The following is a 72,089-nucleotide window of genomic DNA, read 5'->3' as shown; positions in this document are numbered from 1 at the left end:
GTAAACAGCATTATGGGAAATTACAAAATTAAAAAAAACATTTTAAATGTTTCTGCTTGTCTGGTCAACAGGCATTTTCCAATATCCTTTGAATCTATTGCTGTTTCACATGCTTCTCACCTAAAACTGTTTATGGAATGGACTTTTTCCTAGAAACTTATGGCACCCAGCCTTCAAGATGGCCCCTAGTGATCTTCACTTCTGAGTATCCATGCCGTCTGTAGTCCCCTCTTACCTTGAAGCAGGACTGATTCATATGACCAGCAGAATACAGCAGAAATGGCAGTGGGTGATTTCTGAGGCTAGGTCAGAAAAGGCATTGCAGGCCAGGTGTGGTGGCTCATGCCTATAATCCCAGCACTTTGGATGGCAGAGGTGGATGGATCACTTGAGGTCAGGAGTTCGAGACTAGCCTGGCCAACATGGCAAAATCCCATCTCTACTAAAAATACAAAAATTAGCTGGGCATGGTGGCACATGCCTGTAATCCGAGCTACTCGGGAGGCTGAGGTAAGGGAATCCCTTGAATCCTGGAGGCAGAGGTTGCAGGGAGCCAAATCATGGCACTGCACTCCAGCCTGGGTGACAGATCGAGACTTCATCTCAGAAAAAAAAAAAAAAAAAAAAAAAGAAGGCATTGCAGCTTCTATCTTGGCCTCTTGGGTTGCTCAATCTTGGGGAAATGGGCCACCCTACTAGGAGGACACTCAAGCAGCTCCACAGAGAGGCTCCCTGGGACTTCTCACTTATGGCCAGGCATGTAAGGAAGCAGCTTTGAAAGTGGATCTTCATCCTTAATCAAGCCTTCCTGTTTCTGGAGCTCTGGCCAGCATCTAACCACAACCCAAAGGAAGACTTTCAGTTCCCAGCCAGAGAAGTCACTCCTGCATCCCTGAACTATTATTTTGAGAGATAATAAATGATTCTTGTGTTAAGCCACTATGTTGAGCATCATTTGTTATACAGCAAGAGATAATTAATACAAAATTTATTCTAAGGTGCCAAGATTGAATGGAAGAGACTACAGTCTCCTGAACCCGATGAGTTTGAATCTCTTCAGTCTGAGTAACGGATTCCAATGAATGCTGCACCATTTTGCCCAATACCACACCAATAATTCTTAGAAAATCTTTTCCTATAATTGACATTGAATTTTGGGGCATCGAGTCCTAATTTTTGTCTCTAAGAAACTTGCGATCATTCTAAGGAGCAAGCCTGCCAAGCACTGCCTCTGAGCATGATCTTACAGATGTACTGAGTTTCACATTGTTCTTAAATTCTATAGATGATACACCAGCTTTATGTTTAGCCATGTTTACTATCTGAGAAGAGTCGAAGGCTGCTGGAAGGATGTACATTAGCTCCCTGGCATTTCTGGCTTGCTATGTGCATGGCCACAAAGGGTTTCTCTCTCCACAAAAAGCCAGAAAACAAACGGACACAGATGCTGACAGTTGCAAGCTAAACCAACAAGCTCAGAAATGGTAAGGCTTGAGGGGATACCGGGGGGTACACCAACATCTGTTTCAGTTACCACATCCAGGCCTCAGGCACAGGAAGACGGCAAAGATCTAGTCATCAGCATTGTGGCTACAGCATGGTGACTGAGACTTACGAACAAAATCAAAGCCCAGTTTTCCAAACAGATGATGAATTCAAGCCAGACTAGTAGCAAAGTGTTCCTAGACTTGATGGTTTGTCTGAGCTTCCTAAATTACTTTTGCTGGGAAGAAAAAGAAGAAGGCTGAGTCTGGGAATCCTCCTGCTTCTGTCTGCCCTGACCACAGGCACAAGATCCCCCAGGCACACCCTGGTGGATTGTGCTGCCACTTCATTTCCTTGCTGCTGACTCTGACCTCAGCTCTTCCTGTGGAATGTCCTATAGAAGCTACTCGGGAGGCTGAGGCAGGGGAATCTCTTGACCGAGGAGGCGGAGGTTGCAGTGAGCCGAGATCGCGCCACTGCACTCCAGCCTGGGTGACAGAGCAAGGCTCCGTTCCAAAAACAAAAGAAGAAATGACAAGTCGGTTGTTTAGAAATAAACCCAACCAAAGGCTCAAAGAGGACCAGAGGATAGAATTCACCTTTTTAAGGAAATTAGTGAGTTAAAGTTGAACCCAGCACAAAGTAGGCGGTAAAAAAACGTTAGGCCATTTTCTCCCAGCCCCTGCCACCACTGACTTGGGGCTGCAGGGCAGAAACAGAGCCACAGAGCCACTCTGCATCTGCTCTCTAAGCTCTCCTGTAACTCGTATCTTAATAAAGAAAACACAGACAGTGAATCTGAGTCCTCTGGTGTGTATTTGTACTGCCTTTCCATTGGGAAATTCTCCCCACTGTTGAAGGGTTGTTGCTGAGGCCCCGTTGGACTGAGGCAGTTAAACAGGATGGAACATGCAGGAAGGCCGGCGGGGAACAAATCAGCATCGTGAGGATGAATTCGAGGAACCAACCGGTTTCTTCATCACTTGCCCAGTGGTTCCATGACATTTCACACTCAAGGTCACACAAGGAAAAATATTTCCTCCAAAGTCCCCTAGCCTTTGTCTTTAATGTACTTCGAGGCAAGCACTTACATGAGAAGGAACAGGAGCAGAAAACTCTTTGTCCTTTTATTCTCATCCTTTTGGCTTCTCTGGCTTCAACCTGCAGAGGGCACTGATCCTCAAAGAACCGGAAGACCTAGGCCTGGCATTGCAGAAGGCCAGCCGTTCACCCTGCAGGGAGGGGAAAGCCTGAGCAGTTCTCTGTGAATAATTTATACGGTGGAATTTAACCAGAGACTTTATGAGCATTTATAAATGGAGTCTTTTCCCCCAAATCTTTTAAGGAAGCTCCCAAACCATGGCTCATGCTGTTCATTCCTTCCCTTTAGAGATGTTTTCCCCGCCATCCTATCATTAGCACCATGCCTCTAATAGACTTTCTCTGGAAACTAACCCAATATTTCCTGGTCATGTTCAGTATCTGAGTAACATCAGAAAACTGAGAGAAATCTGGGACCCAGGAGCCAGTCCAGAGATTTTCAAGGTCATTGGGAGGTGATGCTACATGTTACCAAACACAGACATGAGTTTTACAGGCTAAAAACCTGATTTGACATCCTACCTCTGTTTCTTATGACCTTGGGCAAGTTATACAACCACACTGCAAGCTTACCTGTAAATGGAAATTATAATTAATCTTGCAATATTGTGGTATGTCATCATTTCATTTGGGCATGTAAAAAGGTAGCATTGTACCTAGCACAAAATAAGTGCTTTGTAAAGCTAGTTCTTTTTTTGCCATCCTTCTCTCTATCTTTAATGATACTATACAGGATGGCATGATTTCTAGACGTCTTTCTAAAGAAGCCTCACCACTTTCTTGAATTCAATATTTGCCCCCCTAAAAAAATAAATTTTTTTCCTTTGTCTGGCATTCCCTCAAACAACAAGGAAGAGTAAAGGCCACTTCAGAGTCAGAAAGTTAGCTAACCAAGAAGCCCTAGGGCTCTCTTCACTCTTGTAACTCTGGTTCCTACAGAATTGCGGGGAGTGGGCAGAGTCCCCAGGCCAGATCAGTCTATGGGGGATGAGTGTGGAAACTAAACTTAGCAGGAAACTCTCCTATAATGTGAGATCCCCCAACCCCAACCCCATGCCTACTTCAAGTGCCTAATGTATTTCAAGGATGATACAAAAAGCCAGGTTTCATAATGAATCAAGAAAGTTCAGAAACAAATCTCCAGTAAATGTGCCCTCTTCATATCCCAAGATGCTCCCCAATGAGTCACTGAGCTAATCTCATGGAGCAGGTCCAGTTCTAAATCTTGAGATTGCTAGATCCTTGCCCTCAATTATCTTTCTGTCTAACAAGGGAGACAAGGAATAAACAAGCAATTACAACATAGTGAAATAAGCACGGTGCATTTTGAGCCAAGAGTCACATGTCTAGGACTAAAATTGTAAGAGATGGGGATCTGGGCTATGTTGAAGACGGCTTACATCCTTCATCACTTGCTGTATTTGGATGCCAAGATGACTTGTGGTGTTGCAATTCCCTGCCTGTCTTATCATGCAATTTCTGTGCCGCAACTTATTTGTAGTAAGGAAGGGCTAGAAATTAAGCTTAGGATAACACAGGGATAGATGTAACCAGAACCTGAATCATAGAATAATGTGAAGAAAAAATAGTTTAATCTTTTTTTCAATGTGGCTTTAGAATTTCTGAGGCTGCATACAAAATTGGAGGTATTTTTAAAACCTGGCATTTATCAATCATCCCAGTTTGCCTGGAACTGTCCCAGTTCTAGCACTGAAATGTTCATGTCCTGGGAAATTGGTCAGTCCAGAACAAATAGAACAGCTGGTCATCCTAGCTCTGTTTTGGGCATAGAAGGACCAGCAGAGCACAGAGAAAATGTACCATCCTAGTGCTAAGGCCTGAATCAAGAATGTCTAAAATCATAAACAGTCAATCTACAAGGCCCAAGTTGCTTTCTGAGTATGAATGGGAAGATATGTAATATTTAACAAATACATTGGTAAGTCATGAATGAATATGAAACTACAAGAGTACAAGAAATTGTGTTTTTTTGTTCTGGACAAAATTGCCTAGAACATAGGCTCCGAAGTTGCCAAGAGTGAGTGGAATTTACGTTTTCCTTGGTAGGCTTAACAAAAGAGCAAAAAGGCTAATAGCCCAGGCATTGAGAGAAGACAGATCTAGCTTCAAATCATGGCTTTGTTGCTTACATGCTGTGTGACCCAAGGTAAATTTCTTAACCTTTGTTTACATTAATTTGCTTTTCTTTAAAATAATAATACCTACTTTGAAATGTTGTTCTATAAATTAAAATAAAATTATCACAATGTATGGAATATAATGAGTACTCAGGAAATATTAACTACTATCAAAAAACAAAAGCAAAAACAAAACCTGGCATTTTGTTGTCCCTGGGGGTACCAAGTAGAGACAATAAGGGGCCTTAGCTCAGAGCAGCTGGGTGCGGTGGCTCACGCCTGTAATCCCAGCACTTTGGGAGGCTGAGGCGGGCAGATCACCTGAAGTCGGGAGTTCGAGACCAGCCTGACCAACATGGAGAAACCCCGTCTCTACTAAAAATACAAAATTAGCTGAGCGTGGTGGCGCATGCCTGTAACCTCAGCTACTCGGGAGGCTGAGGCAGGAGAATCACTTGAGCCCAGGAGGCAGAGGTTGCGGTGAGCCAAGATCATGCCATTGCACTCCAGCCTGGACAACAAGAGGGAAATTCTGTCTCAAAAAAAAAAAGAAAAAAAAAAAGAGTTACACAGTTCAAGAAAACAATTTTGTTATGAAACATTAGGAATACATATTTAGACCTATTTCCAGTCCCATTTTATTTTCATATGTTCGCACGGCAGAAAAGGACCTTGGGCTGAATGTCTTCATTTGCTCCTCCAGATTCACTTTCCATCTCCCTTTGTTCTCTGTGCCTGGTAGGCTGGCCTATGTGGTCTCTGAGAATAGGCATCCTTGCCTTCTGGATTCTGGTTGGATTTGGCTTAAATCAGCTGGCTGTGTCTCTCAACTGAAGAGCAGAGGTCCTGTCGAGAGGCCCTCTACCCCCAGTCTTCTGTCTCCTGGTTCTGGGAACCCCATTTGCCTCCCATCTTCACATTTAGGGATGCTAATTGTTGCAGTGGGTTACCAGCCTCAGGGTTCTGCACCCTTCTGTGGGGTTTCCCAACAGTCCAACCACCCATTTGTAAATCATCCCTTTGTGAACTCTTCTCAAATTATCCAACAGGAAGTACCTTTTGTGACCTGCTGGAACCCTGACTGACACAGGCATCAAGAGAATATTTAGCTCAGTGATTTCTAAACACAGATCTGGGAACCAGTTCTAAACTGGCCACATCACAATCACTTAGGGAGCTTTTGAAACACGCAGATTTCTGGATCTCACAGCTAGAGTACTAATTTCATTGGTCTTGGGTGAGGCCCCAAAATCTGTACTTCTTATGCCTCCCCTGCTATTTCTCATGCACAGCCAGATCTGGGAAGCATTCCCTGCTGAGGCCCCTAATGGGTCCTCCTTCCCCATCAGTGCCTTTTGTTCTTGGTTCACATTTCACATTTCGTGATCCCATTATGGTTACAGACAAAAAAATACAGCATATACAAATGCTATGTATGTCCTTGTGAAGGCCACCTCCAGAAGAGTAGGATTTTGAGTTGTTTTTTCAGGCCTACAACGCTGCCTGGCATATAGTTGCTACTCAGAGAATATTTGTTAAGTGAAAGCTGAATGAATAATTTATTAAGAACATTTACAGGACTTTAAGGTTTGGATTAGTTCAAATTTATTACTTCAAGGAGGGTATAACCTAAGCTCAATATCTGATTGAGGTCCAAACAATAGAGAAAGTTGAATTCATCACTGAAGCTGATAATGGGTATAATTTCAAACTAGTGGCTTTCCTGGGATTTTCTCCCATCTGTCCTTCAAAGCCTGGTGTACATGGCAGTAGAAAGGGTGGCTGATGCTAAAAGCCAGGGAGCTATTGTAGCTGTCAGTCAAACTTTCTAGCCAAAACCCCAATTGTAACTTTCCCCTAGTCTGTACTATTAGAAACATTTTGAGTACTCACGGTGCCACTAGTAACCCAGAGGTTGCTGCACGTTTTCAAATTGAGTGTTCTCCTGGAAAATAAAACCCATAGTCAGGCAGATCCTTCCGATCCCCTCCTATCCCCAACTATCTCTAATTGCCTGCAGGGACTTGTCCCTTCTCTTTGTTCTCCACTTTCCTCATCTTTTAAATGAGTTGTTAACAAAATCATTTCTTGGCTTACATTTTTCTGACAACCAACAGCAGTAAAATATCTAGTTAATTGACCTCTTTTCCTGCTAAGACTCAATTTACTTGAATAAATTTTGTTAGAAAGCATTCTAGGGGAGAAACAAACTTCTCTGACTCTTAAATAGGTCATACTGATCCTACTCTTCGTCAACATCTTTTCTAGAAGACGTTTAAAAGTCAATGATTTGGCTGAGCACAGCGGCTCATGTCTGTAATCCCAGCACTTTGGGAGGCTGAGGCGGGTGGATCACCTGAGGTCAGGAGTTGGAGACCAGCCTGGCCAACAGGGCAAAACCCCGTCTCTACTAAAAATACAAAAACGAGCTGGGCATGGTGGCATGCACCTGTAATCCCAGCTACTCAGGAGGCTGAGGCAGGAAAATCGCTTGAACCTGGTAGGCAGAAGTTGCAGTGAGCCGAGATCACGCCACTGCCTCCAGCCTGGGTGACAGAGTGAGACTTTGTCTCAAAAAAAAAAAAAAAAAAAATCAGTGATTCATTTTATGGTATTTTAAACCCACTGACTGCCTAAGGGCCAATAAGGCATATAGGACTGCTTTCTCTTTTCATAATTGGCCCCAATCTGATTCTTCTCTCTGCTCTTTCTAGCTTTTCTGTTACCTCCATTGGTAGTTACGGTTTGCAGTTGTCAAGGTTACTCCTAAAGGTAAAGCTGCCAAATAAGAGTTTTCTGTGTAGGTAAGGGCTCACTTAGGGCTTTGATACAAACACATATATCTTCCCTGAGTTATGCAGGAGCTGATGTGAGAGGAATCGTCACAATTTGAGAAACGTGAAAGAATGTGTGAGTCCTAGGAATTCACAATAAACTGATAATCCATCAATTGTCTAAAAACATTTTTAAAGACTTGAATAAAGGATTAATAAATGTATGCTATTTAACTTAGAAAATAAGTCTGAGGAATGATTAGATCTTGCTTTTCAAATATTTAATGCTTTTAGAATAAGAGAGAAGCAATACTCATGGATGAGAGATGGCCCCTGAGTGCAGGAGGAACGGAAGCAAATGGGAGGGGAGCAGAAATGCCATCTATGCAGCAGGGCATGGCCAAAAGGGCTCCATGGGCTGCTCAGATCCTCAACAAGGAGGAATCTGGCACCTCAGAGAATAGGGCTTAGACAGGGCTGAGCACGTGTAGATTGGCTGAAGGTCTCCACAGAGAGAAGTGGGGTTTTCAGGCCCTCCCCATCTCTTCCACTTGCCTTTCCCCTTCCCTATCGATTCATTGCTTATCTCCATCCTCCTCCAGCTCCAGGTAGACTGACCTCTAAGTGCAGATCTCCTGGGCTTCTTTGCTCTCTGACTCTAGTTGGATTAGCCAGTGTGAGGGACCATCAAGAGGTTGGAGGGTGGGAGTAGAGAGAAGTCCAGCCCTTCATTCTCCTATCTTCCTGTGGCTTCTTCACAGTGTAGCTGCATCCCTCTGTCACTATTACTCCTGTCCAGAGCATGGATCTTGCTCTCAAGAGGTTCCGATAACATGCTGTCTCCCCTTGCCCCTTCAACCCTGGAGACAGTGATGGCTTCCTACAGCTGCTGGTCCCTCGGGGCTTCACCCTTGCTTGCTGATGCCCTCAATCCTGCCCTCTTCATTAAACTCTCCTCAGGAAAAAAAAAAAAAAAAAAAAAAAAAAAAAAAAAAAAAAAAAAGTGCTTTTGGGAGAATATGCAGCTCAGATGAGAGAAAAGGAGAGTTAGAATGGATGAAGAAAGAAAGAATGACTATGAAGTTTGCTTGAAGTGCCCTTGTGAGGGAGTTATAGAATCACCAGGCCTTGCAACCTCTAAAATTAGGACGACTTACTAAATTTACATGCACTCCTGCCTGAGGACAGGGGAATGGACGCTATAGATTCTCAAATTTCCTTCTAATTTTATGATTCTATTTTCCCATACTCCTCTTCCTACTTTAAACATGCTGGAGCTATGTTATCCATTGGTTCCCAATTAGATCTAATGTCTTTCAAAGCTTCATTCTTCAATGAGAACATGTGGACACAGGAAGGGGAACATCACACCCCGGGGACTGTTGTGGGGTGGGGGGAGGGGGGAGGGACAGCATTAGGAGATATACCTAATGCTAAATGACGAGTTAATGGGTGCAGCACACCAACATTGCACATGGATACATATGTAACAAACCTGCACATTGTGCACATGTACCCTAAAACTTAAAGTTTAATAATAATAATAATAATAATAAAAGAAACCTAAAGAAAAAAAAGCTTCATTCTTTTGGGAGTATTACAGAGAAGTGAAACTGTCTACTGTCTAGGAGAAACGGAAATTTGGGGTTTTTAATACATAGTGTGAGTTCTGGCCTTTGGAAGTCCTTGTGCCCTGAAACAACCAGACTCAGTTATCACAGCACCAGTCCCGGCAGCATCTGAGGCACTCCTTTGCATTACGCAATAAGGAAATATGAAACATCAGGCAGCAAACGAGCTGAAGGCCAGAGTTTAGGAAAGTACCTAATATCTTCCAACAGATCTTAAGTGGACGTACTTACACATGAAGAAGCATAGGCATCTTGGGTTAAGTTTGGGAAGCTGAGGATTAAATCTCATCTCCTTTACCAATAAATCCAAGTGCATTTTTTTTCACTCGTCAATGTCATACTTCCATTTATGAAACATGGGACTATTATTCCTTGATTTTGTGTTTCTATCTCAAAAGCCAGCATTCAAGCAGTTAAATATGAAATGACCATCCTTTGGCTGCCTAGAATTGGTCAGGCAAGGTAATTGCTATTAAAGAAAAAGTGTCCTCCCATAATTCCCAGGAGCCCCTATTTTCCCCTGCGTTAAGGCCCTCTCTTAACTTAGTCATCACTCCACCCAACTCTAGAGGAGGAGGCATCAAACAAATGATTCAAAACATTTTCTTTCAAAAATAATAATAAAACTGACAATGCCTTTCTTTCATGCCACAACAGGGAAATCTTTACTGCCAGGGAGAAAGACAGCTTGTTACCTGCACGAATTGGCAAATGGGGCCCATTGCCATGGGAGAGGTTTGTATTTGGTGCCACACTGGCTGAGAAAAGACAAATATATCCTTGGAGAAACTGTTTGGTTTAATTACCCAAGAGTCAATCTAGCCAAAACTCCTTGCATTTAGCAATTTTTGTTGATTATAGTTCTCTCAGTAAACATCAGGTGGCAGGAGACAGCACTGAAGAAAGCCAACTTTAGGTTAAGGGAGGCAAAAAAAAAGAATTTTTTATAAGCATTAAAAAAAACCCAACTCACTCCTCCGTTTTCACAAAAACACTGGTTTAAGACTGATCTGCCAATTTCAGGTGTAGCTGAGATTGAATATCTTTGGTCTGATATCCAATTAGGACACAACAATCATAGAATTTTGGAGCTTCAAGAAACTTCAGAGATCATAGAGTCTAACTCCTTTCTACAGATGTAGAAACAGACTTAGGGTCTGTTTATTCTCAGTGTTTCTAAAGTGGCTTGCTGAATATTCAAGAAACTGAGTAAAGATTAGAACGAAGGTCTTTCAGCTCACGATGCAGTGCCCTTTTTCACATGTCGTTTAAGGGCCATTTTTGGCTTAATGGCTTAAATGATGGGACCCAGGCTTTAAACTAGATCCACTTATTCAAAGGAGGGAGCCCTGGAATACCAATTTTTATAAGAACCTTCCATGGAAGCTTCAGAATCATTTTGTACCCATGGGGTCCCCACTACTATGTGAGGGCGTACTTGTCTTCTTTGCCAGGCCCAGCAAGATGTTGAAATGTTATCTTGGGGGGGAACTAAATGCCCATGCTTTTGATGGCAGTTCAGATTCCCCATCCTCCCACAACAACACCCCTGCCAGCCCTGGTGTACTGGCTCCAAACACTTTCACACAGTCCCCTTTGAGACAGGCCATTCCTCCAGTGGTCACAGCCATCCCCAACGGCTCAAGAGAAGAAGGCAAGACACCAGGTATCTTTGGTCTCCGTAATTACCCGCTGTGCACTGACAGGACAGGAAAGGATTCGCCATGAAAAGCAGTGTTTTAAAACAGAAATGAAGCTCATATTTCAGGGGAAAGAAGGAGTTCACTTTCAGGGTTGGTGAGAATGAGATGCTAAAGGACATTGAAATGGAAATGTCAACAGACCACTAGAGATGCAGAACTGCAGCTTGAGAGAGGAGTAAGGGCTAGAGACCCAGAGAGGAAGTCGTCCACAGCAGGGGAACAGTTGAGACTCTGAGGTGTTCATGGCCCAGAGGCAGCAGCAACAATGAGGCTTTGGAGCTAGATTCCTCCTGGATTCAAATTCTGACAGCACTATTTACTTGGCATATGATTTTAGATCAAGTACTTAACCCCTCTCTGCCCCAGTTTTCTCATCTGTAAAATGGAGATAGTAACAGGACTTTACTTTTGAGGATTAAAGGAGTGAAAGCACATAAAGTTAAGCTAGAAGAGTGCCTGGCACATATAAATGTTAGCTAGTACTTTTCTTTTGTTAGTCTCAATATTAAAAGTTTTCAGTGGTTCTCAGGCCCCTCAGGACAAAATTCAAATTCTTTTGCAGGGTCTCTCTGTCCAACATTATGCCTTATTCTCAAGCCTCCTTCTCTACTATTCTGCCTGTTAGGGGTCAAATTGTGTCTTCCAAAATTCATACGTTGAAATCCTAACTTCCAGTACTTCAGAATGTGACCTTATTTGGAAATAAGGCCATTGCAGATGTAATTAGCTAAGGTGAGGTCATACTGGAGTTGGATAGGCCCTTAATCCAATATGACTGGTGTCCTCGTGAAAAGGGAGATTTGGAACAGACGCACACAGGGATAATGCCATGTGAATATGAAGGCAGAGGTTGGGTGATGGGTCTGCAAGTTAAGGAACAATGAACATTGCCAGAAATCACCAGAAGCTCGGAGGGAGGCATGGAACAGATTCCCCCTTACAGTCCTCGAAAGGAACCAACTCTACTGATACCTTGATCTAAGACTTCTAACCACCAAAACTGTGAAACAATACATTTTGTTGTCTAAGCTACCCAGCTTGTGGTATTTTGTTATGGCAACCTGAGCAGATAAAAATAGTGCCTGTCCCTCCCCCATGCAGCTACAGGGTATGCCACCCGCCCTCCCCATACCTCCATGCCTTGGCACTGGCTGATTTCTTTGCATGGAATGCAGCCCACCCCACCCATCTTTGTCTGGCTTGATAAACGGCTGCTTGTCCTTTGAGATTTAGCTTAAGCATCTTTTCTTCTGTGACTCTTTCACAGAACTTCCCTTCCCAAAGCAAAATTGATCTCTTCCTCCTCCACCACGACCTACCAGGACTTACACATTCCTCTCATAGCACAAGCATGTGGAATTGCTGTGACTGGCCGGTGCTGCCTTTGCCTTTAGATAAGATCAGGTGCGTTCAGGATGGTATGGCCCTAGACTGCCTTTGGCTTTAGACCATTGTTCTCAACCTTCCCTGCATACTCATTAGAGTCAACTAGCCTGATTTTTTTTGGTCAGACCCTACCCCTGAGATTCTGATCAGGTGGTCTGGGGTGAGGCTCTGGCATCAATATTTTTCAAAGGCTATCAGGTATTTCTAATGTGCAACTGAGGATAAGGACAACTGTATTAGTGTTCCCAAAGGACAGGGTTTCAGCCTTATTCTTTGATCTCTTATCACCCTGAACAGTGGCTGGCCCTGAGTGAGCACTTAACAAATGTTGGTTGAGCTGGATAAAGGAGCCCAGGTCCTCTGTCCATTTTCTGCTTCTGCCCTGTCCTCTCCATATTTAACCCTTCACCTCTCCTCAACAAAACACCTGAAACAAGCCTCATGGACAAATGCTGTCTCGAGGTCTAGAGAATTACACTGTCTGAAATCAGCTTAGGCTGGGGGAAGCAGAAGAATGTCAGTAGTGCCTTTTTTAAAAAACAAAACAAAACAAAACAGAATCTTGCTCTGTAGCCCAGGCTGGAGTGCAGTGGTACGATCACAGCTCACTGAAATCTCTGCCTCCCGGGTTCAAGTGATTCTCCTGCCTCAGCCTCCTGAGTAGCTGGGATTACAGGCCTGCGTCACCAAGCCCGGCTCATTTTTGTATTTTTTGTAAAGGCAGGATTTCACCATGTTGGCCAGGCTGGTATCGAACTCCTGGCCTCAAGTGATCCTTCCACCTTGGCCTCCCAAAGTGCTGGGATTACAGGAGTGAGCCACCACACCTGGCCAGTAGCACTTTTAAATAAGGCAAAACAAGCAAACATGCAGAAAGCACTTATCTTAAATATCCATATCCCCACCTTCAAATATCAAAAGCAGTCTCTTTTCTGTCTCTGAATGTAGGACGAGGGCAAATGGCTCATGGGCAGCCCCGACTTCTACCCTCTCCATGCCTTTCCTTCCAGGATCTCAAAAAGGAAATGCAGTGCTGGCTTTATGTTTCCCCAGTGCTTTCAATCAACCACCCCTTTGTGAAAAATGGAGTATGAAAAGATTTTGGAGCCCCAGTTTTTCCTTCTAGCACTTCCAGATTGCTCGTCCACATTTTTTCTCCCTTTCTCCTTCCTCTATATAAATACTAAGATGAAAACAAATGATAAGAGGCTATTTGCTTTCTTTTTCCTGAGGATAAAATTAATATATGCTCCTGACACAAAGTTTAAAAAATAGTTTTTAAAGGTAATAAAAAGAGGCCTTGGTAATTCTGCCATGAAGAATTTGGGGGCTGAGTTGGGAAGCTCACTTATGGCCAGGAGTTTGAGACCAGACTGGGCATCATAGTGAGACCCTGTCTGTACAAAAAAATAAAAAATAATTAACCAGGCATGGTGGCATGCACCAGTAGTCCCAGCTACCCACAAGATAGCTGCAAAGAGCTATGATCATGCCACTGTACTCTGGCCTGGGAAACAGAATGCAATCTTGTCTCAAAAAAAAAAAAAAAAAAAGCACAGAGAGAATTAACTGTTAAGGTTTTTAGTATGTTTTTATCATAAATTACAGATCTATATAAGGAAAATATTTCTGTAAATATATGTAACGCATGTATAATGTTTCCATAAATAATATATGTAATGCAATTGTGTAAGAGAGAGAGGAGACAGAGAAAGGTAATGAAGAATATATTGGCTATCTCTTGGTGGAGACATCTGTCTGCACACTGTGTTCATTTGTTTTTTACATATCCAAAAAATAAAGACTCAACCCTACAATGCTTTAGACAAAATATGTTCCTGAAGATTCCAAAGAGGAGATGGATGATGGTTTCCCCTAGCTATTGGAAGATGGGCACACATAGTGCAAAAGTATTCAAGGAGGATATAAAACTAAAAAAGAGCAAAATTATGTTCTTCTTCCTCTGAACTGGTCATTAGGGAGGATTCCATTTTAAGCTCTAGAAGAGGGCTTGGCGATCCACAGCCCACAGACCAAATCCAGCCACACTCATTCACTTCAGTATGTATACGCTTCTCTCGCACCACAATAGCAAAGTCGAATAGTTGTGACAGAGACCATATGGTTCACAAAACCCAAAATACTTACTATATTAAATATTACAGGTCCTTTACAGAAAAGATTTGCTGATCTCTAACCTAGAGAAATTTGTTCTAGAGCCAGGGACTCCAAAATTTAGAATTCGTATTTGTATTTTTGTTGTTGTGTGGTTGGTTGGTTTCTGCTGCTAGGGAGGAAACTTCATTCTTGGTGGAGGGGAGGAATGAGGGGAACCTCCACTATTCCGGGCGGGGGCGGTAGGAGAGTTTCCCTTGGAGTCTAAGACTTTGAGCCTTAGTGAACAGTCTAAGGGTAGGAGGGTTTCCCTTGGAATATGAGACTTTGAACCTTAGTCTGTAAGAAGAGGAGGGAACACGTTCTTTAGGATTAGATCAGTCATAAACTTTCTCTAATATCACTCTACCCTCCACACCGCAAACCACAGAAATATCCCTTATCAACATCCTATGGGGGTAAGAGTGGATCAAATTGTCCTAGAGCTAAATTAGGAACATTTCCAAAAAGTCAGACAGCAAAGATTTTACAAATTGCAAAGACCCGTAAGAAATTTATTTCTTGAAAACTGATGTAGTATGGTGGTGAAATGCTTTGGCTCTCAAACCAGACAGACACAGATTGGAGTTCTACTAGCTGTGTGACCCCTGGAAACCTCAGCTTTATCTTCTGAAAAACTAGAATAATAGTAGCCTCCTCATAGGGTCGGTATGAGAGGTAGATTTGATAATGCTTGAAAAAGATTTAGCACCATGCCCAACATGTTAACAGAATTCAATAAATGCTTGCTGTTATTTTGAAGCAGTTTTCTGGCTGATTCATGTAGTAGGAGTGCTATAATTGTAATTTCCTAAAAAGATTTTTAAAGTATTATTATTAATGGGCCTGACAATTTTTAGGCATTTAATAAATGATACCAATAAAGATCTATTTTGGCTGGGCGTGGTGGTTCATGCCTGTAATCCCAGCACTTTGGGAGGCCAAGGCAGGCAGATCACCAGAGCTCAGGAGTTCGAGACCAGCCTGGGCAACATAGTGAAACCCTGTCTCTACTGAAATACAAAAATTACCCGGGCATGGTGGCACGTGCCTGTAGCCCCAGCCTCCCAGGTTCAAGCAATTCTCTTGCCTCAGCCTCCTGAGTAGCTGGGACTACAAGGCAGAGGTTGCAATGAGCCAAGATTGCACCACTGCACTCCAGCCTTCATGACCAAGTGAGACTCTGTCTAAAACAAACAAAAAAGATGTATTTTATAGATTACTTTGGCTAATGGAGCATCTTTCAAACTTCTTTGGTTGAATCCATGAGAAGAAACATATTTTATAATGAAACTCATCACATATGCTTATGTGTGTGTGCCTGCGGTTATAGCTGAAAAAAAAAAATGCCCGTGAAATAGTACATAACCTTCCTACATACAATGCACTTTGATATTTTCTATTATATATTTTAAATGGTGGTCATAATCTAGTCAATTAATTTTACAACCCACTAAAAGGTTAAGACCCACGGTTTCAAAAACATACAGCATGGGGCCATCCAATTGAGCATCCTGTCCACATGATTGTCTCTTACCTCTAACACAACCATTCTTCGCCATTTTGAGACCTATAACACCTTTCATTGTCATTTATTTTATGTTTCTATGTCCTGGATCCTTAATTATATCTTTTGAAATAAAAATAAAGTTTTAGGTCAGGCGAGGTGGCTTATGCCTGTAATCCTCAGCACTTTCGAATGCCAAGGAGAGTGGCTTGACTTGAGCCCAGGAGTTTGAGACCAACCTGGGCAACATGGCAAAATCCTGTCTCTACACAAAATTAAAACAAAAAAATTAACCAGGCATGGTAGTGCATGCCTGTAGTGCCATCTACTTAGGAGGCTGAGGTGAGAGGATCACCTGAACTCGCGAGGCCAAGGCTACAGTGAGCCATGATCGTGCCACTGCATTCCAGCTTGGGCAACAGAGTGAGACCCTGTCTCAACAAAATACATTTTTATTCTTACTTGGAAACTCACAATTTTCTATCACAATGGAGGAAGCAAAAGAACTCTCAAAAATTGTTTTCAGAGGGAAGTGGGTTTATATTTGCAGAAAATTTAAGGGAGTAGATTGTTCTGTCTTCCACAGGAAATTTCATAACACAAACTATAGAAGATAATCTGAAGCAAAAATTATCTGCCTGTTGAGGTCGGAATCAGGATGTGAAAGTTGCTCAGAGACAAGACATTGAGCAAAATATATGAGGAAAAAAAATTCAGTTCTACTGGTTCCTATCTCCACCTACCCACCTCACCAGGATTGCTAATGGTGATTGCTAGGGGGCTGGATTCCAAGGACTTAGTATCAAGTAATTTAAGATTTTCTGTCGTATCTCGACCCAAGAAGAATCAATCTTCTTGACTCTTCTCCCCCTGACTACACACATTCAAATTTTGTAAAGTATGATTCCCTCTTTCATTGACAGAAACACAACCAATATCCACAGTTTTTGCTTAGATGACCTAAAAACATGTAAAGCTGTGAAAATCCTAGGAAGTGACTCCAGTGCAAATAAATGCCAGCTCCAGAACTCTACCTGCATTCCTGAGCCAGGATGGAACTGTCCTGAGCCAGATGAGACCAACTTGCAGAATTCCAAATCCTGAGACTTCCTTTCCTTTCTGTTTCACACACATATTTTCTAATGTTAGTGTGTATAACCTGCTGACCTTTGCCCCCACTGGAATTTCTGAACAAGCTACCCATGCTCAGCAGGGTTAGGGAAGTAATTTGAGTTTCAACCACAGCGTTTTTAATTTTTTTACTTTAATCTTTATCCTTCAAACATGATGCCTTAGATAAATGCTACCCCTCAGAATCTCAAAATATTAGTGATAGAATGGTGACCCCTTCTCTCCCTTTTTCTTTTTTTTTTCTCTCTTCCAATTTGCTGATTTTCCTACATTTTTTTCAATGAATTATGAGGTGAGGGAGATTTTCTTTAATTGCTTGAGGAAAAATTATACTCTTCTTACTCTTAAAATATCAAGGAGCTTGTGCAAAACTCTTAACTGGTTTGTTCTTAGCTTAGTATCAAAGGCAAGGTCAGAAGAATACGACACTTTTATGTATAGTAGCAATTTTTTAAGATAGGCTTTCTTTCTAAGCAGCTTAGTTCCTTCAGGTTCATATCCTGTATCCCTTTGCCATTTGGTAGCGTTAAGCCTCAGTTTTTATATCAGGAAAATGAAACTAATAATAGTATATTATTCATGGTGCTGTTGAGAAGGATTACATCAGATCATGATGCACACTCATGTCCCCTGAGCAAGCACACTGCAAACATTTTCATTATTTTTATTATTACTTTTGCCTTAGGATTCCTCTTCCAAAGCCGGAGCCCCTAATCCTGGATAGAAAGAGGACTCCAGCAGCGTAACAGAGGCAAAGCTTTACTCCTAGCCTTCCCAGGAATTTCTCCCCAATGAACAGCCAGTCTTGTGACTGGAAACTGTGGGAAAGACCTCTAAGATGAAGACGTAACCTAGTGAGTATCCCATGACAGATCATCAAAGCCTCTGAATGAGACTGGCCTGCTGCTCCGAACACCCTCCCCAGGGACAAATGTTTACCCTACCCTTACTGACAGTCTCCAAAAAGCATGCTGTCAGTGACAGAGTGAAGGTGAGTGAAGCCCCCCTGAAGATGCCCCAGCGGGGAGGTGCACCCACAGCGTGCGTATGAGGAGCAGGTAACGTGAGGTAAAAGGAAGCCTGGGTCTGCAACTCATGTTGACAACATTACCCAGATTTCCCCAGACCCCACAGCTTTAACCCTATGTCCTAGAACCACGAGCTGGAAACACATGAACTCAGAACAGGATTCACACACATCCCCAGATCCCAGAGTTTCCTGCCAGGCCTCCTGGCTGGGAAATCTTTGCAGACCCTTATGGAGGTGCCAGGGCCATCTCCAAGTTTTTCAGATTTATTGAAAAGATAACTTCCTGCCTGGGAATGTTCAACGTAAACCACTAAACTGGAGAGGGAGAGACTTTCAGATTCCCTAAGGCCAGCTCACTGTTCTTTTGAATGCCCTGTACCATACCTAAAGCCTTTAGAGACACTGGTGAGGTAAATGGCGAACTCTGGCTACTCTCTCAACCCACAAGATTAGTCTAAGGTTTTCATGATGTAAATGTTAGAAACCGGTTATCTAGGCCAGGCGCGGTGGCTCACGCCTGTAATTCCAGAACTTTGGGAGGCTGAGGCGGGCGGATCATGAGGTCAGGAGATCGAGACCATCCTGGCTAAAACGGTGAAACTGTCTCTACTAAAAATACAAAAAATTAGCTGGGCATGATGGCGGGTGCCTGTAGTCCCAGCTTCTGGGGAGGCTGAGGCAGGAGAATGGCGTGAACCCAGGAGGCAGAGCTTGCAGTGAGCTGAGATCATGCCACTGCACTCCAGCCTGGGCAACAGAGCGAGACTCCGTCTCAGAAAAAAAAAAAAAAGATATTTAAACCTCAATCTCAAGAAACGGAGCTGCAGACACAGCACAACATTCCCCTGCATTTTCCAGTCTCCAAATTTTGGCCCAGAGCCCTGGAGACCCAGGACGCTGAGAACAGCAAAACAAGACATTTTGCCTCATGCTTCCTTCCCATCTCCTGCAATTTCCTGTCAAATCTGCAGCTGTTTTCTACACCAGGGCTTTACAAGGCTCATAGTAACCTCCCTCAGACAGAGGAAGACTCTAGGGTTCAACTGGGTCATCCTCCTGCCTCTCAGCAACTACACCCAACTCGTGAGATACACTCAAGTCTTTGTGAATCTGACTTCCCTTAAATATCTTTTAATCTCTTTCCAGGTTGAAGCTCTTATAGATGTCAGGGTTGCACATTCTGATGTAGAGTAAGAAGGAAGGAGTTGTTGCCCCAATTTTCCCTTTCTTCCCGTGTGCAGAGTTTCTGATTTGCACTTAACAGGAGGCTTTGTAACATGTACACCACAGCCATGTATTACAGAAACCACAGGGTTCCAGTGAACACTCCTGGGTTGGTTCAGTCCATTGTGCAATGTACAAGATCTGGTTACATTTCAGGTCCTGGAACTTCCCGAGATATAAGGGGTGATGGGGAGGAAGTGTTAAAGGTAAATGTGGTTTTGAGCCAGGATGATTGAGGTGTGGTCTCTGATAGAATAAGCAAGTCAAGAAGCAGAAAAACATTATAAAAGTTAAGATAGCCAGAGAACAGATTTGTGGGTACATTTTAGTTCATCAATGGGAGTGGAATCATTTATTTATTTATTTAGAGACAAGGTCTTGCCCTATCTCCCAGGCTGGAGTACAGTGATCATGTGTGATCACGGCTCACTGCAGCCTTAACCTCCTGGCTCAAGTGATCCTCCCACCTCAACCCCTTTTCCCACACTCCCAGGTAGCTGAGACTACAGGCATGCACCACCACGCCTGGCTAGTTTTTATTTTATTTTATTTTATTATACAGATGGGGTCTTACTATGTTGCCGGGGCTTGTCTCAAACTCTTGGGCTCAGGTGATCCTCCTGACTCAGTAAAATCATTTTAGAGGGTTTTACACCTTCATTCTGGATTCGTAAAATATGAATCTCATTAGGTAAATGAGATTGTTTCTAAAGACTTGAGGCAGGGAAGATTGCTGTGCTGCAGAAACTATTATTTGTCACAGGAGGTAACTGGAAGAATAGGAAGGAGATCCTGCAAGATAATACGACAAATTATTTGATATTTATGTATAGATTTAATAATTCCTCCATTTCTGGCATAGTCTTCAAGGAAAAGGGAAACTGTAGGGTTGATTGTAGGGGAACTAAAAAGGCTTCCTCTCCCTAAGTCAACTCTGAGTTCTGAACACATCTCAGTATTTGAGAACAGTTCTCAAGTCCCCCCAAAACCTTCTATTTTTTAGTAGAATAGGTTCAGTTCCATCAAGTGATGGTTTCCAAAACCCTCAACACTCACTCTCTTCTGGATATGTTTTAGTTCATCAATGTTCCTCTAAAAATGTGGCATCTGGAATATTAGAAAATCTCTAAATTCCATCTGATCTGGTAAAAATTCAACAGATCTATCATCTCCCTCATGCTGGCCACATTTTTCCCCTCAATGCAACCTGATGCCACATTGGATTATTTGCTGCAATGTGGCAATCACAATTGGCTTGTATTGCCTTTGCAGTCAATTAATTCCAGTTTGTCTTTTTCAAATAAATTACTAGTTTATACTTATGCAATTATTTTGTTTTGTTTTTTTGTCTGACTAAAGGCAAAAATTTACCCCTGTTAAATTATACTATGTAGATTTTAGCTGCCTGCCAATAGAGCTTATTAAGGCCATTTTGAATCTGGATACTGACTTCTCATTAACCATCCTTCCCAGTTTTATGTCATTCCCAAATTGGTAATCAGGCCAGTTACGACTTCTCTCAAATGTTCAATAAAAATATTCAGCTGTGCGGAGAGAAACAAGCCAAGACCACTGTGGCATATGCTATTATTTTCCTCCTTCTCAACTGGGTTCTTCTTCAGGGTCATATTGTTAGGGTTCACTTCATTAACTTGGAAAATATGCCATTCCATTATATAAGTCATTGAAAAACTTAACTTTTTTCACAATGCCTTTTTGATAAACTTCAATGGTTGGACAAAACATAGAAGTAGTTACTTCATTAAGAAAAATGTGTCTATGTTATTAAATTGAATTAAAGAATAATGAAATATTTTACTTGAGGCTCACATTTGGGCTAATGACATAATAATTTTTTAGCACTAGATCAAAAATGAAGGCCAAAGGGAGAGTTGAGAATCCATAAAATGGATGTATACCATAGGCTAGGATGTAGCTACTCAAACCTTAGCAGTATGTTGACATCACAATTACTTAATGATATTCCTGGATTTTTTATGATTTCATAGGCACTGAAATCACTCTGGGGCTTAACATAAATAGAGCAATAAAAGGGAGCCATCTAAAATAGCATTAACCTTTTAAAATCATGTTTCCCATTGAGTATAAGCTAAGAAATTGGGGTAATTGAGTCACTCATTTTGGCATGATTATAAAAGGGGCAGAGGGGAAACTTGCAAATATGTTGATATTCACCTAACAAATATTTTTAATGAATTAAATTAAGTCTATCCCTGGCTATGGATTCCTGAAGAATAATCACAGTTTCTCAGTTAAACAATCTCCAGCCTAACCCATATCCTCACCTTCTCTCATCTCTACCAAAGAAAATAATGAGATTTGACTTGCTGAGATGGATATGTATCTCACCCCAGCTATAATCTGAGCCTCTTTGACCAGTGAGCTTATGGGAAGGTTCTTTCCCTGCCAGGGGATCAGAGACCACCTGCTCTAAGAAGAGCAGGGAGAAAGTTGGACACACGCACAGAAAGTGGGGCATAGGGCTGGGTGGGGAACCTATTGCAGGGTAATGACGTCTCTCGTCCCTCCTTGGGTCCACCTGGCTGGCCTGGGTGTGGCAAGAATACTTCAGACTCATTCAAAGAAGCCTCGCACTAGAGTGACCAACCTTCCCAGTTTGTCCAGGACTAAGAGGTTGCCAGGAACTGAGAGGTTGCCCAGCACAATGAACTTTTAATACCAAAACTGAGAAAGCTCCAGTCACACAGTGATGAGTTGGTTACCTCATACATACAACTGAACAGGAGGATTGTAAGGGCTTATCTGAGTCAACAAATCTCTTCTCTTAATTCTCCCTGAAACCAAAACTAATGGGGGTGTAGGGGGTAGAGACCTGTTCTTAATGTTACCTGTCAAAGCTCAAGGTACTGAATGTGACTCCTTCCTGTGAATTCCTGAGGATGTGCAGGGTGGGTGGTTTATCATGGGCCATAATCCAAGATGTGCAGGGTGGGTGGTATATCATGGGCCATGTAACATTGTGGGCAGGAATATAGACTCTGGTCTCAACTGCCTGAATCCAAATGCCATGTGACCTGGAGAATTTTTCTTATCCTCTCTGTGCTTTCATGTTCTCACTTGTAAAATGGGAATGAGAGTAAGGCCTAACTCGTAAGTTTGCTGTGAGAATTAAATGAGTTGTGATAAAGAGCTTAGTACATTACTGGTCACATAGTCCATAAGCATCTGCTATCATGTCTATCTTTAGCAATCCAGCAGATCTTTGTTTGACCTTTGATCATTGCTTGTGGCATGCTTTGTATGATCATTCTTTCTCAGCTCCAAGCACCATGCTAGACACTAAAAATACACTCATGAATAAGACTAAGTTCCAGCTCTGCCACAGCCACAGTACAGTGGGCACGATAGACAAATTGGCAATTGTGCTAGTAAAGTAAGAAGGAGAACAAGGTTAAGGAGTCTGTCATGGGATATCTTACGGGGTGACATAATTCTGTCTTCCTAATTAAGAAAGTGATATCTAGAGTGAGATTTGAAGAAGAAGGAATTGGTAGGACAAAGATAGGGAGGAGGCTGGTAGGGGCATTTCAGGCAGAGGGAAACAACAGCATTTCAATTGCTATAAAGTATGAGAAACATATCACTAAAACATTAAATTCCATGCCTTGTGAGTTCCACCGATAGACCTAAAGTCACGGAAGAAAAAGAATTGTTTCCTATTCTCTCCTTCTTTCTTTTGGTAAGAAGACCCTGTTCTCTGCTGGGTTTTACCCAAGTGCTTAGCCCCCGAGATTTCCTTGAAACTAAGCATCACCTTGTGACTAAGTTTTGGCTAACGTGCCAACTTCCAGGATCCTTTTCTTTTTTTTTTTTTTTTTTTAAGGAATGTGCTTGCCCTCCACTTCCTCTCTCCCTCTTCCTGTGGGCTGGAATATGTGGATGTGGAGGGAGCCAGGTTCCACAATGCTGATGAGTACAATATTTCAGGAGACAACAGAACAGCATGAAGAAAGAAACCTGGATCTGCAAGTGCCTGGCAGTGAACAGACCCCACCAACACTGGGCCGCTGCTTCTGGACCATCCTAATAAAGTAATGCAAACAAACATGTCTCTCTTTTTAAAGCCATGATATTTGAGTGTCTCCTTATTATGGCAGCTTTCCTATACCCTAAGTAAGAAAAAGATAAAGGGAAAAGAGGAATAAAGTTGAAAGAGGAAATGGAAGTAGGTAGGAAAAAAGAAAAGGAGAAGGAGGAAGTATGAAAGCTGGAGAAAAATAAGGCTGACAAGAAAATTAAAAAAAAAAAAAAAAAAAAAACTGTTTAAGCTTTCTAGTGCTTAAGTGATCGAGGACAGTAGTATTTCCAAATAAGCAAATCTGGCAATTGAGGAAAGGTGGCCTGAATGAGTTAAGGCCACAGGCAAGTGAAAAAGAGGCATGTTAGTGAGCTGGCCCAGGGACTGCTCTCCACCCTCTCTGGCATCATGGCCTTCCCTTCTCCATGTGGAAGGAAAACTTCCCTGATGCACACTAACTTTCTGTGGGTACTTCATATATGCTGAGTGCTTTGCGTGCATCACCTCACTTAATCCTACAAGGACCCTAGAGTGAAGTTCCATTATCATCCCTGCTTTCCATTTTAGGAATGAGAAATTAAATAATTTATCCAAGATCACACAGATAGCAAGTCACCGAGATAGGATTTAAATCCAGTCAAGTGCCTCCATAGTCTGTTTGTGTAACTGCTGCCTTATACTTCATACTAGGTTGGAGAGTCTTTACGAAAGTCCCTAAGGAATAGTGATAATGCTTCAAAGTTTCAAAGGAGTTGAAGTCTAACCAAAATAGGGATATATTTTCAGCTGCCTTAAAAAGAACACAGAAGAAATACAATTTGTATCAGTTTATCCACTCCACTGCTCATAGTTGATGGGCTCACTGGGTGGTGGGGGTTGGGGGGGGCACCTAGACCAAGGGCAGCCAATCTATAGTGTCACCACTGGATATGCCAGTTGCTACAGCTGCAAAAAGTATAAGCTGACCAATTAGAGTTACCCCATTATACATTTGAAGTTGAAAACATCAGCAGAATATGCAGTTATCTACAGGAGCTAACGTCTCGATGTTGAGATAGAAGCTAGAGAAGACTTGGATAAGTTTAAAGTTAACAGCAAGCAGAAAGTATGAGAAGGGAGAAAAATGAATGAAGATGGTAAAGTTTCATGGGAAAGAGAACATGTAGCCCATGAACGTGGGCCAGGAAGAATTGCACAGGTTAAGTTCAGGTCATTTGTATTCATAAAATAAAATAAAGGTCAGGAGATGGAGATGGAGCAAGTTTTTTTTTCTATGTAACCCTGAGAGTCAAAAGAGAAAGAAAAAAAAAGAGTTAGGGGGAGCTTATTTATCTAAGACAGTGCTGGGAACCCCTATGAACCCTAATATTTGTTTAGGGTATCTTTGAGGTAAAAACTATTTTAATAATAATAATAGAAAAAGGAGGATGGGGAGGAGGAGGGAGAGTAAAAGGAGAAGGAGGAGACATAATTTGTCCTTTTCACTCTCATTCTCTTACATTTGTACAGAGTATAAGAAGTTCATCGGCCGGGCATGGTGGCTCACGCCTGTAATCCCAGCACTTTGCGAGGCTGAGGCGGGTGGATCACCTGAGGTCAGGAGTTCGAGACCAGCCTGGCTAACCTGGTGAGACCTGGTATCTATTAAAAATACAAAAAACTTAGCTGGGCATGGTGGCGGGTGCCTGTAATCCCAGCTACTTGGGAGGCTGAGGCAGGAGAATCACTTGAACCCAGGAGGCGGAGGTTGCAGTGAGCTGAGATCACACCACTGCACTCCATGCACTCCAGCCTGGGCGACAGAGTGAGACTCTGTCCGCGCCCACCTCCCCACTCCCCCCTAAAAAAAGAAGCTCATGGCCGGGCGCGGTGGCTCATGCCTGTAATCCCAGCACTTTGGGAGGCTGAGGCGGGTGGATCACAAGGTCAGGAGATGGAGACCATCCTGGCTAACACGGTGAAATCCTGTCTCTACTAAAAATACAAAAAATTAGCCTGGCGTGGTGGCCAGCGCCTGTAGTCCCAGCTACTTGGGAGGCTGAGGCTGGAGAATCACTTGAACCCGGGAGGCAGAGGTTGCAGCGAGCGGAGATCACGCCACTGCACTCCAGCCTGAGCGACAGAACGAGACTCCGTCTCAAAAAAAATAAAAAAAGGAAAAAGAAGTTCATTAACATAGTTTGAGATTTCACATAGTGGCTAATCTTTAAGAAACAACCACCTGTCAAGTTCAAGTATATTATTAAAGAAGAATATCCAGAATTACCTGAAAGGTTATTAAAATACTTTTCTCTTTTTCAACTAAATAAATGTGTGACAGGCTGGATTTTCAGTCAAAATGCTATATCACAATAGATCAAATGAAGAAGCACATATGACAATCTAGTTATCTACTAATAACCCAAACATCAAAGAGGTTAGCAAAAATGTAAAGCAATAAATGTAAAAGTCTTCTTTGTTTTGAAAAATATAGTTATTTTTCATAAAAAATTATATTATTTATGCTACCAAAAATGAGTTTTTATTATTTTTAAATGGATTAATAAACTTTTTAAAATTTTGTCAGCTTTAATATCCACTAAGGTAAGTAAGATAGTCCACATAAATCCCTTTGGGGTCTCCAATAATTTTTAAGAGTGTAAAAGAGTCTTGAAACTGAAAATTTTGAGAATTGCCCCTCTTGTTTTTATTTTTAATAGACTTTATTTTTTAGAGCAGTTTTAGGTTCACAGCAAAATTGAGCAAGAAGTACAGAGATTTCCTGTACAGCCCCTTCCTCCGCACAGTCATAAATTCCCCTGCACTCACTATTCCCCACCAGAGTAGTTCACTGGTTACGTTTGGAGAACCTACATTTACATGTTATTATCACCCCAAATCCACAGTTTATATAAGTATTCACTCTTGATGTCATGTATTCTGTAGATTTGGACAGACATTTAATGACATGTACTCACCATTACATTATCGTACAGAATAGCTTTACTCCCTAAAAATCCTCTGTGTCCTGCCTTTCTCTATCTAAGCCCTGGCAACCACTGATCTTTTCACTGTCTCCATAGTTTTGCCTTTTCCAGAATGTCATATAGTAGTTGAAATTATCCAGTATGTATAAGGAATATGCATTTCAGGCTCCTCCGTGATTTTTCGTGACTTGATAGTTCATTTTTGTGTGTGCTAAATAATATTTCATTGTCCGGATGTACCACAGTTTATTTATCATCTAAATACCAAAAGACATCTTGGCTACTTCCAAGTTTTGGCAATTATGAATAAAGCTACTATAAACATCCACATATAGGCATTTGGGTGGACATAAATTTTCAACTCCTTTGGGTAGATATCAAGGAGCACAAATGCTAGGTTATACGATAAGAGTATGTTTCGTTTTGTAAAAAACCACCAAATTGTCTTCCAAAGTGGCCATACAATTTTGCATTTTCACCAGCAATGAATGAGAATTCTTGTTGCTCCACACCTTTGCCAGCATTTGGTATTGTCAATATTCTGGATTTTGGACACTCTAAGAGGTGTATATTAGATTGGTGCAAAAGTAACTGTGGTTTTGACTGTGAATTTTAAATCATTATAACTAGGCTCAAACATATCTTTATTAATCAAAATAGGAACCATTACAATCAACACATTTTTGCCAAGGAGAAACGTTTGCCTATTCCTGTAGCATGGAAGTCTGTGCTTCAGGGTTCAACAAACTCTTGGAAAGCATTTTCTGCATCCTGCTGGTTGTGCAAGTGTTTTTCCTGCAAAAAGTTGTCAAGATGCTTGAAGAAGTGGTAGTCGGTTGGCTAGAGGTCAGGTGAATATGGTGGATGAGGTAAAACTTTGTAGCCCAATGCATTCAATTTTTGAAGCATTGGTTGTATGACATGCGGTTGGGCATTGTCATGGAGAAGAATTGGGCCCTGTCTGTTGACCAGTGCCGGCTGCGGGCATTGCAGTTTTCGGTGCATCTCATCAATTTCCTGAGCATACTTCTCAGATGTAATGGTTTCGCTGGGATTCAGAAAGCTGTAGTGGATCAGACTGGCAGCAGACCACCAAACAGTGACCATGACCCTTTTTTGGTACAAGTTTGTCTCTGAGAAATGCTTTGGAGCTTCTTCTCGGTCCAACCACTCAGCTAGTCATCATCGGTTGTGGTATAAAATCCACTTTACATTGCACATCACAATCTGATGGAAAAATGGTTTGTTATTGTTGCATAGGATAACAGAAGACACTTCAAAATGACGATTTTTTTTTTTACTTTCACTCAGCTGATAAGGCACCCACTTATCGAGCTTTTTCACCTTTCCAATTTTGCTTCAAATGCCGAATGCCCACAGAATGGTCGACATTGAGTTATTTGGCAACTTCTCCTGTAGCTGTAAGAGGATCAGCTTCGATGATTGCTCTCAACTGGTTGTGGTCAACTTCCAATGGCTGGCCACTATGATCCTCATCTTCAAGGCTCTTGTCTCCTTTGCAAAACTTCTTGAGCCACCACTGTCCTGTTAAGTTTGTTAACAGTTCCTGGGCCAAATGCACTGTTAATGTTGTGAGTTGTCTCCGCTACTTTACGACCCATTTTTAACTTGAATAAGAAAATCACTCACATTTTCTTTTTAAGTGAAATAACTCAAAAATGGAAAACCAAACATCGTATGTTCTCACTGATATGTAGAAGCTAAGCTGTGAGGATGCAAAGGCATAAGAATGATACAATGGACGTTGGGGAATTGGGGGGAAGAGTAGAAGGGAGGTGAAGGATAAAAGACAATAAATATGGCGCAGTGTATACTGCTTGGGTGATGGGTACACCAGGATCTCACAAATCACCACTGAAGAACTTACTCATGTAACCAAATACCACCTGTACCCCAATAACTTATAGAAAAATAAAATAAAATAATAATCATCATCATTTGCTTTTTGACTAACATCATTTCCATAGTCTAAAATAAATATAAACTAAAGAGCAATTAGTAAGTCATTAATAAAAGAAACATAAAGCAAGAACGCACATTAAAATGGTGTATAACGTAACTACATTTATTTAAGAATGTATTCCAATATGAACAGCAAATTTCAACAATGCAAAAACTGCAATTGTGTTTGCACCAACCTAATAGTAGTACCTTATTGTTGTTTTAATGTGTATTTTTCTAATGATATAAAATGTGGAGCATCTTTTCATGTGCTTATTTGTTATGTGCATATCTTTTTGGTGAGGTATCTGTTAAAATCTTTAGCCATTTTTTAATTGGGTGGTTCATTTTCTGATTGACTGAGTTATAAGAGTACTTTGTATATTTTGGGTAACAGTCTTTTATCAGATATGTCTTTTGCAAATTTTCCCCCAGTCTATGGCTTGTCTTCTCATTCTCTTGACACTGTCTTTTGCAGAGCAATTTTTATTTTTAATGAAGTCCAGCTCATCAACTGTTTCTTTCAAGTATTATGCCTTTGGTTGTATCTAAAAAGTAATCACTAAACCCAAGGTCAGCTAGACTTCTTTTTTAGTTGTCTTCTAGGAGTTTCACAGTTTTGCATTTTATACTTAGGTCTACTTTTTCTCCATTGTATTAATTTTGCTCTCTTGTCAAAGACCAGTTGACTATATTTAGGTGGGTCTGTTTCTGAGCTCTCTTTTCTGTTACATTTATCTGTTTGTCTTTTCTTTCACCAATACCACATTGTCTTGATTACTGTAGCTTTACAGCAAATCTTGAGGTCAGGTAACGGCAGTCCTCCAACCTGCTTCTGCTTCTTCAATATTGTGTTGACTATTCTGGGCTTTATGCCTTTTCATTTAAACTTTAGGATTAATTTGTCAAAATTCATAAAATAACTTGCCAAGATTTTAATTGGAATTGCAATGAATCTACTGATCAAGTTGAGAAGAACTGACATCTTGACACTCTTGAGTCTTCTTATCCATGAATATGGAATAACTCTTCATTTATTTAGTTCTTCTTTAATTTTAATTTTAATTTTTTTTTTCTGAGACAGGGTCTCGCTCTGTTGCCCAGGCTGGAGTGCAGGGTGCAATCTCGGCTCACTGCAAGTTCTGCCTCCCAGGTTCACACCATTCTCCTGCCTCAGCCTCCCGAGTAGCTGGGACTACAGGCGCCCTCCACCACACCTGGCTAATTTTTTGTATTTTTAGTAGAGACAGGGTTTCACCATGTTAGCCAGGATGGCCTCCATCTCCTGACCTCGTGATCCACCTGCCTCGGCCTCCCAAAGTGCTGGGATTACAGGCGTGACCCACCACGCCCAGCCTCTTCTTTAATTTTTTAAAGCAGTTGGTAGTTCTCTTCATATGGTTTTTTATATATTTTGTTATAATTTACACCTAAGTATTTTATTTTGAGAGTGCTAATATAAATCGTATGATATTATATTTTTTATTTCAAATTCTACTTGCTCATTGCTGGTATAAGGGAAAGCAATTAATTTTTTATATTAACCTCATATCTTGCAACCTTGCTATAATTGCTTAACAGTTCCAGGAAGGATTTTTGTTTTTGTTTGGTTTATTTTTTTCATATTTTCTACACAGACAATCATATCATCTGTGAACAAAGATAGTTTTATTTATTTTATCCTCTTCAGTATACCTTTTGTTTCCTTTGTTATCCTATTGCATTAGCTAGAACTTCCAGTATGACCTTGAAAAGGAGTGGTGAAAAGGTATATCCTTGCCTAGTTCTTCATCTTGTTGGGAAATCTTCTGGTTTCTTATAATTGAATATGATGTTAGCTGTAGGGTTTCCATACATATCTTTTATCAGGTTGAGTTTAGTGTCTGACATTAATCTGGGGAAATTCTCAGGGTTTTTTTTTTTTTTTTTTTTTTGAGATGGGGTTTTGCTCTGTCACCCAGGCTGCAATGCAGTGGTGCGATCTCAGCTCACTGCAACCTCTGCCTCTCAGGTCCAAGCAGTTCTCCTGCCTCAGGCTCCCAAGTAGCTGGGATTACAGGTGCCCACCACCACTCCTGACTAATTTTTTTATACTTTCAGTAGAGATGGGGTTTCACCATGTTGGCCAGGCTGGTCTTGAACTCCTGACCTCAAGTGATCAGACTTCCTGGGACTCCCAAAGTGCTGGGATTACAGGTGTAAGCCAGGCCAATTCTTAGTTATTATTGCTTCCAATATTTCTTCTGTTTCTTTCTTTCTTCTTCTGCTGTTCCCATTCTGCATGGTATACCTTTTTAGTTGTCTCACAGTTGGTGGGTATTGTATTCTGGGTTTTTGTTTTTTTTTTTCAGTATTTTTCTTTGCTTTTCAGTTTTGGAAGTTTCTATTGAAAAAAAGTCCTCAAGTTGAGAGATTCTTTCTCAGCCTCATTCAGTCTACTAATAAGCCTATCAAAAGCAATCTGTATTTCTGTTATGGTGTTTTGATCTCTAGTATTTCTTTTACATTTTTTCTTAGGATTTTCATCTCTCTGCTTGCATTACCTAACCATTTTTGCATCCTATCTACTTTATTCTTTAGGTTCCTGACATTTTAATCTTAGTTATTTTAAATTTTCAGTATGATAATTTCAACACCCCTGGTGTATCTAAGTCTGGTTCTGATGCTTGCTGTCTTTTCAAACTGTGTTTGTTCACCTTTCCGTATATTTGTAAATTTTTGATAGTCAGTCATGAGGTACTGGGAAAAAAGAACTGGTGCAAATGGGCCCTTAATAATGTGGTGGTAAGCTGTGGAGGAGGGAGAAACATTCTATGTTTCTTACGATTAGGTCATAGTCTTTTAATAACCCTGTGCCTCTAGACTATGAACTTTACAAATGCTTGTCGGTGTTCCCCACTCTCAGGTGGGACAGGGTGGCTAGAAAAGGCTAGAGGTAGGTAGTTCCCTTCTCCCAGGTCAGTCAGGCTCTGGTAAAATCCCAGCAGGTTAGGCTCTGGTTAGTTTCCCTGAGGACAGGCCTTGTTAAGAAGAACAAAATGCTCTGGCATCTTTCCAAACGGCTGTTTTTCCCCCTCCCCCTGCCAGAAGCACGAGGGAATTTTTCTCCAATACTCACTGTGAGAATCTGGTTACGTTACTAGAGGTAAAACTGAGAAAAGTGTACCCCCCACCCCAATCATGGCTGGATCCCCCTGAGGGTTTTAACTCATCAGATTGTCCCCATTGAGCCTCCAGCTTTAGTCCATCACAGTTTTGTCTTTCTACCCCAGCACTGATTCCCATGGAAGTCTCTGCTCCTGGGTTTCTGCTCTAGTAAGTTGTGATTCTCTGTATTTGCCTGTCTGTCTCTCCAACTGGGGGACAGCAGTTTGCCCTGTGACCTCACTTCTGTTATTGATTTTTCAGTCTGTTCAGCATTTTACTTGTTAAGACAGAGTGGTGACTTCCAAGCTCCTTATGTGCTGGACCAGAAACTGGAAGTCTGCCCTAGCGTTTTTTAAGCCCCCTTCATCACTTTGAATTTTATCCAGTCTGCTTCACACTGGTCACAAACTCCTGGGTCACTGCTTTTTCACCATTTTAATCCAATATACTCTTAAGGTGCATTTAGAAAGAAGGAAAGTAAAAGCCAGTATGCATAGCATTCTGTGAGCCTCTATGTTTTAATTCTCCCTTTAATTATAACCTTAAGTTATAGCTCTCCAGCTGATTTCATTTAGCAGAAGCTTGACGACCAATTCAGATGAAATATTTTCATAAGTAAGATCATGGATGTTGGCTTACATTGAAATATCTTCCCCCCCGCCCGCCGTGTTAAATTCTTTATTTCACTCCAAGGCATACTGACTTCACTTTGCTCCCTTTTTATGGACACAAAATACTAAGTAGTTTTGACTGAATCTTAGAATAGCCAGGCACAGTTTTAAGGGCCTTACATGCATGGCTTCACTTATTTATACCAATAACACTCCTGAAGTTGTTGTGGAAATTAAATGCTTAGAAAGAGAAAGTGTTCAGTAAGCAGGACATGCTCAAGAAACAATGACCAATATTAAATCTTCTCAAATGCCTTGTGAATTGCTTATTGTTATCATTCCCATTTTACAGATGACAAAATAGATGTTAAGCAACTCCCCAAGGTCACCCATGTGGCACAGCCAACCTTGGAACCCAGACACTCTGGCTTCGGAACCTATGCTTTTAACCACCATATTTATGACTTTGATTTGCTAGAAATTTATGAAAGTTTTAGGTAAGACAGACTTTCAATATTTTGATTTTAGACCCCTAATGGTCTCTAAAATTGGGGAAATAATCCTGTTTACTTATTTTCCTTTGTTTTTTTTCAGAAACAATTATAAATAAATTAATTTATAATTCCTTAATATTATCCTTATCAACATTGCAGAAAAGGTAGTAAAGAGTTGACAATCACCTGATATCATGGAAATTATATGGATAAGTTTTCCCCAACTATCTTCTCTCAAAAGATGAAAACTCTTTTCTGGTAAAATTATTGTGGTTTTTTTGTGGATTTATGGATTCTACAGGCTTCAAGATAAGATCGATTGATTTGGCTGACTTCATACATGTTAATGGCAAGGCCAAAACTCAGGTTAGATCCTTCAGGGGTCTTTCCACCAGAGTATGCATTTAGTTGGTGCACAGAAAACCTATGCCAAAAACATTACAAGCAGAAGTTAAAAGACTGGCAAGGGAGAGTCCACATATGTTCATGTTGCTGAGGTGTCAGTTATTATTAATTATAATAACCATGGTAATACTTTTACCTTAGCAGACCTTCTGCTCTGAAGGTCTGCCTCAGCCTCCCAAAGTGCTGGGATTGCAGGAATGGGCCACCAAACCCAGCAGTAAACAATGAATTTCTATTATTTATAAATTAAACAGTCTAAGGAATTTTGCTATAGCAGCCCAAACTAAGACCACATCCCACTGAATAACTGAATAGTTATTTTACTAACCATGGTACTAAAATGATTAAGTACAGAGCTGAGATCAAAAACATAATGAAGGCTGGGTGCAGTGGCTCACGCCTACAATCCCAGCACTTCGGGAGGCCGAGGTGGGCAGATTACCTGAGGTCGGAGTTCAAGACCAGCCTGACCAACTTGGTGAAACCCTGTCTATACTAAAACAATACAAAAAAATTAGCTGGGCATGGTAGTGCACTCCTGTAGTCCCAGCTACTTGGGAGACTAAGGCAGGATAATTGCTTGAACCTGGGAGGTAGAGGCTGCAGTGAGCCGAGATCACTCCACTGCACTCCAGCCTGGGTGACAGGGCAAGACTCTGTATCAAAAAAGAAAAATAATAATAATGAAGCTAAGAAGACTATTTAGTGAGTAAGCATTAGAGTCAAACTCAATTTTGCCCCAGAGTTACAGTTCCAAGTGGGTAAACTAAGACAGTGTGAGAAAGTACCCAAGCTCTCAGAGCCAGCATACTCTTTAGGAATGTAGTTTCATTTTCTTTTAGTAGCAGAGTAATACACCCTCAGTTAAAACAGATGGGAGCAGGAACCAGCCCTTTGGTTTCTTTTAACATATACAATCAATGGGAAAAATAAATAAAAATGTAAAAGTAAAAAGTGAAAAAAAAATTAAAAACAGAGCTGAAAGAAGAAATTAGGAGTTTTGTCACAAATAAGAGAAGTTCCAGGAAAATTACTTTTAGGGAATTGGCAACAACTGAATTTGTACATATTGAAAGGAAAAAAAGAGAAAAGGTAAAGAAGCGCATTGCTGTAGACCTAAGTTGTCTCTTACCAGTGTGCTTTGTAAACTGAAGACACACGGTGCTGAGGACTTATAAAAGGCTTGCCTCACTAAATAAAACATCTTTCAAAAAAGCAAATATAAATAGAAGTCATTTACAATTATTAAAAAGGAATTGTTTAACCCATCACAAACTAAACTACTGTTAGGAGAGAAAAAGGTCAAGAGTGGCACAGTACCATTGGGTGGGAATGGCACCTGGGAGGCTCTGGCAAATTTGATGACGAATAAGCAACAGCTGACAAGAGGAGTCTGAACTGTCCCCCTGGGTATGATGATGTGCCAACATGCCCAGAAGAATCTTGGGTTCATGGGGAGTGATGTTGAGTGCCTCATTTGCACATGCATTTGAGCAGAGTAAGCAGAACACAGAAGAAAATCTGGTGCAAAAATGCAAAAACCTAGATCTTGGCCTAGGAGTGAGAAACCTTTATTCTAAGATTGCTATTGGGTGAGACAAGTGAGAGGAAGTCCTTTGCTCCAGATATTTCCGTGACCTCCTTTTCAAGGCTCCGTGGTGGGGACTTGCAGATTTCTCTGTGTGGATGACAAATATTTTTAGCACATTGGAGCTATTTTTATGCTGAATGTAGATAGCAAATTGACCCTCCCTGACTACCCCCAGCCCACATGGAAGGGATAAACAGTCACTACATAACTCTTCACACTTTGGAAAGCACTCTTTCCTCTCACCATGATAATAATTCTGTAAGCAGAGCAGCAATGATTGCGGAGGACCTCGGTCACAGGGCAAAGCAGCAGCTGTCTTCTGTGAGTCTCATCTCTGCTTCATCAGAGCTGCAATAGCTAAAAAGAAAGAGGGAGAAAAGAAAATGTAAGAAAGAAATTTCAATGGAGAGGAAATGTCAGCAAGCCCGTGTCTGAGCCTCCATCTCATAGCTTAGAGACTGGGGAGGATCATGCCTCATTTTTTGTTCTGTATTAATGATACTAAGTATTAAGAGGCAACTGCATGTAGCTATAGGCATTCGGTTGGCAAAATTGCTTGAGGCGTTTCTCTACAGCCCTCAGTGCCACCACAGACAGCAAAAGTGTTCAGAGAAGATTCTTTTTCTCTTTATTTGTATTTAATATATGTGGAGCCAAAAGGTACATGTTATTCTCTACAGTGACAAGCACTTGGCAGATGGTGGAAAAGCCCAGCATGGACAGCCAAAACTCTGCTTTCAGGACTGGGGAATGGGCCAGGGACAAATTATTAAGCCCCACCAAGATTTAAACACAGGTGAGAAGGTTAAGTCACGTGAGCATCAGGGATAGTCTTTTTACAAATAAGTTGTTGGGTTGTGTTTTAAAACCACAAAAACAACAGTGTGATTTGCAACAGGCCAAACAATACTGAAATGTACGCTTACCTATAAGGCCAAGTCTCCACCCCTTCTATCCTTCCCTGCCCTCCAGATAACTGTTATTAATGGTTTGATGTGTATTCTATCTACCATGCTTCATTATAACCAAGCAAACATACATATGTACCATATTGAGATTTTTTTTTTTTACTCTACATCTAATCCATCAGGAAATCTTTTAGCAATACTTTCAAAATACACCCAGAATCTGAACTGTCCCCCGATCCAGGGCCACCCCCAGGTCGGAGCCTCACCATCTCTAGCCTAGATTATCATGGTAGCCTCCTAAATGTTCTTCCTGTTCTCTTTAAGATTTTTTAAAACAAAAAATGCATGTCCCTTCCTTGCCTACATCCTCTGAACAGTCTCATTTGCCTCAAAGTCCTCTTTTTACCTGACAAGCCCACCCCATTGCTGCCCCTCAGCTGCATCTCCTACTCCTTCTCCCATTCATTCCATGCCACAGCCTGAGCCCCCGCTCACACTCCGCCGCAAACACACCAGGCAGGCTGCCACCAGCCATGGACCTTTGCCACAGCTGGGCCCCTCTGTCTAAAAACTCTTCCGCAAAGACCCAGATCACCTTCTCCCTCACTTCCTTCAACCCTTTGGTCAAATGTCACCTTTTCAGTGTGGTCCACCCTGCAAACCCTATTTTAAATTTAAAATGTTGTGTCCCACTCTCCCCCCGCTTAAATTCACTTTATTTTCTTAAATAAAGTGGAGTGAACTTCTAGTATACTATGTAATTTACTTAATTTACTGTAGTTAGTATTTACTGTTCTTCTCCCAACTAAGAGGTATGTACAGATTTTCATCTGTTTGTTTGGTATTCCAAAGGCCTAGATCAGTGCCTGGAACACAATACATGTTGGATGACGAAGGAAAATGATTACATCATATCCCATAGGTACGTGTTGCTATAATTTAGTCACTCTTGATAAGGAACTAGACAACAACAACAAAAGATCCCAACAAAGAACGAAGCACATCATGTGGAATAGAATGAGGAAATCATGCAAAGCAGGACCAGATGCCTCACCTCTAACATGTATTAAGACTAGATCTTTTAAAATGTAATAAACACCACCTTCTCTGTGAGTGTTGTCCAGTGTTGGTGGTACCACTGGAATACTGGAAATAAATAACAATAACAGAATTAAGTGCAAAATATCCGAAAAAATAATTAAGGTCAAGCCTCATGATTTACGAAAAGTCACTCTTTTTTTGTGGGGGGGAAAGTCTCACTCTATCACCCAGGCTGGAGCGCAATGTCAAGATCTCAATTCACTGCAACCTCCACCTCCTGGGCTCAAGTGATTCTTGTGCCTCAGCCTTCCTGTTGCTGGGATTACAGGCACATACAGGCTAATTTTTTTGTATTTTTAGTAGAGAAAGAGTTTTACCATGTCGGCCAGGCTGGTCTCTGACCTCAAGTGAGCCACTGCCTCGGCCTCCCGAAGTGCTAGGTTTACAGGCATGAGCCACCGCGCCTGGCCTTAGGAAAAGTCACTCTTAACTCTCTGATCTCTTTTTGAGCTAGCTTTCTAAAAGCTGGGAGTTATCAATGCCAGCTCTATAGTGCTATGAGAACTAACAGAGCCCAGGGTCTTCGGAGAGGAGAAAAAGAGAAATACTAGAAAAGTCTATGTGAGATCAAACCCCTCCACCCTCCACTGTGCTAATTCTGCCAGCTAGACACCTTTGTTGTAACTCATTTTGCTTATTGTTGCTCCTTTTATAGCCTCCCCATGCTGTGCAGTTGCTAGGGAAACAATAAAGGGTGTCAGATACGGCAAGGGTGAGGAAGGGATTAGAGTACCCACACTGCTGAGTGAAATTTATTTAGGTTACAGGAGGGGAGGAAATTCACTCCAGGAATTATTGTGATTGCTCTCATGTCTCTAACAGTCTATAAATATACATACCAGAGGTTCAAACCTCTCTCCTTGCTAGAGCTCAAGTGCCTTAAAAGACAATTGAGTCTGGTTGGAGGGAAAAGAGTCCTAGCAGGCATGCAACTGAAACATATTAAATTCAACGCAGTTGTTAAACACCTAGCTAGTATTTTGAATGTCTCCATCCAGGCATATTTTTCTTTCTCATACTCTCCACTGCCCTCAGAACATCAAATATTCTTTTGATATACACAAGACTATCACATAATTACTGCAGTATTAGCTCTACCGAGACAGTCAGACCGGCAGCTAGCCCCTCTATTTGCGTTAAATACTGCCCAGCATCCCAAATTCTTCCAGATCCAAGGTTTTATCTCCTTCCAGGTGATGTGGTCTAGAAGTGAGAATGGGAATGGAACAAAGAAATGTCGCGGGATCTAATCTGGCTGTTTCCCTGGCAACTTGCTGTTGAGTCAAATCCCAGCATGGATGGCTGAGTGGCACCTGTAAGAAGCAAATGTTGGGTTCATTCATTCATTCATTCAATTCATCCAACAAATACTTATTAAACGTGTAATATGTACCGCAAATTGTGCCACCATGAGGATAATGACTTTAGTCTGGTGTTTCCTTAATGCTGTTATTGAACCATACAAAGATTCACAGACATAGACCATACCCTTAACGATCATCTTCTCCTGTAAGTGAGACAGTGTTTACTTTTATAACTACAACTCAATGTAGAAAGTAATTGTTGATAGGATTAACTTGGAGTATTGTTATCTGATAAAGTGGTGTCAGAGAATCCAGAGAATTTCTGCCCAACTAGGGGTGAGAAAAGAGGTAGAATGTGGGAGAATCAAGCCTTATTGCACAGATAACATTAAAACTACACTTTGACTAGGCACGGTGGCTCATGCCTGCAATCTTAGCACTTTGCCAAGCTGAGGCAGGTGGATCACTTGAGGTCAGGAGTTCGAGACCAGCCTGGTCAACATGGTGGTGAAACCTCATCTTCTACTGAAAATACAAAAATTGCCCCGGCATGGTGGCATATGCCTGTAGTCCTAGCTACTCAGGAGGCTGAGGCAGGAGAATCACTTGAATCCAGGAGGCAGAGGTTGCAGTGAGATGAGATGGCATCACTGCACTCCAGCCTGGGTGACAAAGCGAGACTCCATCTCAAAAATTAAAAAATCAAACATGAAAAAACAACAACAACATGTAAAAGGTGGATTTGGCCAGGCATGGTGGTTCACACCTGCAATCACAACACTTTGGGAGGCCAAGGCGGGCGGATCACCTGAAGTTCGAGACCAGCCTGGCCAATGTGGCGAAACCCCATCTCTATGATAAATACAAAAATTAGCCAAGTGTGGTGGCGGGCACCTATAGTCCCAGCTACTCGGGAGGCTGAGGCAGGAGAATCGCTTGAACCCAGGAGAGGGAGGTTGCAGTGAGCAGAGATTGCACCACTGCACTCCAGCCTGGGCGACAGAGCGAGACTCCATCTCAAAAAAAAAAACAAAAGAAAAGGTGGATTTGCTGGTGAACAATAAAACAGGAAGTCAGAGGAAGAGAAAAGAAAAGGGAAAGAGGAGAGAAAGTGACATTTGTGTTCAGATCTATAGAAAAACTGCTAGAACCAAGATCAGTTCCTGAAAACCTAGAGAAATGTGTGAAGTTTGACCCCACTTGCACATTCCTTCCCCACTTGTGTCGGTGGCACACCAAGACTCCACCCCAGCCCACCCCATTTTCACATTCTCTACTTTTCTAAAATTGGGAAGCTTTGAAGACAAATGCCTTCTCCCCTCCCTCCCCGCCTTTTCTTCAGTGTACTTTCACTCCCAGCCCTTTTCCCTTCAGGGTCAGATAATCTATTCTCGGGAAATGACTCACACCAAGGTATAAATTACCAGTATTGACACAGCATGTTACACTTAAGCAGACTGTTCGCCTTACAAGATAAGTGGCCTTTATTCAAAGAAATGACGTTGGATCTCAGACTGCAGGGTGCTTGCAGGAATGGGAAGCAAGCGTTGCTAGGAGGAATAGAAATTTTCATCTTTTCTGGATGTGGGGTCTACTCTCCCTTCTTCATGTGTCTATTTTGGGTCTTCCCTCCACTAAAGTTAAGCTCTCTGAGGGCAGTTTTGTCCATCTGGTTACAACAGTGCCTGGGCAATAGTAGATACTCAAAAAGTATTAATACTTGTTAACTGGCTTTTAGTGAATGTTGTCTGTTTCTAGTGCCCTGCAGCACAGATCTGATAAACTGAAGGAGAGAAGCGGAAGTAAGAAAGCCCGAAATTTAAAAATAAATATAATTTTATTGTAAATGATGTACATGTTTATTGTTGGAAAAACTTAAATACAGAGAAGCAAAAATAATAAAGTAAAAGACATTCATAATTCTCTCTCCAGGATCAATACTTGTTAAGATAGTGATGTAAACCATCCAGATTTTTATCCGTATCTATGTATAACAAAAAAACACACTGTATTTAACATTCTAAACTTGTTTTTTAAAATACAATAAATCAAGATCATCTTGCCATGTAATAACATATTTTGTGTCCTTTTAAATGACTGCCTAATAATAATCTAGGCTGCTAGATATACCAGCAGACCCTATTCTACCAATTCTCTATTGCTGGAATCAGATTGTTTCCAACTTTTCACTAGTACTTGTAAAAACACAGCAAAGAATGTCTTTATCACAAAATCTTTGTGCTTATTTCCTCTTACAAGTGAAAATATTGTCATCATTACTCTTAAAACATTGACAATATTTATCAAATACACCCTCTGTGCCAGGTGCTTTACAAAACATTATTTAATCCTCCCCCAAACCCTACTATTTACAGATGAGGAAACTGATTTTGGAGATGCTGAGTCATTTGTCTGAGGTTACCATTAGTCATGTCTTTAATGTTTTTGATACCTATTGGCAAATTGTCTTCTGGAAACAGGGTTTGGAATGCTGTAGGGAATACTAGAAACCTGTTGTTTCAGATAAATCCTCCATGAAGGAAAGATTACACAATCTCCTTTAGTGAGCTATTCCCGTTTTATCGGCCTGTCAACGTTGTTTTCTCCATATGTTTACCCAAAACCTTTGTGATAATATAATTACCTATACTACTGGGCAGTGAGGTATCTTTTTGATTCACAGTCTCATCAGACTGTATTCCAGAGAAGCAGAACATTCTGGGGCTCAGAGTCCTAAAACATGGGTTTGAACACTGATTTTATCTTTCCTGGAGTGAGGTCCTGAGACACATCAGTTTACCTACCCAAGACTTGGCTTTCATATAAAATGGCAAAACTAATACGAACCTAACTGATCTCCCAGGGTTGTGATGGTGGGATGAGATGATGAAATTGAAAAAGCTTTGCATGCTGGAAAGAACAATAGAAATGCAAGGTATTATAATTATCGATGGCATCATCATGATCATCTCCATCCTTAAATCTATTACCTTGCTCTTATTCAGGCCTTTGCTTTCTTAGACAGAACCAACTTGCTTTTTGATACCAATTCATATGTAAAACAAACATTTTATCTAAATTCATACAGAACAAAGGGAGCCATCTTTTACTGGCATCTGTTGGTAGCAAGAGTTAGGGAGCCTTGTTCTTTTGGGCTAGTGACTGAGAGAGATGAAAGCTTGAGATAGAGATGTGGGTAGATCCTGAGAGGAGACAGAAAAGACCAGAGCTGGGGGCTACAATTGAGAGAAGTGCCCATTCCCCAGGAAGCCAAAAATGGTGGTGCTTTTGCTAAGTAAAAACAATCAGAGCAAAAGAAAATAAAATATGGGAGGGAAAGGAAGATAAAAGAAGAAAATGGAAATGAGAAAGGAATGAACTGTGGTATTTAGGGATACTTGGGGTGACCGTTGGTAAGAAGGAGCAATTAATTGAAATTTAGACCAGGCTGATGTAACTGGATCATACATTCCTGTGCCTGTATCCAGAGGATAGTGCATTCCAGAAAGTACTAACAGGGAAATCGAACCGGACCTGTATAAACCTTCAGGCTTCGACTATAATTAGGTTTGCATCTCATTGTCTTAATCTTTAAAAGGAAGAAGTTCCAGTACATACCTGGGCTTTCTAGTCCTGAATTCTACAATTATCTACAGTATTTTCTATCAAATTCCTTTTTCCACCAGGCTATGAAAATTTCTTCTTCTCTTTCCAAGACTCTGCACTTTAAAATCACTGAAATCTCATCCTGAAGGGACAGAAGAGTCAATTTATAGCACCCATTATGTTATTCAAGTTGATGTGGTCCAAAGCGCATTTTGTCTTCCTGGAAACCACAACACAACATGAAATAAAGGCTTTACAGGAGAATCCATTCATATTGTCTACAGGGTCTGAGGATCTTGAGAAATCTACTGTGCAGAGAAGTTAAATTTTTTAATTTAATTTCTGCTTGCTAATTAGTCATTCCCAAATACAAAGAAAAAGAGAGGTTAATCTAATACAGGCTTTGAAACAAAGCAGAAGATTAAAGTTAACTTCTCAGGAAGAATTCTGAGGACAGCACAAAGAGAAGGGAAAAATGGATAATTGATATTAAGCACGACATGTCAGAAAAAAAAAAAACTTGAATGATTGTAAATGGAAATATTCTCTCCTATAATTTCTTAAAGATGTATGTCCCCACTAAGGGCGGACATGAGACTAATGGCTTTCCTTTCCTCTCTTTAATCAGAGAGCTAGATGTCATTTAACTGCCAAATTCTTGCAACGTTATTATTTGGGTTTAAAAAGGCAAAATGGCATGTTTCTACAATGGTTTGAGACTGTAAAAATGCAAATAACTCAGCCTAATTTACAAATTGGTGGGCGAGGAAGCTGAGCCCAGAGAAGTCTTCAATCACTAATTTTCCCATTCTGCCAGAGCCAAAGAAGCTGTTGCATGGATCTCTGATTTTTTGCGTGGAAAACTGGCACTTGGTTTTCCAGCCTGTCATTTCAGATTGAAAAGCTTTGTCTTAAATCCTTCAGACATGAAGTTGGGCAACGATGCCTGTGAGTAAATTCAATTCCTGGAACCAAATAGATGAAAAAAAAAATTCTAATGATGGGAAGCTACGTGTCTTCAAAGTGGTATTTTAGAAAGAAATTTTATTGGAAATGATGAGAACGTAATTTAAAAAGTGGATCATCTCTGTTATAGGAGCTGAGCTGGGTTTTACAGAGTTACCGCGAGGATTTCTGTTGTGGGAAAATACCGGGGAGGTGACTGAGCCCAACCAGACGTCACTGGAGGCATGCAGAAGAAAAGGCAAGATTGGTTGTGACTCTCCTCTTCTGGGAACATTCTAGAAAGGGGTAGCAAGGATGCTGAAACCAGGCCAGCTCCATAAGACCTCACTTTGCAGAAATAGAGAGAAGTAAGGGGTATAGGTAGGAGAGAAGTCTCAAGGAAGAGAGTGAAGTGGAAGAGCAGCATAGAAAGTGTGGCTGCATTTGTGTGGTGGTCCTACTGTGCGCAATGGTTGAGTTCCATGGTCCTTGTCAGCTTCCCTCACAGGGGGAATGCACAGATCTCTGAATAAAATAGCTCTTTCTTCAGCCTGCCCCGAAATCCCCACCTATTTCCACAACAGGGAAAATGCAAATTTTCCTGTGGAAAAGCAAATAAACTGTTCTTAGGAATGAATGTTGAAATAAATTAAACCTTGATAACTCATTCATGTCTTGGAAAATTTTTATTTACCAGAAGTTATCTCTTTTGCAGGAATTCTGAAAAAAAATGAGGTATTTTTTTATAATCCATTTTATTTAACGTATTTATTTATTATTTATTTATTTACTTTTGAGATGGGGTCTTGCTCTGTCTCCCAGGCTGGAGTGCAGTGGCACGATCTCAGCTCACGGCAGCCTCCACCTCCTAGGTTAAAGCAATTCTCCCACCTCAGCCTTCCTAGTAGCTGGGATCACAGGGGCATACCACCACGCCCGGCTAATTTTTGTGTTTTTAATAGAGATGGGGTTTCACCATGTTGGCCAGGCTGGTCTCGAACTCCTGACCTCAGGTGATCCACCCACTTTGGCCTCCCAAAGTGCTGGGATTACAGGTATAAGCCACTGCCCCTGGCCCGTTATTTTTATTTCAGTGGTAGAGGGAAGAACATGGGAAAAGCTTGTAAAGGGTTGTAGTCATGTATTTAACAAGTGTTTACAAGTACCCACTCTGCAAGGTCTTATACTTGAAGCAGAGACTTTCAAAGAGCCTTAAGGCACAATCCCTGTCCTCAGGGTCTTACATCTCCTTAGAGATCTGCGTAAGACCTGAACTGTATGGAAGGAAACACTCAACAGAAGGCAGGATATAAATCCCAAATGAAAAGCAGAAGGGGTTCTAAGTGCCAGAAGTCAAAGGGGAGAGAAGACCTTCAAGGAAGTTCACAGCTACCCCAAGAGAGGGCCTTGAGTATATTACTGCGAACAGCACAGACAATGCAAAAAGGGAAGGTGGATGTGGGGCCAAGGAGGGGCTCGGAAAAAGGCTAGCTGTGGGATGAGGACACACAACACAGGAAAACAACCCATGGAATAAGAAAGAGAGCTCCTAAGGGGAATTCAAAGATGAGAACCAGACTTGAACAGACCAACAGCCATACTTTTAGCAATGCAATTTTGTCTAACAGAAAGACAGCGTACAATGTTGGAGTCAGATAACCAGCTATCTTGTGTTGGGCCCAGTGTAGTGCCTTGGTGTCCTCATTTGTAAAACTGGGATAAAAACCCTTATCTCAAAGGATAGCAAAGGATAAGTTACACAGCAATGGGCCTGACACATAGTGAGACCTTCATACAAGTTCAGTCCCTTCCTCTGACCTCCAGATTTTTTCATCCTGCTCCCCATCGCACTCAATAAGCTTGAAAAAGAAAGAACATTCACCATACTTTTTTGATTAGCTTGATCCATAAATCACTTCTTTTTCTTTTTCTTTTTTTTAAATAGAGACAAGGTCTTGCTATGTTGCCTATGCTGGTCTCAAACTCCTGGGCTCAAGTGATCCACCCGCTTCAGTCTCCCAAAGTGCTGGGATTACAGGAGTGAGCCACCGCATCCATCCCCATAAATCGCTTCTATAAACTGTCTTTGGGAGAAGGAAATAGTGGAAGCATAAAAGTCTACTCTGAATATTTGGGGATATAACATCTCCTAGGATCTGTCCTTTAAGAAAAACCACTATTAGGAGTAATATAGAAAACAAATATTTTATATGCACCCTGATTGGAGGGCATTATTAAATCCCTTGTTAAAGTTAGCACTTTCCAAGTAGGAATTTTGTTTGTAAAATAAGTTTTGCATAGCTGGTGTCAAACCCCTTTCCTTGCTCCCAATATTCTAATAATTGCAATCAGCTTTGGTGATTTCTCAGAGGTGAATTACAATAACTCTTCCTCCAAGCCTTACAACAATTTTCCCTCATTTTTTATCATTATTACTCAAAAATGCTGATGCTTTTAAGAGGCAACTACTCCATACAGTTAGGATTCTCCACCAACTCTGCATTCTTGTCTTCATCCTAAAGGCCATATAAAACGAAGAAGGTGATAGAAGAGAAACTTTCACAGTAAAAGTCAAAATTTTACCTAGGTACTACCTTATATGTATTCAGCTTTGTGGGTTTTTGTTTGTTTTTTTGCACTTAGCTTTTATGTCTTACACATAAGATTTGTAAATTAAGAACTAGTTTCTACATCCCTGAGGTTTTTGGCACCTGTTTTTTCCCTCCCTATATTACCGCTACCATCACTATTCAATTGCTCTGGAAAAGATATCTGTCAATACTGTCAAAGAACAAAATTTCAACACATTGAGTTTTGAAGATTGAATTGACTTTTATTAGCTATCCATGCAGTGGGAAACCTCCCAGCTATGAAATAGAAAGACGCTCTGCTGAGCAGAGAGGCTGGGCCTAATAGGCAGAAAAGCCTCAAGAAAGTGGAGACAAGGAACAAGAAGCAGATTTGTCATTTCTTTGTATGGGTTAAAGCAGAAGGGACTTCCTAATCATGCCGGCTCAGGTCAACTGGGATCCTTTTCTATCGGCTGTTGTGAATCTCCTGGGTTTTTGTTGGTGATGTTTTAAACTGGCCTAACCCCAGTGACTCCTTTCTGGTTTAGTCTGGTCTCTTGGGGCCTAGTGTAGGTGCTCAGTCCAGAACAATGTCCTCTCATAAATTTTATTTAACCATACAAGCTAAAATGTTTGCCTTAAGGGTTCTACTTGATATATTTAGAAAACGTAATAAGAATTAATTACAATGAGGCTTCTTGTCACTATTAAGGCTTAGAAATCTTAAAGTAGGCTGGGCATGGTGGCTCACTTCTGTAATCCCAGCACTTTGGGAGGCAGAGGTGGGCGGATCACTGGAGCCCAGGAGTTGGAGACCAGCCTGGGCAACATGATGAAACCCTATCTCTACTAAAATACAAAAATTAGCTGGATGTGGTGGCATGCGCCTGTAATCCCAGCTACTCAGGAGGCTGAGGCACGAAAATCACTTGAACCCAGGAGGTGGAGGTTGCAGTGAGCTGAGATTGTGCCACTGTACTCCAGCCTGGATGACAGAGTAAGACTTTGTCTCAAAAAAAGAAAAAAGAAATCTTAAAGTTTATCTCAACCTTCTTAAAACTCTACCTGCATTTTAGATAAGCTTCTCCAAGATTTATTAGCTCAGCTCTGCCCAGTTATTAAATAGCTATGTACTCCTTTCATTTGATTAACAGCACACAAAAGTTTTCCTCCATTATACTTTTAAATAGAAATAGAATTTAAAAGTTAAAGAGTATGTCAGGAAAAAATGTGAAAAACTCTGAAATGAGCAAAAAAGTTACCAAATATTCTTCCAGTGGAATATTACATAGTGTCTAGTGCACCTTTCCGAGTTATCTGATTCTCTAAGTTCAATGCTTTGAACTGTCATTGTGTGAGCCATTTTACAACTTTAAAAATTGTAGAAAACTGATAGTAATGGAAATAAATCTTGCCCATAAAGATGTAAGAGAACTGTGTCCAGTAGAGATTCAATTGATTTCTCTGTGGTGAAAGTGGCCAGTTTTGCATTTATCAGGAAATTCACTTCACGATCATTTATTGCCTATTTATGTCAGTTTTACAGATTCCCCTTTGTTTTACTAGTTTCCTCATTAATTGACGGTAATAACATCTTACTAGTTCCTCATTAACTAATAGCTTAAATAAAATCTTTGACATGTATTCATTTTATATTGTATGTGAGTCATAATTTTACCATTTAAAAAGTTTCCTTTAGCAATAGGGAAGTATAATTATTGCAAACTAATTCTGTACTTGAAAGAATGAAAAAAATTAGAGCAAGACTTATCTAATATGTTTAAGTAGATAATGTTAACAATGATAATTCTTATCAAGCCCTCCAAAAGAATTGTGAAGCCCCTGTGAGCTCTATTTCCATGTGATCATTTCCCTCAGAAAATCTATCAGTTTAATTATCTTTTCCCGAAGAAATCTCAGCTGGGCCTTCCTTACTCCTCTTCCACTCAGAATTATTTGCACCACTGTGGTCCTGTGACTTTCCTTTCCATCTCTGTATTTCTGGTCTTACGTTTTCCTCTTTCTTTGTTTAACCCCTTATTTCTGAGATGCACATCCTACAGTATCTTTTGAGAAAGGGTTCACAGGGAATAGATTTTAGAGACATTGCCAGCCTTAAAATATATCCTTATCCCACTTTTACTCATGATTTGTTAGTTTGGCTAGGTATAGAATTCAACAAACCTCACTGCCAACCCCTTCCTCCAAATGATTTCTTTAAAATGGTAAATGTGTTTCTTTACTTTTTTTAAAAAATGTTTTATTTATTTATTTTTAAGAGACAGAATCTTGCTATGTTGCCCAGGCTGACCTCAAATTCCTGGGCTCAAGTGATCCTCTCATTTCAGCTTCCGCAGTAGCTTGGGTTACAGGTGTGTGATGCCACACTCAGCTTAGAATGGTAACTGTGTTTCTTCATTGTCTTGTTTGTTTCTCATCTCCTTCCTTCCTTCCCTTCCTTCCTTCTTTCTTTCCTTCCTTCCTTTCTTCCTTCCTTCCTTCTTTCTTTCTTTCTCTCTTTCTCTCTTTCTTTCTCTTTCTCTTTCTTTCTTTTTCATCTTTCTCTCTCTCTCTCTCTCTCTTTCTTTCTTTCTCTCTCTCTTTCCTTTCTTTTTTTTTCAGAGTCTTGCTCTGTCACCCAGGCTGGAGTGCAGTGGCACAATCTGGGCTCACTGCACCTCCACCTCCCAGGTTCAAGCAATTCCCCTGCCTCAGCCTCCTGAGTAGCTGGGATTACAGGCATATTCCACCATGCCTGGCTAATTTTATATTTTTAGTAGAGATGGGATTTCACCATGTTGGCCAGGCTGATCTCAAACCCCCGAACTCAGGTGATCTGCCCACCTCAGCCTCTGAAAGTGTTGGCATTACATATGTGAGCCACCATGCCCAGCCACGAATTTTTTTTTTTTTGAGATGGAGTTTCACTCTTTTCGCCCAAGCTGGAGCGCAATGACATGATATCTTGGCTCACTGCAACCTCCGCCTCCTGAGTTCAAGCCAGTCTCCTGCCTCAGCCTCCCAAGTAGCTGGGATTACAGGTGCCCACCACCATGCCTGGCAAATTTTTTTATTTATAGTACAGATGGGGTTTCACCACATTGGCCAGGCCGGTCTTGAACTCCTGACCTCAGGTGATCCACCCACCTTGGCCTCTCAAAGTGCTAGGATTACAGGCGTGAGCCACTGCACCCGGCCTTGTTTCCCACTTTCATATTGAGGAGACAAATGCCGTTTTTAGTCTTTTTCTTCTAGGAATCCTCTATTTTTCCTTGTGGAAGCTTTTAGAATTTTTCTCTTTATTCCAGTTTATGGAAATTTCACAATAAAGCACACTGGTATGAGTCTTTTTTTTTTTTTTCCATTGTACTGGTCCTCAGTGGGTTCTTATTATCAGGAAACTCAGATTATTCTGTTGTAGTATGTTTACTGGTGTCATTTTTATACTCTTCTCCCCTTGGTATTTTGTTTTCTATTTCTGGGATAAATTGACCCTCCTCCAGTTTTCTTTTCTCTCTACTTTTTAAGGTATTTTTTTGTCTTTTTGCTCTGTATCCAAGAAGATTTTTCTAACTTTACCTTCCAGCCCTCTTTTATTTTTCTTCTGTCATATTTTAAACTTCTAAGAATTTGTTCTTGTCGTTGCTCCTTTCACTATGATGTTAGTTTAATTCTATGGATGCTATAACTTTCCTTGACTCTTTGGAGATTTTTAATTATAGATTTTTAAATGTGTCTTTTATTCCCAAATTAGCTCTATTTACAAAATAATCTCCTCAACTCAGGGAGTCAGCTGAGCTCTGCTTGGTCTCCCTTCTCAGCTCCCCAGCCTGGAAATTCTCTAAAGGCAGTATAAGCTTGGGCAATCGTAGGACTTACCTCATTTGTTTTCCATGTCTCAGGATTCACTGTCCTTCGTTGACTAATGTCCATTGTCTCAAAAACAGATGTTTCATATATTTCATCAGATTTTTAGTTGTTCGTAAAGGAAGATAAATTCTCTCTTATCCCATCTTAGGAAAAAAACACAAGTTTTGTGTGTGTGTGTGTGTATGTGTGTGTTTGTGTGTCCCCTTATTAATTTTGTTATTAAAAAGATACATTTCTAAGATTTCTTGTTGTATTAATAGTTTTTAACTTATTTCCTTTAATTTTCTTGATATAACATTTATGCCTCTTATTTATACTTTAACCTAACTGTAATAGACTGTGCTTAGCCAATAATGTCTCAAAATAGTGCCATGTGTGGGAAACTTTGTCTTTTAAAGCTTCTGGTGTTTTCACTGTAAGCCTAATGCTGACTTTGAGCTTGAAATATCTTTTTATTGTTATTTGGTGAAGACAGTATCTATTAGAGTTTTATCGTTTGTGTGTTTATCTGTGTTTTCAAATGAGAACTAGTTATAGAACTTTATTAAATGTCTTTGCCGTTGATTGAGATGAGTATACTTTTTCCTTTGATCTATTTTTAATATAGTACAATATCACAATATATGTCAAGTGCTGAACTGTAGTTCATTTTTGAAAATAAATTTCATTTGGTATATTTTAATGTTTTGCTGAATTTTGTATTCTTAATACTTATTTAGGATTTGTCATCTCTAACTTAAGTGAGATTGGATGTTAGTTTTCTTTTTTAGTATTATGTTAGTAAGGTTTTGGTACAATGTTACTTTGCCTTTCTAAAAATAATTTGAAAGCTTTGTATACTTCTCAGTGCTCTGGAACAGTTTAAATAGCACTGGAATTATCTGTTGCCCCAAACTTAAATGTTTGAAATAATTCACCTATGAAGCAATCTAGGCCTGACATCTTTAGCCTGACACCAGTAAGTGTAGGAGTCAGAGAAGTGGGTGGATAGATCTTCAATGATCTTTTCAATTTGTTCTTTGGTTGTTGCTCTGTTCTATGTCTTTATATCTTCTGAGGTTAATTTTGTAAATTTATATTTTCCTAGAAAATTCCTCTCTCATCCAAATCTCCAAGTTCATTTGCATATCATTTTGAAAGGTGATGTTTAATAGTGCTTTAGTCTCTGAATGTGTGGTTATTTCTAATTTCTTATTTATAATTATATACAGGATTGGTAATTTTTTTTTCCTTTGTCTTCTTGATTAAGCTGGGTAGGGGTTAACATATAGTTAAGATGTAATGGACTTTGGAGTAAAAATTCCTGGATTCAAATCCTGTCTCAATTACTGTTTGTCTTTCATGTCTTTATCTGTAAATGTGTGTATTTATTAGGATAGATTAGGTTATGCCATGGAAACAAATGTTTCCCTTTAATGTAACTTTTTAAGTGTTAGCAGGGCAATGAGAGAAAAGGAGTGACTGGGGCGAGAGATCACTACTTTTTTTTAACACCTACCATTTGGCAAGCACTGTGTTTAGGAGCTTAATGTAAATTACCTTGTAGGTTGGTGTATTAACACAAATGAGGGAACTGAGCCCGAGCAAGGTGAAGTAACTTGCTCAAGGTCATACAGGTAATAAGACACAAGCCTCTCTGGTTCCAAACCCCATGGTCTTTCTATTACACCACGTAACTGGCTTGGGGAAACAAAGCACCAGGCCAGTAGTTCTCCAAGTGTGGTCCTCAAGCCAGCAACATCAGCATCAGCTAGGAATTTGTTAGAAATTCAAATTCTCAGACCCTACCCAGACCGACCCCAGAATCAGAAATTCAGGGAGCAAGACCCAGCACTCTGTGTCTTAACAAGCCTCCTGGTGAGTCTGATGTCTACTAAAGGTTGAGAACCAGTGCACGAGGCCATTTGTACTCAAGGGTATTTGATGATGAAGGGCTCGTAAACCTCCATTTAATACTTTCCTAGCATCTCTTCTCTTTCGAACATAAAAAGCAGTCATAGAGGTGCTTCCTAGGAAGGAAGGAAGGCCCTCCTGTTGCTTCCACAAATCCGTTGTCAGCAGCAGCACAGTAGCTACTCTTATGTTCCCAGATGTTATTGCACTGATATAAGGAGTCCAACAGAACCCTGCCCCAAGGGCCTGTGAGTAACAGCATGTACATTCTACACTCCCTGGGAGAATAGAGAGCCCAGGAGAGCTACAAAGAAACTTCCTGTCCCTTTGTACTTATAAAAATGTAGAAGAACTGGGGAGTGGCTTCAGTGCTCAAGAGAGGATTCTCACCATCCTCAATAAAGGAAATCCAGCAAAAGAGGCCCCTGACAGAACAGACTTACCCCTAGGGAAGCATGAATCCATCACTCACTCGTGCATTTTTGAACAATATTAACATCTGAAACTTTGCTTTAAAGAGCAGGGAAGCAGGGAAAATCATGAAAAATAGATGCAGTCCATGGGGTACCTAGAGGGAGTAGGAGATGGTGTTGCCCGTCAGCCCATCAGGGTCTGTGGCCTGTGGGGACTTGTTAAAGAACCACAAGACACCACCTCTTTTCACATCAGCTGATAAAGCTTCCTCCTTTCTATTCGCTGCTCCCCTTCAACTATTACCCTCACCTGCCAGGGCCCCAGACAAGTTCAAGGTTTCCCTAAAGCATCCAACTCAAGACAAATGACCCACTTTACTGTGCCCCGAGAGAGCCTGGAATTGGGGAATTACAGTGCAGGTCACACTGCCATTTTGTAATTTGCTCTAGACATGTGTCAAATTTCAACTTGCTGCCAAGACAGAGCCCAGATCTGAGGGTATGCTGGCAACACTAACCACACAAACTTTACTTTGGATCCAAATCCTCAAGCAGAATTATGCTGACCTTTGAATGTTCAAACACTGTTAAGTTTAGAGAGTTGGTAGAGGAAAGCATTAGGTTAAGCAGGAACCAAAAGCCATCAATCACTTTGGTCAACCACGATGAAAAAAAGAGGAAAATTCAATTCTACCCATGGGAATTGTCCTTATTTCTCCAGTCACCGCAGAGCCAGGCCAGCCTGTGAAATCTCAGTCCCCTCTTTATTTATTTGCCAACAAAAGGAAGAGTGAGAAGAAAAATATATTTGCTTTTCACTAAGCAAACACCACAGGTGGGTGTTGGTTGTTTCTCTTTTCTTTTCTTGGAGAACAGTTTTTTGGGATTTTTTTTTTCTTTTTGAACAGGTGCTGGTTATGAGGAACGGCCTGGATTCTAAATGAGTATTTTTCTATAACAAGGCTAGTATAACAATGCACTGTTTTTGAATTATACCGCTATGATTACATGAAGAATGGAAGTGGGGATGTAGGCTGATGTTAAAAAGCAAACTGAATTATTTAGTGGACTTAATCATACGGCTGCCTCTGCTTGCCCTTAAAAACTAGGTCACCAGCCTCTTGCAGAAGAAGAAAATTAACACTGAGTTTAAATGAATCCCATCAACATGAATCAAACTCGACATTCCCCAGTCAGTGAGACCAGAGGCACTGCTCCATGTTTAGCCGTTTCACCAGCCCACAGCCACAAACGCGGCCCCTTCCCGCTGGGTCTATGCCCTCCTCATTGCCAAACTGAAGACCTTGCTCTCAAATATGAACTGCAGACTCATACATGTATATAAACATTTGCCACTTTGTTTCAATCTCCCAGCACTTTTCAACACCATTCTTATGATTGGGAAATTCTTCACTATACACACCAGACATACTCTCACGGACTCCCTTGAAGGTAGGGCCTGCCATGAGTGACTTAGATATTGTAATCAGAGCCACCTCCTTTGGAAGCCAGTGGCATGAAGGAGCAGATACCACACTGATTCCATTTCAGCAAGGATGTTAGCAGCCGGGTCCAGTTTCCTGAGGCAGCAGTGAGGGGGAGTTCTAGCAGCAGTGTCTAGTGTCCTGGGACTGAGAGAAGGCAAGTTCTGTGCCCACCCTTACCCCCAGACCAGATCTCCTATCCAATTTTAGGTGTTTCTGACTAAATAGCCTCTAATCCCACCTCACCAGTCTTGATGGACACTGTAAATTGTTCATTTTCAATGGGTAACACTGTAAGTTACCCATTTTCAAGTCAATTCTTTTTCAGCATAAGCTGATCCAAACTGAATTCTGTTGCTTGCAACCAAGAATCCTAACTTGTACAACATGTATCAACTCATTCAAACCCCAGAACAACCCTATTTAGCAGAGCTAACCTCATTTCACAGATGAGTTTTTTGTTTGTTGTTTGTTTGTTTTTGTTTTTGAGATGGACTTTTGCTCTTGTCATCCAGGCTGGAGTGCAATGGTGCGATCTTGGTTCATTGCAACCTCTGCCTCCCTGGTTCAAGCAATTCTCCTGCCTCAGCCTCTCGAATAGCTGGGATTACAGGTGCCTGCCACCACGCCAGGCTAATTTTTGTATTTTTAGTAGAGACAGGGTTTCACCACATTGGCCAGGCTGGTCTCAAAACCCTGACTTCAGGTAATCCGCCCGCCTCAGCCTCCCGAAGTGCTGGGATTACAGGCATGAGCCACTCACTGCGACCAGCCTGGAAGACAGAGACTTAGAGGTCACTTAGCCTAATGCATAGGAAAGCTAAGATACCATATCCTTTTTTTCCAGCTCCATGGGCTTTCAACCACACCACACTACCTATCTTGACAGTGAACTCAGAATTTAGTTTCTTTGATTTTTCTGCTTACAGCATTCTATCCTTAACTCATGTAATTTATTTTTATTGGTTTTGGTACTTAAGTCTTACCTCTCTGTGTAAATGTTCAGCTGCTTGGACTCTATCTAATACCTACGTTGTATGACAGCTAGCTTTTTAAACTTTCGTCTCTTCTTTATCATTTTTATGCCACTAAAATCAGATTAAAATGAAAATGTTATGGATAATATTTTGGTATGTACATGTTATAATTAGCACGCAGCCTATAAAAATCCTTGGAAGGAAAGACGAAAATATTGTTGCCAGGTTCCCAGTCTCTATCTTCCCTGCTGGTGGGGTGCTGAAGAGCATCGTTTCTACGTTAGCACCTGTGGCTTGCTGCCATCCACCCCTTCCCTTCATGCACACTTGCAGGTAGCCTCCCCAACTCATTCAAGTCTTCTTGCCCCCAAAGAAGCTCAGATAAAGCTCTCGTTACCCCCAAACTCTTTCTGGGTCTACCTCCTCTAACCTCTTCCTATCAGCCCTGGGGCAATCAACCTCATAATGGAGGAGGACCGCAGCTGCCCAAAGCCCCATCTTGGGGCTGCAGACAAGAAGGTCTGCCCATACTGGCATTCCAAGTGGACTTTGCAACAGCTGCTAATTGCCTAATGTACAGCCTGTGTTCTAATCCTAGTGTCACCAGCCACAAGTCACTGGGTCCGCCCTTGCAGAGAAAGATTGTTTAACATGTGAAAGGTGTACTAGGTGTCATCTCTTCAACCTCCCTTCATTTTCCTTCCTCCTTTTTAGCTCTAGGGAAATTTAGGGGATCTGTACTCGCTAAAGTTCAACAACTCCTCAGGGTCCTTTGGAGTTTAGGATTCTGTCTCTGAACTCTTCTCTACTGGTGAGCACGGGGCAGGGACTACAATTGAGACCAACTGGAAATGTCAACAGAGAAAGCTGTAGTATTTTAAGTTACTCTCTGCCACCTAGATGTCATTCCATCATCAACATTATTGGTTCATTCTCCATAGCATTCATGAAAATAGGAGTGGAAAATAGGCAACTAACATCTCCTGAGTACCTGCTATATGCAGTGCTGTGCACAGATGATTTAGGTTTTCACTTAATCTTTTCAAGAACCTACAATATCATCTCTTTTGTTTCAGTTTTATAAATAAGAAATGTAAACCAATGAGAGAACAAGTAATCAGTTATATAGGTAACATCTAATAGAATTATTATTAGAGTCCAGGATTTTTAATACCAAAGTTCCTAACCACGGTAAAATAAAACTATGAACAATACCTGCTTTCTCAGACTGTCCACAGCACATCAAAATGTGGATAAACTAAGATTTTATATTTTAAAATCCAGGGAGCTTGTTTTTACTTTAGAGATATTTAGACAACTGTAGATGCCAGGTGTTTCTTCCTTAAACTAGTTGATTTTATTGAATCATTCACAAAAATTATTTACTTAGTTGACAAGCCCGGAGATTCACCACACCTCATTTATTTTAATATTTCTTACAGTGACACAACTAGCAAAATGCATCACAAAAATAAGAATCATCCCGGGATGGCCTTAAAATGTAGAGGAGAATGGACAAAGTCTCATTCTCATACTGTCAGACCATACTCTTTGGGGCAAGTTTTATTTTATTTTATTATTTTTCTTTCCTTTTTTTATTTATTTATTTTTTAGACAAGGTCTTGCTCTGTTGCCCAGGCTAGAGTATAGTGGCATGATCATAGCTCACTGCAGCCTCAAACCCCTGGGCTCAAGCAATCCTCCCATCTCAGCCTCCTAAGTATCTGTGACTACAGGCAAACACCACTACTCTTGGCTAATTCTTTTTTTTAATTTTTTGTAGAGATTATGTCAGCCTGTGTTGACCCAGGCTGGTCTTGAACTCCTGTCCTTGAGTAATCTACCCACCTTGGCCTCCCAAAGTGCTGAGATTATAGGTATAAGCCACCATGTCTGGCCTTGAGGCAAGTTTTTAATGGACTGTAAATAAAAATCCTGAAGCCAGAAAACAGGAAATTTTAGAGTTTGGCCCAAAAAATTCCTTGAGTGTCATTTCAATTTGCATAATCTAAAAATAAAAAAAAAACAGCAACAGAAACCAAATGTTATGCATTGAATCAATTGCAAAAGTCTGAAAAGCAAAGAGGAGGACGCCTTCTTCCCCCTGGGCCCTAACCTTCAATTGAGTGTGTTCTGTCCAAGATCTCATGATTCTAGGAATGTGGAAGATGGCTTTGCTAAACAAATGAACAAACAAACAAAAATAGTAATGTTGACTCACTCCAGATCCAGAAAGGCAGCAGAAACCTTGTACTCCTTAGGATGAATTCAAACAAAGGTAATGAGAGAAACTGAAATGGAAGGAGAGACGAGAGAGATATTCCTCTCCCAATTTGTCACCTTTAGGATCATAGCGTTGTTGGTATTCCCCTTCATCTGCGGCATCTTCCTCTCCCAATGTTCTTCCATATGACAGATACCCAGGCCAGGCCCGATGACTCATGCCTGTAATCCCAGCACTCTGGGAGGCCGAGGCGGGTGGATTGCTTGAGCCCAGGAGTTCAAGACCAGCCTAAGCAACATGGCAAAACCTTGTGTCTACAAAAAAATAAAAAAATTAGCCAGGTGTGGTGGTGTGTGCCTGTGGTCCCAGCTACTCAGGACGCTGAGGTAGGACAATCAATTGAGGCCAGGTCAAAGCTGCAGTGAGCCATCATTACGTCACTGCACTCCAGCCTAGGCAACAGAGCAAGACCCTGTCTCAAGAGAAGAGGAGAGGAGGAAAGGGAGGGGAGAGGAGGGGAGGGGAGGGGAGGGGAGAGACACCCAGCAAATTAAAGTGAAAGTCTGCCTTGTACCACACCTGGGAATTTGTGGATATAAACTATACCCATTAGCTGGGTTAGAGTTCAGCTGACTGGCAAATATCCATTTTCTAAGACCATAGCATCATTCCAGGTGCTGTAGAAAACAGACATGTTTGGCCAGGCATGGTGGCTCATGCCCATAATTCCAGTAATTTGGGAGGCTGAAGCAGGAAGATAGCTTGAATCCAGGAGTTCAAGACCAGCCTGGGCAACATAGCAAGACTCCATCTCTATAAAATAATTTTTAAAAAGGCATATTTGAAAACTGAGCCTTACTCTGGAACAGTATATGTACTTTAGAGGAAAAAGATGATCACGAATAAAACAAGAGTGAGCAAAATCAAATGATATTCAATTATTACATTTTATGGCATACCCTGCAAGTGTTGTAAGGTTTCAGAAAATAAGGGAATTAATTTGAACAGTGTTTGTAGGCAATCCTGCTTAGTAAATTCCTTAGCTCCAACCTACCACTTCACCATAGCAGCCACCTCCAAGCCTAGAGGCTTCTCTGCAAGGTCAGTTGGTCCTTCACTTTGGTATTAACCCTGAAGTCTTCAGACATTTATTCCTTACTAGCTTCCAGCTCAAATAAACAGAAAACTATTAATAAACTATCATGCACAAAGTACTTCCTGTGTTTAGAAGACACAGCAATCACTAAGAAGCCGGTATTCTCCAACAACACTTTTCTTTCATCTTTGGATGTGGGCTGCTACAGAAGGGAGATATGTAACCTGGGGCAAGTCAACTCTCTTGCGTCAGCACAAATATTGCAAAGTGCTGACAGCTGAGGGTATCTGCACATAGCACTACCAGAACGTAGAGGAGTAAGCCCTCCAGTGCTGATGAGGGATGCAGGCAGTACATTACAGCATCCACTCCGGTCTCTCCTTTATACTGCCTGGATCCACTACTTTAAGTTCTAGAAGCATCTCCTCTAGGATTCCAGCTGTGAGGTTGGAGGATGGTAAAGATTCTCCTAAGGGAAACATAAGAGGAAATGGTTTGTAGGATAAGCTGCAGCCTTGACTCTTGCAGCCCTGGCCACTGCAGCTGGTTTCAGGGTTACAACTGATATCCATGATCTCATTCCTCTTCAACTATTGTATTGACTCCCCTTTCTCTTGTCTAGCACCTCTGCTGATTGTGGTGGTTTACCCAAGGCATATCCAGATCTTCATTCCCAAGGAATCTCAGTCCCTGGTCCCCTGCTGCTGCATTTAACCATTTATCACCAATAAAGAACAAGGGAGTATGGAGAATGAATTCCTTGGGTGACAAACATTTTTCTCCCTGCCCATTGTGTAACAGAAGTGACACTTCCTCCAGATATTCAGGGTTAATTACCCCTGCTAGAATTGTGACTTGAATTACTATTTTAAGCCAACTCATTCTTGAATCAAGTTCAGACTTTTGCCTCATTCATTCGCTGATTGTTACAGAGGTGTAAGTTCAGAGGTTGCCATCTAGCCTTCCTCACTACAATAGCACTAATCCACAGGCCAAGGAACCAGTGTGAAGACTGTGCTACTACCAAATGTGTCTTCTCCAACTATACATTCAGGCACTGGAAAAAGGACTTCTGACTGAGTCTGTGAACCCGATGGCACATTGCAATCCAGATGTGGACAGAGATCCATTTAGTACCAGGTGTCATATGCCCCTACTCTAGCAGAGGGCCCATGTTGATGCTTTGAATCTCTGTGTATCAGTCAACTCAGACCCTGTGCCCAGTCTTGAAACCTTTGGATAATATTCCCTTTTTCACAGCATACAATTTCCTGAATAAATGCAGATTCCTTTGGGAAGTACTGAGGGAATCGTTAGCTGTTAACTCATGTGGGATTGCAGAATTCTTTCTCATTGGGACCCACCCTCTCCTTCAGTGGGTTCTGGGTTTGACAACTGGCTCAGATCTAGAACTGGGAGACAGGTTATGACTTTTTGTTGGAGCAACTGCCGTTAGCATTCTGATCATCTGCTCTTGATTTATTTTGTCATGTCGATCGAGTAGTGACTTTGTTGCCTGCCCGTAGTGATAAAGAGTTGTGCTAACCATCTCCATCATTCTCTGTGGGTCAGATTCCCTGGCTATTCCTCTGTCCTTGACCCTCTTTATGGTAAGTTTTGCCCTCCTGGCTTCCAGGTTCAGTGGCACCACCTGCAGCTACTGTCATGACACCCATCACTGTTGTTATCAGAGAGTACAGCTCTGCAGCTTCATCTCCTACCATCAGCCCCGACCTGCAGACAGTAGCTACCTCCGACCTTCTTAATGATGTTGGTGCAACTTTTATACACATTTCTTAGTGCTTTGACCAATGGTGTATCATATGGGACCTCCGTGGAGCGTAGTCATCTGGTGGGTTTTCCAGCCTTACGTAATGTATCTATCAGAGTGCCCGCTTTTGAGTCTTTTCAGCCCTTCTACCATAGCTATGACAATAATGTGTTTCTACTTCACTTAATGTGTGTGTTTTTTTTTTTTTTTTTTTTGATGGAGTCTCGCTCTGTCTCCCAGGCTGGAGTGCAGTGGCGCATCTCGGCTCACTGCAAGCTCCGCCTCCAAGGTTCAGCCATTCTCCTGCCTCAGCCTCCCGAGTAGCTGGGACTGCAGGCGCCCGCCACCACGCCCGGCTAATTTTTTTTTTTTTTTTTTTTAGTAGAGACGGGGTTTCACATTGTCAGCCAGAATGGTCTCCATCTCCTGCCCTCGTGATCCGCCCGCCTCGGCCTCCCAAAGTGCTGGGATTACAGGCAGGAGCCACTGCGCCCGGCCTAATGTGTGTTTTTTCCGTGCCTGTGGGAACCATTTAGTAGCATGTTCATGTCATCTGCAGATGTCCTAGACAAAATGTGAAATCCTGTATTCCATAATTCTCTCAAATTGATAAATCCTCCATCATTCCGTTTTATATTCTGACACCCCTGATGCAGAACCTACAAAATCCACTCTCATTTATAGTTTCCTGGCTCCCACAGGCACTTGCTGGCTGAGTTCTAATAGCTCCTAAAGCTCTGAAACCTTTCCCCCTTCATCTGGCCCAGCTCAGTCCTCAGCCAAGTCAGACTGTGATTTAACCCTAGTTACTGTCCTGGTGACGAGGAAAGTCAGGGACAGATTCCGAGAGGGACACATGTTTTCCTACAGGGGAGAGAACTCTGCATGATCTTCAAATGCGGGAAGAGCACTGGTGCTTAATGGGAAGGAATCAACCCCTTCTGGGAGCTCAGGGCCTATAGAGAAATCCTAGAATTTAAGCTTTTTTAACTGCAAAATCCTGCAACATCTCATGTGTCAGGGTCTTATTCCTTTCCAACCAGGCTGAGGATTTTAACATTGCAGTTTTGCCCAAATTGAGATTTCAGCCTTCTTGGGAGTTCTGCTAATTTTCTTTTCTTGTCTTTTCTTTTCTTTCTTTTTTCTTTTCTTTTCTTTTCTTTCCTCTTCTCTTCTCTTCTTTCTCTTTTCTGTCTTGTCTTGTCTTGTCTTGTCCTGTCCTGTCCTGTCTTGTCTTCTCTTTTTTTGAGACAGAGTCTTACTCTGTTGTCCAGGCTGGAGTGCAGTGGTGCGATCTCAGCCCACTGCAACCTCCACCTCCCAGGCTAAAGCGAATCTCCTGCCACAGCCTCCTGAGTACCTGGGACTACAGGCACCTGCCACCATGCCCAGCTAATTTTTGTATTTTTTTTTTTAATTTTTATTTTTTTATTTTATTGTTATTATGCTTTAAGTTTTAGAGTACATGTGCACAATGTGCAGGTTTGTTACATATGTATCCATGTGCCATGTTGGTGTGCTGCACCCATTAACTCGTCATTTAGCATTAGGTATATCTCCTAATGCTGTCCTTCCCCCCCTCCCCCCACCCCACAACCGTCCCCAGAGTGTGATGTTCCCCTTCCTGTGTCCATGTGTTCTCATTGTTCAGTTCCCACCTATGAGTGAGAACATGCGGTGTTTGGTTTTTTGTCCTTGCAATAGTTTACTGAGAATGATGGTTTCCAGTTTCATCCATGTCCCTACAAAGGACATGAAATCATCATTTTTTATGGCTGCATAGTATTCCATGGTGTATATGTGCCACATTTTCTTAATCCACTCTATCGTTGTTGGACATTTGGGTTGGTTCCAAGTCTTTGCTATTGTGAATAGTGCCACAATAAACATACATGTGCATGTGTCTTTATAACAGCATGATTTATAATCCTTTGGATATATACCCAGTAATGGGATGGCTGGGTCAAATGGTATTTCTAGTTCTAGATCCCTGAGGAATCGCCACACTGACTTCCACAGTGGTTGAACTAGTTTACAGTCCCACCAACAGTGTAAAATGTTCCTATTTCTCCACATCCTCTCCAGCACCTGTTGTTTCCTGACTTTTTAATGATCGCCATTCTAACTGGTGTGAGATGGTATCTCATTGTAGTTTTGATTTGCATTTCTCTGATGGCCAGTGATGATGACCATTTTTTCATGTGTCTTTTGGCTGCATAAATGTCTTCTCTTGAGAAGTGTCTGTTCATGTCCTTTGCCCACTTTTTGATGGGGTTGTTTTTTTCTTGTAAATTTGTTTGAGTTCATTGTAGATTCTGGATATTAGCCCTTTGTCAGATGAGTAGGTTGCGAAAATTTTCTCCCATTCTGTAGGTTGCCTGTTCACTCTGATGGTAGTTTCTTTTGCTGTGCAGAAGCTCTTTAGTTTAATTAGATCCCATTTGTCAGTTTTGGCGTTTGTTGCCATTGCTTTTGGTGTTTTAGACATGAAGTCCTTGCCCATGCCTATGTCCTGAATGGTATTGCCTAGGTTTTCTTCTAGGGTTTTTATGGTTTTAGGTCTAACATGTAAGTCTTTAATCCATCTTGAATTAATTTTTGCATAAGGCGTAAGGAAGGGATCCAGTTTCAGCTTTCTACATATGGCTAGCCAGTTTTCCCAGCACCATTTATTAAATAGGCAATCCTTTCCCCATTGCTTGTTTTTGTCAGGTTTGTCAAAGATCAGATAGTTGTAGATATGCGGCATTATTTCTGAGGGCTCTGTTCTGTTCCATTGATCTATATCTCTGCTGTGGTACAAGTTCCATGCTGTTTTGGTTACTGTAACCTTGTAGTATAGTTTGAAGTCAGGTAGTGTGATGCCTCCAGCTTTGTTCTTTTGGCTTAGGATTGACATGGTGATGCGGGCTCTTTTTTGGTTCCATATGAACTTTAAAGTAGTTTTTTCCAATTCTGTGAGGAAAGTCATTGGTAGCTGGATGGGGATGGCATTGAATCTATAAATTACCTTGGGCAGTATGGCCATTTTCACAATATTGATTCTTCCAACCCATGAGCATGGAATGTTCTTCCATTTGTTTGTATCCTCTTTTATTTCATTGAGCAGTGGTTTGTAGTTCTCCTTGAAGAGGTCCTTCACGTCCCTTGTAAGTTGGATTCCTAGGTATTTTACTCTCTTTGAAGCAATTGTGAATGGGAGTTCACTCATGATTTGGCTCTCTGTTTGTCTGTTATTGGTGTATATGAATGCTTGTGATTTTTGTACATTGATTTTGTATCCTGAGACTGCTGCAGTTGCTTATCAGCTTAAGGAGATTTTGGGCTGAGACAACAGGGTTTTCTAGATATACAATCATGTCATCTGCAAACAGGGACAATTTGACTTCTTCTTTTCCTAATTGAATACCCTTTATTTCCTTCTCCTGCCTAATTGCCCCCAGAACTTCCAACACTATGTTGAATAGGAGTGGTGAGAGAGGACATCCCTGTCTTGTGCCAGTTTTCAAAGGGAATGCTTCCAGTTTTTGCCCATTCAGTACGATATTGGCTGTGGGTTTGTCATCAATAGCTCTTATTATTTTGAGATACGTCCCATCAATACCTAATTTATTGAGAGTTTTTAGCATGAAGGGTTGTTGAATTTTGTCAAAGGCCTTTTCTGCATCTATTGAGATAATCATATGGTTTTTGTCTTTGGTTCTGTTTATATGCTGGATTACATTTATTGATTTGCACATGTTGAACCAGACTTGCATCCCAGGGATGAAGCCCATTTGATCATGGTGGATAAGCTTTTTGATGTGCTGCTGGATTCAGTTTGCCAGTATTTTATTGAGGATTTTGCACCGATGTTCATCAAGGATATCGGTCTGAAATTCTCTTTTTTGGTTGTGTCTCTGCCAGGCTTTGGTATCAGGATGATGCTGGCCTCATAAAATGAGGTAGGGAGGATTCCCTCTTTTTCTATTGATTGGAAGTTTCAGAAGGAATAGTACCAGCGCCTCCTTGTACGTCTAGTAGAATTCAGCTGTGAATCCATCTAGTCCTGGACTCTTTTTAGCTGGTAAGCTATTGATTATTGCCAAAATTTCAGAGCCTGTTATTGGTCTATTCAGAGATTCAACTTCTTCCTGGTTTAGTCTTGGGAGGGTGTATGTGTCGAGGAATTTATCCATTTCTTCTAGATTTTCTAGTTTATTTGCGTAGAGGTGTTTGTAGTATTCTCTGATGGTAGTTTGTATTTCTGTGGGATGGGTGGTAATATCCCCTTTATCATTTTTTATTGCAGCTATTTGATTATTCTCTCTTTTCTTCTTTATTAGTCTTGCTAGCGGTCTATCAATTTTGTTGATCTTTTCAAAAAACCAGCTCCTGGATTCATTAATTTTTTGAAGGGTTTTTTGTGTCTCTATTTCCTTTAGTTCTGCTCTGATTTTAGTTATTTCTTGCCTTCTGCTAGCTTTTGAATGTGTTTGCTCTTGCTTTTCTAGTTCTTTTAATTGTGATGTTAGGGTGTCAATTTTGGATCTTTCCTGATTTCTCTTGTGGGCATTTAGTGCTACAAATTTCCCTCTACACACTGCTTTGAATGTGTCCCAGAGATTCTGGTATGTTGTGTCTTTGTTCTCGTTGGTTTCAAAGAACATCTTTATTTCTGCCTTCATTTCGTTATGTACCCAGTAGTCATTCAGGAGCAGGTTGTTCAGTTTCCATGTAGTTGAGCGGTTTTGAGTGAGTTTCTTAATCCTGAGTTCTAGTTTGATTGTACTGTGGTCTGAGAGACAGTTTGTTATAATTTCTGTTCTTTTACATTTGCTGAGGAGAGAGCTTTACTTCCAAATATGTGGTCAATTTTGGAATAGGTGTGGTGTGGTGCTGAAAAAAAATGTATATTCTGTTGATTTGGGGTGGAGAGTTCTGTAGATGTCTATTAGGTCTGCTTGGTGCAGAGCTGAGTTCAATTCCTGGGCATCCTTGTTAACTTCCTGTCTCATTGATTTGTCTAATGTTGACAATGGGTTGTTAAAATCTCCCATTATTATTGTGTGGGAGTCTAAGTCTCTTTGTAGCTCACTCAGGACTTACTTTATGAATCTGGGTGCTACTGTATTGGGTGCATATATATTTAGGATAGTTAGCTCTTCTTGTTGAATTGATCCCTTTACCATTATGTAATGGCTTTCTTTGTCTCTTTTGGTCTTTGTTGGTTTAAAGTCTGTTTTATCAGAGACTAGGATTGCAACCCCTGCCTTTTTTTGTTTTCCATTTGCTTGGTAGATCTTCCTCCATCCCTTCATTTTGAGCCTATGTGTGTCTCTGCACATGAGATGGGTTTCCTGAATACAGCACAGTGATGGGTCTTGACTTTTTATCCAATTTGCCATTCTGTGTCTTTTAATTGCAGCATTTAGCCCATTTACATTTAAAGTTAATATTGTTATGTGTGAATTTGATCCTGTCATTATTATGTTAGCTGGTTATTTTGTTCGTTAGTTGATGCAATTTCTTCCTAGCCTCGATGATCTTTACAATTTGGCATGTTTTTGCAGTGGCTGGTACCTGTTGTTCCTTTCCATGTTTAGTGCTTCCTTCAGGAGCTCTTTTAGGGCAGGCCTGGTGGTGACAAAATCTCTCAGCATTTGCTTGTCTGTAAAGGATTTTATTTCTCCTTCACTTATGAAGCTTAGTTTGGCTGGATATGAAATTCTGGGTTGAAAATTCTTTTCTTTAAGAATGTTGAATATTGGCCCCCATTCTCTTCTGGCTTGTAGAGTTTCTTCCGAGAGATCAGCTGTTAGTCTGATGGGTTTCCCTTTGTGGGTAACCCGACCTTTCTCTCTGGCCGCCCTTAACATTTTTTCCTTCATTTCAACTTTGGTGAATCTGACAGTGTCTTGGAGTTGCTCTTCTCGAGGAGTATCTTTGTGGCGTTCTCTGTATTTCCTGAATCTGAATCTTGGCCTGCCTTGCTAGATTGGGGAAGTTCTCCTGGATAATATCCTGCAGAGTGTTTTCCAACTTGGTTCCATTCTCCCCATCACTTTCAGGTATACCAGTCAGACGTAGATTTGGTCTTTTCTCATAGTCCCATATTTCTTGGAGGCTTTGTTCGTTTCTTTTTATTCTTTTTTCTCTAAACTTCCCTTCACACTTCATTTCATACATTTGTTCTTCCATCACTGATACCCTTTCTTCCAGTTGATTGCATCGGCTCCTGAGGCTTCTGCATTCTTCACATAGTTCTCGAGCCTTGGCTTTCATCTCCATCAGCTCCTTTAAGCACTTCTCTGCATTGGTTATTCTAGTTATACATTCGTCTAATTTTTTTTTCAAAGTTTTTAACTTCTTTGCTGTTGGTTTGAATTTCCTCCTGTAGCTCAGAGTAGTTTGATCGTCTGAAGCCTTCTTCTCTCAACTCGTCAAAGTCATTCTCCGTCCAGCTTTGTTCCATTGCTGGTGAGGAGCTGCGTTCCTTTGGAGGAGGAGAGGTGCTCTGATTTTTACAGTTTCCAGTTTTTCTGTTCTGTTTTTTCCCCATCTTTGTGGTTTTATCTACCTTTGGTCTTTGATGATGGTGACGTACAGATGGGTTTTTGGTGTGGATGTCCTTTCTGTTTGTTAGTTTTCCTTCTAACAGACAGGACCCTCAGCTGCAGGTCTGTTGGAGTTTGCTAGAGGTCCACTCCAGACCCTGTTTGCCTGGATATTAGCAGTGGTGGCTGCAGAACAGCGAATTTTGGTGAACCGCAAATGCTGCTGCCTGATCGTTCCCCTGGAAGTTTTGTCTCAGAGGAGTACCCAGCCGTGTGAGGTGTCAGTCTGCCCCTACTGGGGGGTGCCTCCCAGTTAGGCTGCTTAGAGGTCAGGGACCCACTTGAGGAGGCAGTCTGCCCATTCTCAGATCTCCAGCTGTGTGCTGGGAGAACCACTATTCTCTTCAAAGCTGTCAGACAGGGACATTTAAGTCTGCAGAGGTTACTGCTGTCGTTTTGTTTGTCTGTGCCCTGCCCCCAGAGGTGGAGCCTACAGAGGCAGGCAGGCCTCCTTGAGCTGTGGTGGGCTCCACCCAGTTCGAGCTTCCCGGCTGCTTTGTTTACCTAAGCAAGCCTGGGCAATGGCAGACGCCCCTCCCCCAGCCTTGCTGCCACCTTGCAGTTTGATCTCAGACTGCTGTGCTAGCAATCAGCGAGACTCCATGGGCGTAGGACCCTCCGAGCCAGGTGCGGGATACAATCTCCTGGTGTGCCATTTTTTAAGCCCGTTGGAAAAGCGCAGTATTAGGGTGGGGGTGACCCAATTTTCCAGGTGCCATCTGTCACCCCTTTCTTTGACTAGAAAAGGGAACTCCCTGACCCCTTGCACTTCCTGAGTGAGGCAATGCCTCACCCTGCTTTGGTTCACGCACAGTGCGCTGCACCCACTGTCCTGCACCCACTGTCTGGCACTCCCTAGTGAGATGAACCCGGTACCTCAGATGGAAATGCAGAAATCACCTGTCTTCTGCATGGCTCACGCTGGGAGCTGTAGACCTGAGCTGTTCCTATTCAGCCATCTTGGCTCCACCCCAATTTTTGTATTTTTAGTAGAGACATGGTTTCTCCATGTTGACCAGGCTGGTCTCAAACTCCTGACCTCAAGTGATCCTCCTGCCTCGGCCTCCCAAAGTGCTAGGATTACAGGCATAAGCCACTGCCTCCTCACCCTGTTAATCTTGTGATTAAATCAGGGGCCTCAAGTTCTCATCCCTTAGGCTATAGAAGGTGAGACAGAGTCTTGCTCTGTGGCCCAGGCTGGAGTGCAATGGTGTGATCTCATCTCACTGCAACCTCTGCCTCCCAAGTTGAAGCAATTCTCCCACCTCAGCCTCCCGAGTAGCTGGGACTACAGGCATGCACCACCATGCCTGGCTAATTTTTTTTGTATTTTTAGTAGAGACGGGGTTTCACCACATTGGCCAGACTGCTCTCGAACTCCTGACCTCAAGTGATCCACCCGTCTCAGCCTCCCAAAGTGCTGGGATTACAGGAGTGAGCCACCGTGACCAGTGGAGAGCTTCTATATAAACTACCAAGGAAGTTCTCTGGCTTTCACACTTAGCCTTTAGTTGCTGCTTAATCCCTCATAGCTTTTCATTATTTGGTTCCTAAACTGTCCATTGTGCTTAACAACAGCCACCCACTTCCACTCAGAGTCACTTTTCCCATACAAATCCCTGTGCATGGCACCTGCTGGAGCATTCTCTTCTTTCTGGAATACCTTTCCAGTTCACCTCCAGTACGAGTGTTAATAAGTGCACTGCTACCTTGTGCCAGGTGCTATCTGATGGTTGGTAAGGTCGTCATTGCCAATGAGCAGTGAGTAAGCCAGCTCCAAAAATCCCATTTTAGCATCTGTTTTCTCAAACTACTCCTGGCACTGACTATCACAGGCTGGGTTCCTAGGAAGCAAACTTAGTGATAGAGAGTCATACTCAGGAAATGTGTTACAGATTGCTCTTGCGGTTAATACCTGTGGAAGAGGAGAGGAAGCAGGGCTGGGTAGAGAAAGAAGTTGGGCTGTATTGCACATTCAACAAAGCTTCAGGGGACTCCTTGGAAAGCTCTGAATGTGAGACGGCCAAACACAATTGTGCAGAATCTGGCCAGCCTTTTCAGCTTTTTACCACTAGTCAGTCACTGGATACAGGCTGACCCAGGAAGGGGGTCTTGAATTTGGGTGAGGTGACCCTCTTTCAATAATTCTGAAGAGAATTGACAATGAAGGCTCTGTGGACAATACTCTCTGCAGCTGGGGGAATAGAGTCTTTTGGTGCTAGTTGGGCACCTAAGTGGCCCATCTCAGCACCCACTACAGCTTCTCTCTTTATTGTACAAGGACATGGGATAATTAACACAGGCAAGAAACTGTAGAGGACTAACTTTATTTTTCTTTTAGTTTTTTTAATTGACATATAATAATTGTAGATATGTATGGGGTGCATTGTGATGTCTCTCTATATAATGTATAGTGATCAGGTCAGGGTAATTAGCATATCCATCATCTCAAACACTTACAATTTCTTGTTTTGGGAATATTCCATAAGAGCACCAACTTTAGACAGCGGACCCTGGAAGGCTGTGTGCCCACAAAAGGAGTGTTTGGTTCATAGAAATTGTGTGAGCTAAATAGAGTGCAGGTCACTAAGTCAGACAGAGGTCAAGGCTAGATGTGAGGAGAGCACTGCATGGAGGCTCAGGAGACAGAGAATGGGGCCTTTCCTTTCTCAACTACTAAATGACTCATAAAGTTGATTTACCTCTCTGATACTCAGTTTCCTCTTCCAAAAAGGAAGGTGATGGACTAGTGGTTGCTTGTGTCTAGAACACATAAATGTTTCTCAAAACTCAACAATTAAATTAAAAATTAAAAAATTAAAAAAGGGGCAAAAGGCAAGCAGACATTTCACCAAAGAGGATATACAGATGGCAAATAAGTACACAAAACGTCAAAGTTCAATGTCATTAGTCATGACAGAAATGCAAAATAAAACTACAGTGAGATATCACTACACAACTGTCAGCATAGCTAAATTTAAAACAAAATAGTGATAACACCAAATGCTGGTAAGGATGTGAGGAAACTGAATCATCCATATATTGCTAGTGAAAATGTCTTGGTTCAGCCATTCTAAAACCAGTTTGGCAATTTATTTAAAAACCAAACATATGCTTACCATGTGACCCAGCAAATGCACTCATAGGCATTTATCCCAGAGAAATGAAAACTTATTTTCACACAAGAAACTGGACATGAATGTTCATAGCAGATTTATTTGTATGACCAAGAACTGGAAACAACCCAAATGTCCTAAGTGAATGACTAAACAAACTGTGATACATCCATACCATGGAATACTACTCTGCAACACAAGGAGAAAAAAACTGCTGATCTACGCAATAACTTAAGTGGTTCAGAAAGGAGTCATGCTGAACGAGAAGAGCAAATCTCAGAACTGCATATACTGTTTGATTTAATTTATACAACAGTCCTAAAATGATAAAATTATAGATAAAGAGATCAGATTATTGGCGGCCAGACACTGGGAGAGGGAAGCAGAAGGAGCGAGGTGGCTGTGGCTCTGAAAGGGTAACACGAGGGACCCTTCTGATGGAACTGTTATATATTTAACTGTGGTGGTGATCTCATGAATCCACACATATGACAAAATTACATGGAAGTAAATACACGCGCACACACACACACACAGTGAGTACATGTAAAACTGGTGAAATCTGAATAATATTGGTGGATTCTATCAATGTCAGTTTCCTGGTTGTGCTATTGTACTACAATTATGCAAGCTGTTGCCAACTGGGAGAAACTGGGCAAAGAGTATATGTATTATTTCTTACAGTTGCATGTGAATCTATCATTATCTCAAAATGAAGTTAAAATGTTATCAGAGGTGGCTTTAGGATTGCATTAATAGATCATCAATCAGGAAAGTGATCATCACCCTCCAATTCGACCAGTGGAGAGGTTCATTGAGAAGAGAGTCATTTAGCCAATTGTATATTAATTCATTCAACAAATATATAGTAATTACCTATTATGTGCCAGGCACTGTGGAAGAGGCAAAGAATACAATAATAAATAGGACAGATGTGATTTTTGCCCTAATGGAACTTACAGCATAAAGAGAAAGCCGGACATTAAACAGATAATTACATAAGTAATAAACTCAAAATTACTGTGTAATTACTGGTCTGGGTACAATGGGAAGCTTGACCATGTATATTGGGCTAGGGAAAGCTTCCCTGAGGAAATGGGGTTTAAGATGAAACCAATGGAAGTACAATTACTTAGAGGTAGAATAGGAGGGGCCAGGTGCAGTGGCTCATGACTGTAATCCCAGCACTTTGGGAGGCCAAGGCAGGCGGCTCACAAGGTCAAGAGATCGAGACCATCCTGGCCAACATGGTGAAACCCTGTCTCTACTAAAAATACAAAAATTAGCTGGGCGTGGTGGTACACGCCTGTAGTCCCAGCTACTCGGGAGGCTGAGGCAGGAGAATGGTGTGAGCCTAGGAGGCGGAGATTGCAGTGAGCTGAGATAGTTGATTCTGTCCCAAAAGAAAAAAAAAAAAAAGAAGAGGAGGTAGGTCCAGGAGAAGGAAATAGACTAGAGCCATGAGAGCAAAGGGGCTGTGTGGGGATAGTTCAGGGGCCCAAAGTGAGTCTGGAAAGACAGGCAGAAGCTGGATCATGTGGGTCCTTCAGGGACAAGAGCAATGGGAAGATATGGAAGCTTTTAGGCAGACGGAGAGGTGGTTGCAGCTGTATGAGAAATGTAAGCTATTTCAGGAAATTTGCAATTACAACAGTAATTCAGTACTGGAATAGATTATCAACAGAGCTTGGGGGAGCATTCTCCTCAAATAAATTGAGTTGACTGTTAAGGACGATAAATAACCTCCTATGGGAAAGCGTGCAGAAGAGAGCTGCAGGGCTTTGTAAATTAGATCAGAGTGAGGGAGTTGGACAAAATATCACGCCTTTAAAGTAGGAAAGAAAAAATAGACATTTTGCTCCTTTTGCCACAAGCTGAAAGTTTATTTTGCAAAGCTACCGTAGCATTTTCCCGTTGTTTCTTAGGCTCACTACCATGCAGGGTGATAAGGCAATATCTCAAAAGGGAAGGAGTGGTTATGACAGCCAAAAGAACATGCCCACAAACTTCTGCAAAGACTTTTTTTTTTTCCTGAGACAGGGTCTCACTCTGTCACCCAGGCTGGAGTGCAGTTGTGCAATCTCGCCTAACTGCAACCTCTGCCTCCTGGGCTCAAGAGATCCTCCCGCCTCCGCCTCCTGAGTGGCCTGGATTACAGGTGTGCATCACTACAGTTGGCTAATTTTTTTGCATTTTTGGTAGAAACAAGGTTTTGTCATGTTCCCCAGGCTGGTCTCGAACTCCTGAGCTCAGATGATCCATCTGCCTTGGCTTCCCAAAGTGCAGGGATTATAGGCATGAGCCTATAATTACAGGTGTGGCTGGCTGCAAAGACTTTTTCAGAGACTTCTGCACCCACATCCATAGATGATTATTTTCCTAGAGCAACACCTGTGTCCAACAGGTGGGCAACTTTTGGGGAAGAGAATGAAGAAGAAGATGGTCTTCATTTTCCACAAATTCTCAAGGAACTTTTTCCTTTTCCTATACAGTTTCTCCAACCTCAGGCTAAACTCCGTGTGAATCCCCTTGTTTTGTTTCAAAATTGCTGTTACTTAGAAACAAATAGTTACAATGCTGAAGAGGGGAAGCTTGTAAAATCCATTGTCTCAGTGGTCAGTGGTTATAGTTTCTAAGTACAGTCTCAATTGTATTTAATTATTGATAATTACATTAATGGTTATGGAGAGCTATATGCCATGCTAAGTGTATATTTAGTGTTTTATACATGTAATTTATAGAAAAGTATGAGTGCAAATGTTTATTGAAAAAGTGACTGAACAATAAATAAAACACTAAAATAAAAAGTGATTAAACTATAATAATTCTCATTAGGTAACCAGAAACTGACGACAGAACCTGTGCACATGGATTAATTAGGGAGCGAGTGAAAATGAGTCCTACTAAGTTAAAGAATCTTAACTTGCACACGTTTACCAGAGAATAAACCTAGCTGAAGGAAAAATGGACAATAATAATCACTCAATTACCCACATTGAGAAATCTCTAAATTGGCTTGGAATTTTGTAAAGCTCAAGTATGTACTGGTTACTAATTGATTTGAAAGGATTATCAAGGAAAAGTTAAACAAATTAGCAGAGACACCTGAGTAAGCTTAGCTATTGTGTAAAAGAACAAGGAATCATTTTGATTGCATTTGATGGGAACCGCTAATGAAAAATCCTTTTAATAAGTATGAACAGAGGTAGATACTGAATGGACTATGGAAATTGTGACCTCAATGCATAGGAGAGGATGTGTGTATATATGAATAAAATACTGTTGAGAATTGAAACTTCCACATTTAGTAGTATTTCAGCCAAGTCTTTAACCCTAATGTTTTATTTTATCTTATTTGATATTCCTCTCAACTGCCCCTTTTCAACTCCTTTCTTTCCCTTCACTGAACCTAGGCTTAGAAGTTAGAGAAAAGTCTGAGAATCTATTGAATGGCAGAGATCAATATACAGTAACCAGCAACACCCAGGATGTTGGTTGTTCTATCAGCCTGATCCCCTAAGCCAAGGCCCTCTGTTGACTCATAGTTGGCATACAATTTGAGGAAGGAAAAAGCCTTTGTGGCGGCAACTCACTGAGAGTTTATAGTTGCTTGTTATTGCAGAATAAATCTAGAGCATAGGGCCCAGCTCTCACTAGGAGCTCAACAAATGTTTTATTTTGTTTTCTTGAATCAGGCTCACAGAATTGGAACATT

The sequence above is a fragment of the Nomascus leucogenys genome, chromosome 22a (genome assembly GCF_006542625.1).
Source record: "Nomascus leucogenys isolate Asia chromosome 22a, Asia_NLE_v1, whole genome shotgun sequence".
Classification (NCBI taxonomy): Eukaryota; Metazoa; Chordata; class Mammalia; order Primates; family Hylobatidae; genus Nomascus; species Nomascus leucogenys.
The sequence above is the reverse complement of the archived record's forward strand: the minus strand, read 5'-3'. Positions refer to the sequence as shown.